The 70951-nt window shown below is 39.4% G+C and overlaps 5 protein-coding genes across 5 annotated transcripts in view; 2 read left to right on the top strand and 3 right to left on the bottom strand.

Annotated features, from left to right (window-relative positions):
* The window catches only part of LOC114573490 (uncharacterized), a 25904-nt gene extending 2518 nt beyond the window's left edge, over positions 1-23386 (top strand). Inside the window, exons 2-7 of the mRNA XM_028605720.1 lie at positions 16422-16736; positions 17139-17429; positions 17634-17744; positions 18772-18797; positions 20013-20084; positions 23090-23386. Coding sequence (XP_028461521.1) covers positions 16517-16736; positions 17139-17429; positions 17634-17744; positions 18772-18797; positions 20013-20084; positions 23090-23191 — 822 coding nt within the window. The 5' untranslated portion in view covers positions 16422-16516 and the 3' untranslated portion in view covers positions 23192-23386. The remainder of the gene's footprint in view (positions 1-16421; positions 16737-17138; positions 17430-17633; positions 17745-18771; positions 18798-20012; positions 20085-23089) is intronic.
* On the top strand, positions 10752-13459 carry LOC114572874 (uncharacterized). Its single transcript, XM_028604655.1, has 5 exons — positions 10752-10817; positions 11580-11888; positions 12316-12642; positions 13231-13262; positions 13391-13459. The coding sequence occupies exons 1-5, from the start codon at positions 10772-10774 to the stop codon at positions 13457-13459; spliced, it is 783 nt and encodes a 260-aa protein (XP_028460456.1). The 5' UTR covers positions 10752-10771.
* A 6479-nt stretch (positions 23387-29865) lies between the features above and the next one.
* LOC114572958 (cytochrome P450 2K1-like) lies at positions 29866-34997 on the bottom strand. The gene is made up of 9 exons (XM_028604772.1): positions 34735-34997; positions 33731-33893; positions 33237-33386; positions 32663-32823; positions 32327-32506; positions 31443-31584; positions 31144-31328; positions 30351-30492; positions 29866-30228 (listed from the first exon to the last, which is right to left on the bottom strand). Exons 1-9 carry the CDS (start codon positions 34939-34941, stop codon positions 30041-30043), a joined length of 1518 nt encoding a protein of 505 aa, XP_028460573.1. The 5' UTR covers positions 34942-34997; the 3' UTR covers positions 29866-30040.
* A 3635-nt stretch (positions 34998-38632) lies between these two features.
* LOC114572873 (uncharacterized) lies at positions 38633-56485 on the bottom strand. The gene is made up of 18 exons (XM_028604654.1): positions 56156-56485; positions 55841-56003; positions 55363-55512; positions 53674-53834; positions 52260-52439; positions 50050-50191; positions 48897-49081; positions 47814-47955; positions 47526-47715; positions 44301-44565; positions 43704-43866; positions 43217-43366; positions 42921-43081; positions 42586-42765; positions 41703-41844; positions 40816-41000; positions 39890-40031; positions 38633-39805 (listed from the first exon to the last, which is right to left on the bottom strand). The coding sequence occupies exons 1-18, from the start codon at positions 56360-56362 to the stop codon at positions 39618-39620; spliced, it is 3096 nt and encodes a 1031-aa protein (XP_028460455.1). The 5' UTR covers positions 56363-56485; the 3' UTR covers positions 38633-39617.
* Positions 56486-61875: 5390 nt separating this feature from the next.
* Positions 61876-67842, bottom strand: LOC114572725 (cytochrome P450 2K1-like). Its single transcript, XM_028604448.1, has 9 exons — positions 67536-67842; positions 67217-67379; positions 66771-66920; positions 66305-66465; positions 65971-66150; positions 64366-64507; positions 64019-64203; positions 63217-63358; positions 61876-63122 (listed from the first exon to the last, which is right to left on the bottom strand). Exons 1-9 carry the CDS (start codon positions 67740-67742, stop codon positions 62935-62937), a joined length of 1518 nt encoding a protein of 505 aa, XP_028460249.1. The 5' UTR covers positions 67743-67842; the 3' UTR covers positions 61876-62934.
* Positions 67843-70951: the final 3109 nt, after the last annotated feature.

The following is a 70951-nucleotide window of genomic DNA, read 5'->3' as shown; positions in this document are numbered from 1 at the left end:
ACGCACTAATAAGACAACACGTGCAAATAAGACAACACGCACTAATAAGACAACACGTGCAAATAAGACAACACGCACTAATAAGACAAAACGTGCAAATAAGACAACACGCACTAATAAGACAACACGTGCAAATAAGACAACACGCACTAATAAGACAACACGTGCAAATAAGACAACACGCACTAATAAGACAACACGTGCAAATAAGACAACACTTGCAAATAAGACAACACGCACTAATAAGACAACACGCACTAATAAGACAAAACGTGCAAATAAGAAAACACGCACTAATAAGACAACACGCACTAATAAGACAACACGCACTAATAAGACAAAACGTGCAAATAAGAAAACACGCACTAATAAGACAACACGCACTAATAAGACAACACGCACTAATAAGACAACACGTGCAAATAAACCACAGCACAACGGAAGTGTTTCCAGGGGACACTTTGAAGTGATGCACATGTGCCTCAACCATTTTCCGGTACATAGACAGACCAACAACAGGACAATTTTAACAATTTGCGCCATTTTATTCATCACTAAATTCACTTCTGAATACATTTTAGGCGAGAAATGAACTCTTTAGATTTCGAATATAGGCAGTCTTGCAAAAATCGTTGCCGATTGACAATTTGTTTCAAAGTTTTCGGAATTGAGTAGCTCCATAAAGTGACGTGACAGCCAGCTAGCGCCTGCCGGGGCAGCTTGTCTTATTTGCACGTGTTGTCTTATTTGCGCGTGTTGTCTTATTTGCGCGTGTTGTCTTATTTGCACGTGTTGTCTTATTTGCACATGTTGTCTTATTTGCACGTGTTGTCTTATTTGCACGTGTTGTCTTATTAGTGCGTGTTGTCTTATTTGCACGTGTTGTCTTATTTGCGCATGTTGTCTTATTTGCACGTGTTGTCTTATTTGCACGTGTTGTCTTATTTGCACGTGTTGTCTTATTTGCGCATGTTGTCTTATTTGCACGTGTTGTCTTATTTGCACGTGTTGTCTTATTAGTGCGTGCTGTGGTTTATTTGCACGTGTTGTCTTATTAGTGCGTGTTGTCTTATTAGTGCGTGTTGTCTTATTTGCGCGTGTTGTCTTATTTGCACGTGTTGTCTTATTTGCACGTGTTGTCTTATTTGCACGTGTTGTCTTATTAGTGCGTGTTGTCTTATTAGTGCGTGTTGTCTTATTTGGCGCTGTTGTCTTATTTGCACGTGTTGTCTTATTTGCACGTGTTGTCTTATTAGTGCGTGTTGTCTTATTAGTGCGTGTTGTCTTATTAGTGCGTGTTGTCTTATTAGTGCGTGTTGTCTTATTTGCGCATGTTGTCTTATTTGCGCGTGTTGTCTTATTTGAACATGTTGTCTTATTTGCACGTGTTGTCTTATTTGCACGTGTTGTCTTATTAGTGCGTGTTGTCTTATTTGCACGTGTTGTCTTATTTGCACGTGTTGTCTTATTTGCACGTGTTGTCTTATTAGTGCGTGTTGTCTTATTAGTGCGTGTTGTCTTATTAGTGCGTGTTGTCTTATTAGTGCGTGTTGTCTTATTTGCACGTGTTGTCTTATTTGCACGTGTTGTCTTATTAGTGTGTGTTGTCTTATTAGTGCGTGTTGTCTTATTTGCACGTGTTGTCTTATTAGCGCGTGTTGTCTTATTAGTGCGTGTTGTCTTATTTGCACGTGTTGTCTTATTAGCGCGTGTTGTCTTATTAGTGCGTGTTGTCTTATTTGCACGTGTTGTCTTATTAGTGCGTGTTGTCTTATTTGCACGTGTTGTCTTATTTGCACGTGTTGTCTTATTAGTGCGTGTTGTCTTATTTGCACATGTTGTCTTATTTGCACGTGTTGTCTTATTTGCACGTGTTGTCTTATTAGTGCGTGTTGTCTTATTTGCACGTGTTGTCTTATTAGTGCGTGTTGTCTTATTTGCACGTGTTGTCTTATTTGCACGTGTTGTCTTATTTGCACGTGTTGTCTTATTAGTGCGTGTTGTCTTATTTGCACGTGTTGTCTTATTTGCACGTGTTGTCTTATTTGCACGTGTTGTCTTATTAGTGCGTGTTGTCTTATTTGCACGTGTTGTCTTATTTGCACGTGTTGTCTTATTAGTGCGTGTTGTCTTATTTGCACGTGTTGTCTTATTAGTGCGTGTTGTCTTATTAGTGCGTGTTGTCTTATTTGCACGTGTTGTCTTATTTGCACGTGTTGTCTTATTAGTGCGTGTTGTCTTTTTAGTGCGTGTTGTCTTATTAGTGCGTGTTGTCTTATTTGCACGTGTTGTCTTCTTAGTGCGTGTTGTCTTATTTGCACGTGTTGTCTTATTAGTGCGTGTTGTCTTATTAGTGCGTGTTGTCTTATTTGCACGTGTTGTCTTATTTGCACGTGTTGTCTTATTAGTGCGTGTTGTCTTATTTGCACGTGTTGTCTTATTAGTGCGTGTTGTCTTATTAGTGCGTGTTGTCTTATTAGTGCGTGTTGTCTTATTTGCACGTGTTGTCTTCTTAGTGCGTGTTGTCTTATTTGCACGTGTTGTCTTATTAGTGCGTGTTGTCTTATTAGTGCGTGTTGTCTTATTTGCACGTGTTGTCTTATTTGCACGTGTTGCCTTATTTGCACGTGTTGTCTTATTAGTGCGTGTTGTCTTATTAGTGCGTGTTGTCTTATTTGCACGTGTTGTCTTATTAGTGCGTGTTGTCTTATTAGTGCGTGTTGTCTTATTTGCACGTGTTGTCTTATTAGTGCGTGTTGTCTTATTTGCATGTGTTGTCTTATTTGCACGTGTGGTCTTATTAGTGCATGTTGTCTTATTAGTGCATGTTGTCTTATTAGCGCGTGTTGTCTTATTAGTGCGTGTTGTCTTATTTGCACGTGTTGTCTTATTTGCACGTGTTGTCTTATTAGTGCGTGTTGTCTTATTAGTGCGTGTTGTCTTATTAGTGCGTGTTGTCTTATTTGCACGTGTTGTCTTATTAGCGTGTTGTCTTATTAGTGCGTGTTGTCTTATTTGCACGTGTTGTCTTATTAGTGCGTGTTGTCTTATTAGTGCGTGTTGTCTTATTTGCACGTGTTGTCTTATTAGCGCGTGTTGTCTTATTAGTGCGTGTTGTCTTATTTGCACGTGTTGTCTTATTAGTGCGTGTTGTCTTATTTGCACGTGTTGTCTTATTTGCACGTGTTGTCTTATTAGTCCGTGTTGTCTTATTTGCACATGTTGTCTTATTTGCACGTTGTCTTATTTGCACGTGTTGTCTTATTAGTGCGTGTTGTCTTATTTGCACGTGTTGTCTTATTTGCACGTGTTGTCTTATTAGTGCGTGTTGTCTTATTTGCACGTGTTGTCTTATTTGCACGTGTTGTCTTATTAGTCCGTGTTGTCTTATTTGCACATGTTGTCTTATTTGCACGTGTTGTCTTATTTGCACGTGTTGTCTTATTAGTGCGTGTTGTCTTATTTGCACGTGTTGTCTTATTTGCACGTGTTGTCTTATTAGTGCGTGTTGTCTTATTAGTGCGTGTTGTCTTATTAGTGCGTGTTGTCTTATTTGCACGTGTTGTCTTATTAGTGCGTGTTGTCTTATTAGTGCGTGTTGTCTTATTAGTGCGTGTTGTCTTATTTGCACGTGTTGTCTTATTTGCACGTGTTGCCTTATTAGTGCGTGTTGTCTTATTTGCACGTGTTGTCTTATTAGTGCGTGTTGTCTTATTTGCACGTGTTGTCTTATTTGCACGTGTTGTCTTATTTGCACGGTTGTCTTATTAGTCGTCTTGTCTTATTTGCACGTGTTGTCTTATTTGCACGTGTTGTCTTATTTGCACGTGTTGTCTTATTAATGCGTGTTGTCTTATTAGTGCGTGTTGTCTTATTAGTGCGTGTTGTCTTATTAGTGCGTGTTGTCTTATTTGCACGTGTTGTCTTATTAGTGCGTGTTGTCTTATTAGTGCGTGTTGTCTTATTAGTGCGTGTTGTCTTATTTGCACGTGTTGTCTTATTAGTGCGTGTTGTCTTATTAGTGCGTGTTGTCTTATTTGCACGTGTTGTCTTATTTGCACGTGTTGTCTTATTTGCACGTGTTGTCTTATTAGTGCGTGTTGTCTTATTAGTGCGTGTTGTCTTATTAGTGCGTGTTGTCTTATTTGCACGTGTTGTCTTATTTGCACGTGTTGTCTTATTAGTGCGTGTTGTCTTATTAGTGCGTGTTGTCTTATTAGTGCGTGTTGTCTTATTAGTGCGTGTTGTCTTATTTGCACGTGTTGTCTTATTTGCACGTGTTGTCTTATTAGTGCGTGTTGTCTTATTAGTGCGTGTTGTCTTATTAGTGCGTGTTGTCTTATTTGCACGTGTTGTCTTATTTGCACGTGTTGTCTTATTAGTGCGTGTTGTCTTTTTAGTGCGTGTTGTCTTATTAGTGCGTGTTGTCTTATTTGCACGTGTTGTCTTCTTAGTGCGTGTTGTCTTATTTGCACGTGTTGTCTTATTAGTGCGTGTTGTCTTATTAGTGCGTGTTGTCTTATTTGCACGTGTTGTCTTATTTGCACGTGTTGCCTTATTTGCACGTGTTGTCTTATTAGTGCGTGTTGTCTTATTTGCACGTGTTGTCTTATTAGTGCGTGTTGTCTTATTAGTGCGTGTTGTCTTATTAGTGCGTGTTGTCTTATTTGCACGTGTTGTCTTCTTAGTGCGTGTTGTCTTATTTGCACGTGTTGTCTTATTAGTGCGTGTTGTCTTATTAGTGCGTGTTGTCTTATTTGCACGTGTTGTCTTATTTGCACGTGTTGCCTTATTTGCACGTGTTGTCTTATTAGTGCGTGTTGTCTTATTAGTGCGTGTTGTCTTATTTGCACGTGTTGTCTTATTAGTGCGTGTTGTCTTATTAGTGCGTGTTGTCTTATTTGCACGTGTTGTCTTATTAGTGCGTGTTGTCTTATTTGCATGTGTTGTCTTATTTGCACGTGTTGTCTTATTAGTGCATGTTGTCTTATTAGTGCATGTTGTCTTATTAGCGCGTGTTGTCTTATTAGTGCGTGTTGTCTTATTTGCACGTGTTGTCTTATTTGCACGTGTTGTCTTATTAGTGCGTGTTGTCTTATTAGTGCGTGTTGTCTTATTAGTGCGTGTTGTCTTATTTGAATGTGTTGTCTTATTAGCGCGTGTTGTCTTATTAGTGCGTGTTGTCTTATTTGCACGTGTTGTCTTATTAGTGCGTGTTGTCTTATTAGTGCGTGTTGTCTTATTTGCACGTGTTGTCTTATTAGCGCGTGTTGTCTTATTAGTGCGTGTTGTCTTATTTGCACGTGTTGTCTTATTAGTGCGTGTTGTCTTATTTGCACGTGTTGTCTTATTTGCACGTGTTGTCTTATTAGTCCGTGTTGTCTTATTTGCACATGTTGTCTTATTTGCACGTGTTGTCTTATTTGCACGTGTTGTCTTATTAGTGCGTGTTGTCTTATTTGCACGTGTTGTCTTATTTGCACGTGTTGTCTTATTAGTGCGTGTTGTCTTATTTGCACGTGTTGTCTTATTTGCACGTGTTGTCTTATTAGTCCGTGTTGTCTTATTTGCACATGTTGTCTTATTTGCACGTGTTGTCTTATTTGCACGTGTTGTCTTATTAGTGCGTGTTGTCTTATTTGCACGTGTTGTCTTATTTGCACGTGTTGTCTTATTAGTGCGTGTTGTCTTATTAGTGCGTGTTGTCTTATTAGTGCGTGTTGTCTTATTTGCACGTGTTGTCTTATTAGTGCGTGTTGTCTTATTAGTGCGTGTTGTCTTATTAGTGCGTGTTGTCTTATTTGCACGTGTTGTCTTATTTGCACGTGTTGCCTTATTAGTGCGTGTTGTCTTATTTGCACGTGTTGTCTTATTAGTGCGTGTTGTCTTATTTGCACATGTTGTCTTATTTGCACGTGTTGTCTTATTTGCACGTGTTGTCTTATTAGTGCGTCTTGTCTTATTTGCACGTGTTGTCTTATTTGCACGTGTTGTCTTATTTGCACGTGTTGTCTTATTAATGCGTGTTGTCTTATTAGTGCGTGTTGTCTTATTAGTGCGTGTTGTCTTATTAGTGCGTGTTGTCTTATTTGCACGTGTTGTCTTATTAGTGCGTGTTGTCTTATTAGTGCGTGTTGTCTTATTAGTGCGTGTTGTCTTATTTGCACGTGTTGTCTTATTAGTGCGTGTTGTCTTATTAGTGCGTGTTGTCTTATTTGCACGTGTTGTCTTATTTGCACGTGTTGTCTTATTTGCACGCGTGTTGTCTTATTAGTGCGTGTTGTCTTATTAGTGCGTGTTGTCTTATTAGTGCGTGTTGTCTTATTTGCACGTGTTGTCTTATTTGCACGTGTTGTCTTATTAGTGCGTGTTGTCTTATTAGTGCGTGTTGTCTTATTAGTGCGTGTTGTCTTATTAGTGCGTGTTGTCTTATTTGCACGTGTTGTCTTATTTGCACGTGTTGTCTTATTAGTGCGTGTTGTCTTATTAGTGCGTGTTGTCTTATTTGCACGTGTTGTCTTATTTGCACGTGTTGTCTTATTTGCACGCGTGTTGTCTTATTAGTGCGTGTTGTCTTATTTGCACGTGTTGTCTTATTAGTGCGTGTTGTCTTATTTGCACGTGTTGTCTTATTAGTGCGTGTTGTCTTATTTGCACGTGTTGTCTTATTTGCACGTGTTGTCTTAGTGCGTGTTGTCTTATTAGTGCGTGTTGTCTTATTTGCACGTGTTGTCTTATTTGCACGTGTTGTCTTATTAGTGCGTGTTGTCTTATTAGTGCGTGTTGTCTTATTTGCACGTGTTGTCTTATTTGCACGTGTTGTCTTATTAGTGCGTGTTGTCTTATTAGTGCGTGTTGTCTTATTAGTGCGTGTTGTCTTATTTGAACGTGTTGTCTTATTAGTGCGTGTTGTCTTATTTGCACGTGTTGTCTTATTTGCACGTGTTGTCTTATTAGTGCGTGTTGTCTTATTAGTGCGTGTTGTCTTATTAGTGCGTGTTGTCTTATTTGCACGTGTTGTCTTATTTGCACGTGTTGTCTTATTTGCACGTGTTGTCTTATTAGTGCGTGTTGTCTTATTAGTGCGTGTTGTCTTATTAGTGCGTGTTGTCTTATTTGCACGTGTTGTCTTATTTGCACGTGTTGTCTTATTAGTGCGTGTTGTCTTATTAGTGTGTGTTGTCTTATTAGTGTGTGTTGTCTTATTTGCACGTGTTGTCTTATTTGCACGTGTTGTCTTATTAGTGCGTGTTGTCTTATTAGTGCGTGTTGTCTTATTTGCACGTGTTGTCTTATTTGCACGTGTTGTCTTATTTGCACGTGTTGTCTTATTTGCACGTGTTGTCTTATTAGTGCGTGTTGTCTTATTTGCACGTGTTGTCTTATTAGTGTGTTGTTGTCTTTGTTTTATTACGTGTTGTCTTATTTGCACGTGTTGTCTTATTAGTGTTGTCTTATTAGTGTTGTCTTATTTGCACGTGTTGTCTTATTTGCACGTGTTGTCTTATTTGCACGTGTTGTCTTATTAGTGCGTGTTGTCTTATTAGTGCGTGTTGTCTTATTTGCACGTGTTGTCTTATTAGTGTGTGTTGTCTTATTTGCACGTGTTGTCTTATTTGCACGTGTTGTCTTATTTGCACGTGTTGTCTTATTAGTGCGTGTTGTCTTATTTGCACGTGTTGTCTTATTAGTGTGTGTTGTCTTATTTGCACGTGTTGTCTTATTTGCACGTGTTGTCTTATTAGTGCGTGTTGTCTTATTTGCACGTGTTGTCTTATTTGCACGTGTTGTCTTATTTGCGCGTGTTGTCTTATTAGTGCGTGTTGTCTTATTTGCACGTGTTGACTTATTTGCACGTGTTGTCTTATTTGCACGTGTTGTCTTATTTGCACGTGTTGTCTTATTAGTGCGTGTTGTCTTATTTGCACGTGTTGTCTTATTAGTGTGTGTTGTCTTATTTGCACGTGTTGTCTTATTTGCACGTGTTGTCTTATTAGTGCGTGTTGTCTTATTTGCACGTGTTGTCTTATTAGTGCGTGTTGTCTTATTTGCACGTGTTGTCTTATTAGTGCGTGTTGTCTTATTTGCACGTGTTGTCTTATTAGTGCGTGTTGTCTTATTTGCACGTGTTGTCTTATTAGTGCGTGTTGTCTTATTTGCACGTGTTGTCTTATTAGTGCGTGTTGTCTTATTTGCACGTGTTGTCTTATTAGTGCGTGTTGTCTTATTTGCACGTGTTGTCTTATTAGTGCGTGTTGTCTTATTTGCGCGTGTTGTCTTATTTGCACGTGTTGTCTTATTAGTGCGTGTTGTCTTATTTGCACGTGTTGTCTTATTAGTGCGTGTTGTCTTATTTGCACGTGTTGTCTTATTAGTGCGTGTTGTCTTATTTGCACGTGTTGTCTTATTAGTGCGTGTTGTCTTATTAGTGCGTGTTGTCTTATTTGAACGTGTTGTCTTATTAGTGCGTGTTGTCTTATTTGCACGTGTTGTCTTATTAGTGCGTGTTGTCTTATTAGTGCGTGTTGTCTTATTTGCACGTGTTGTCTTATTTGCAGGTGTTGTCTTATTAGTGAGTGTTGTCTTATTTGCACGTGTTGTCTCATTAGTGCGTGTTGTCTTATTTGCACGTGTTGTCTTATTTGCACGTGTTGTCTTATTTGCACGTGTTGTCTTATTAGTGTGTGTTGTCTTATTTGCACGTGTTGTCTTATTAGTGCGTGTTGTCTTATTAGTGCGTGTTGTCTTATTTGCACGTGTTGTCTTATTTGCACGTGTTGTCTTATTAGTGCGTGTTGTCTTATTTGCACGTGTTGTCTTATTAGTGCGTGTTGTCTTATTAGTGCGTGTTGTCTTATTTGCACGTGTTGTCTTATTAGTGCGTGTTGTCTTATTTGCACGTGTTGTCTTATTAGTGCGTGTTGTCTTATTAGTGCGTGTTGTCTTATTTGCACGTGTTGTCTTATTTGCAGGTGTTGTCTTATTAGTGCGTGTTGTCTTATTTGCACGTGTTGTCTTATTTGCACGTGTTGTCTTATTTGCACGTGTTGTCTTATTAGTGTGTGTTGTCTTATTTGCACGTGTTGTCTTATTTGCACGTGTTGTCTTATTAGTGCGTGTTGTCTTATTAGTGCGTGTTGTCTTATTAGTGCGTGTTGTCTTATTTGCACGTGTTGTCTTATTTGCACGTGTTGTCTTATTAGTGCGTGTTGTCTTATTTGCACGTGTTGTCTTATTAGTGCGTGTTGTCTTATTTGCACGTGTTGTCTTATTAGTGCGTGTTGTCTTATTTGCACGTGTTGTCTTGTTAGTGTGTGCTGTGGTTTATTTGCACGTGTTGTCTTATTGTTGCGTGCTGTGGCCTCTCACGGCCACCGTAGTGTGGAGTGTTGCTTAAAGGATGTACACATTGTGCCACCTATGATCTCCTATCTATTGTTTAGTTAATGTTGAGAGGATGTGGTGACTGATGACATTTCAAAGGATGTTTTTACTCAGAAACTCAAAGAGGAAGTTTCATCATCAGCTGCACTGGCCGGACACAGCAGAGCGTGCGCCCCATGTACTGAGGCTCAGTCTTTGATGCAGCGGCTGCAGGTTCCGTTCCTGTGACCCTTTGCTGCATGTCATTTACCCTCTCTCCAGGGGCGGTTACAGGATTTTATGTGGGGTGGCACAGGGGGGACCAATAATTAAGGGGGGGTATTTTATTATAATACAGCATAGAAAATCTCCTTGGAAATATAGAAACAACATATTCTGTTTAAAAAAAAAAAAGAAGTGACTGGTCTATGATCCAATTGAATTGTCAGATTGACAGCACTCTATAGCCCAATGGATTTCAGGCCGGTGCCACCCTGTGACCCCTTCCAGCCCCGCCCTTGCCTCTCTCTCCACTTTCATGTCTTCAGCTGTCCTGAGTAATAAAGGCCTAAAATGGCCAAAAAAATCATCTTAAATATACAGTACAGGCCAAAGGTTTGGACACACCTTCTCATTCAATACGTTTTTTTATTTATTTTCATGACTATTTACATTGTAGATTCTCACTGAAGGCATCAAAACTATGAATGAACACATATGGAATTATGTACTTAACAAAAAAGTGTGAAATAACTGAAAACATGTCTTATATTTTTGATTCTTCAAAGTAGCCACCCTTTGCTTTTTTTGATAACTCTGCAAACCCTTGGTGTTCTCTCAATGAGCTTCATGAGGTAGTCACCTGAAATGGTTTTACCTTCACAGGTGTGCTTTGTCAGGGTTAATTAGTGGAATTTTTTCCTTATTAATAAAAAAAAAGCAAAGGGTGGCTACTTTGAAGAATCTAAAATATAAGACATGTTTTCAGTTATTTCACACTTTTTGTTAAGTACATAATTCCATATGTGTTCATTCATAGTTTTGATGCCTTCAGTGAGAATCTACAATGTAAATATGAAAGGAAACGCATTGAATGAGAAGGTGTGTCCAAACTTTTGGCCTGTACTGTATATATATATATATATATATATATATATATATATATATATATATATATATATATACATATTCCTATGCTGTATGGAGTGTTGCTTAAAGGATGTATACATTCTGCCACCTATGACCTCCCACATATTGTTTAGTTAATGTTGAGAGACTGTGGTGACTGATGTCATTTCAAAAGATGTTTTTACTCAGAAACTCAAAGAGGAAGTTTCATCATCAGCTGCATCGGCCGGACACAAAAAGTCTCAGAGATCATCGGCTGTCTCCAGAGAACACACAGAGAATGGCTCGACTGGAATTAATCCTCATTTTTGTGCTTCAGTTTGAAGGTAATTGTCCGATTTTATTTCATTATTATTTTTAATATTATTATCTTTTACAAAATGTAAACGTTCCCTATTATCATAGCCTGAAACAATTAAACCAGCATAGGAAACAAAACTATCTTTGAGGCTCTTCTATCTCCAAATTAAATCAGTTAAATTGGTCATTTCTGTCAATAACATAACAACAGCAGGTGTTTTGAAATTAGATCATGTATTGTATAGTGGTTGGCAGGCATTATTTGTAGATATAAACAACATCCATAGCACGAGGGTATACTTCCTCTTCTGCACTGTAACCATAACAACCCTCTCCTGTCTGTCTTACAACAGCCAAATCACTTATTTACCGTATGCACTTATTTGCTTACTTGCAAAGAGTTATTGCTCTTATGCTCATATGTGTAGGCTACATAAAATATGCTCGTACAGCCAGGAGAATGTTAGCTTAGCTTAGCATAAAGACTGGCAACAGGTGAAAACAGCTAGACTGTTCAAATGGAACTAAATCCCCCTACCGGCATCTCTTTCTTTTATTTATTTAATCAAACAGAAACCAAAATGTAAAACTTTTACTTAGCATGGGGTGGTGGCTTCCTGAAGTCACATTGAGGTTGCCAGGCAACCACCAATTTATTGTGGTTAACTGTATGTTTCAGCAAATAAAAATCTTTGAAAATAAAAAATTGTCAAAACATTTACTGTATTCAGATAATTGAATGTATAAATTGTCACTAACAACAAAAGTTTTCCTTTTCTGTCCATCAGGTATCAGTGGGAGAGAACCCTTTCTCTATAAGAGACCTGGACAAGAAGCTGTTCTGTCCTGTACCACTGAATCATTCTCCCCCCCAACATGCTCCAACGTTACATGGTATTACAACAGAGATCAAACTGAGACTCTCGCTGAGGTCAGGAACGGAAATGTTAGACAGAACTCAGCCCGAGCTGCCAGGCTGAGTGTGAACACTGACTGCTCTTTGGTCATGAACAACATCACTGCTGAGGATGCTGGTCGATACACCTGTCGGCAGGGGGAAGAAACTGATGAAGTTACAGTTCTAAGTGTTCTGACAAGTGAGTATCATTTCCATAAAAAAACCCAAAAGGAAATTCTACTTTTGGGAGATGCTTTTTTGGGGACAAAATGTGTGCCGAGCTCAGCCTCATTCCAGCTGAACACCCTTTTCCTGTCACTTGTTGAAATGCCACTGAAAGGCTTTGTTTCCATTTGGTTCAGTCCACCTTCACACTTTTTATTAACTCAGTAAAACAAGGAATAGAAACATAGAAAAGAAACTGGTCCAGATCTTGTAGTAAAGTCGCTGACTGTAAGATGAAACATGTTTATGCTGAGTCAGCAGTTATCAGGGGAGGCTGTGACTCAGGAGCTATGTGTGAATGGGGACTGTAGTGTGTAAAGTGTTTTAAGTGTTTAAAAGAGACTAGAAAAAGCGGTATATAAATAAATGCAATCCATTTACCGTCACTTGTTTTCTCTCAGTCTCTCCATCTCCACCAGACGCTGATCCAAAGAGGGACGGTGACGTCACATTACAGTGCTCTCTGTTTAGATTCAACCATCCTCGGCTAGAGAACAGAATCCGCTGGGTGGATGAGACAGGAGCTGAGCTGCTTGGTGAAGGCAGGTGCAGTTTCCTCCAAAAGACGGTCTGTGTCTCTCGTCTGACTGTGAAGCGTCAGAGTGGCCACAACAGGAAGTACACCTGCCAGGTTGTTGATGAGCAGAAGAATGTAAAGATAGAGGCTGACTACACACCTGACTTCATAGGAGAGATGACACATAATCAGACAGAAACATCTAACCCAGGTAAGAAAATATTCAGCCGACCAGACACAAAGCTTCAGAGACAAAGTGTCATGTTTAACAAATTCTAACATTGTGGTTTTCATGTTCTTGGATTAAAAGTTAAGTTTATTTTATTTCAAAAAGGGACGGTGTATATTAATGAACATTTTGAAAAATGTAAATATACAGGATTATAGCCAAAGCCTAATTTCCATCCTTGTTCCCAGTTGATGGTCCCTATAAGTTAAGTTAAATAAATACAACAAATCAGAGTAAAACATCACAATAAAAAATGACATTAGTAGCCTATTTGTTTGGCAGTTGAGTTCAAGTATCATCAATCTTTGTGCAGCATCACTTACTGCACCTTAAATTATTGTTCTTATTTATGAACTGATGTGTGTTGAACTGATCCCACAGGTGTGTCTCCTCTGAGCTGCGCCATGTGGTCTGTGCGTGTTGCGGACTGATCCTCATGGTTGTCATCACCGTTTCTTGTCATCAGAAACAAATGTGAGAACAAATTCTGATCATAATTTGGTAGAAGTGTAAATATAAAGTCATACATTCAGAATCTTAATGCTATTTTTTTTATTATTAATTTCCCAGGGAACACAAAACCACTTGAAAATGACAACAATGTGAGTTAAAAACTGAACTTTTTGACGTGAGTCTGTTGTTTCTACTGTGACTCAGAGGCTGCAGTCTCTCTGCTTCGTTCCCTTGAAACAGTTTTTCAGGATCTCATGTGTGCTGTTGTATTTCACAGGTGAATGATGGCGCCGACGTCCAGTATGAAAACGTGGAAGCACGTCCTGCTGCTGCTCGACCGCAGTGATCGACAACTTCAGATCATCAGAAAGTCAAATCCCATCAGTCATTGGACACATGTGATCAAAGCTTTCAGTTTAAATGATTGCTTTATATTTAGGATGCAAATAGCTCACTCTTTGTACGCCTCAAGTACTGCAAAGTATAACCAGTGGTGGAAGAAGTATTCAGATCATTAACTTACGTAAAAGTACTAATACCACACTGTAAAAATACTCTGTTACAAGTAACTGTCCTGCATTGAAAATGTTACTGAAGTAAAAGGTTATAAGTAGAATCAGGAAAATGTACTTAATGTATGAAAAGTACTCAAATACTCCCATTTTAGAAACTGGAAACAATCCAAAGTTCTGTCAATCAACTAAGTGTTTAACCTGCTAATCATTTCAGCTGGACTTGTAGGTCTATAAATTGTTGGGTAGTTTAATTTATGACAAAACATTTTATTTTATAAACTACATGTGTTTTGTGTGCAAAAATCTTATTTTGTAAAGTACCTAAAGCTGTCAGATGAATGTAGTGGAGTAAAAAGTACAATATTTCTCTCTGAAATGTAGCGGAGTAGCAGTAGACAGTGGCATTATAATGAAAGACTCAAGTAGAGTACAAGTACCTTTGTACTTAAGTACAGAACTTGAGTAAATGTACTTGGTTACATTCCACCACTGCGTCTATCTGTGCAAACAGCGAGCGGATGTTGTGTAGCTTCAGATTGTTTTGTAAAAGTCACTCACATCGACAGGCGTGCAGAGACATTTGACAAACTTTACACTTCTGCAAATCTTTTAAAGCCTCATGTAGCTAATAGTTTTGATTTGATTGCACATTTACTGTATAGGTAATTCTCAAGGCTCTGATCAACCCTGTTTCCAGCAGCAGCAGACAGGCAGTCAGAGATGGCAAAAGTACTCACTTCTTGTACTCAAGTAGAAGTACAGATACTTGTGTTAAAAAATACTCTGGTAAAAGTAGAAGTACTGATTTAACTTCTTTACTCAAGTAAAAGTAACAAAGTACAGGCTTGGAAATTTACTTAAAGTATAAAAGTAAAAGTAGCCTTGCGAATGACAACCATTTTTTATGCAAAGCTACCTGGACCACACAAATGTTACTAGAGTGCAAGCTGAGAAACTTCAGTGGACATGGAAAAAAGGCTCTTTATGCCATTGCCTACATTCTAAATGGATGTCTGCCAAGGCCTAAAACATCACATATATGATTATTGTGACAGAGACTGGGACTCCAGGTTAATAAGATTCTGACTGAGTAACAAGATATGAATTCAGTTGTGATTCTGTGAGAATTCACAGATCCAGTTTCTCCTTTTTTAATCTTCCCCTTAACATTTAAAGGAATCTACATGTATGTGTGTGTGCTCAAATATGGCTTAGGAAAGAAAATAAAGGATTAAATATGAATTACTAAACAGACATTAATTAAGAAGTTCCCCATACTTTATTCGCCAGGAGTCATTCTTGATGCCTAAACATCTCTCTCAGATAAGGCCGAGGATGATTGGGAATGTCTTGCTGCTTGTCTGCTGAATCTCTGGGATCTCTCATGTCACCATCCATACTACTAGTGCTAACGTTACCACCATCATGCTGCAATGATTTGCCGAAAATTAATGCCGCCGAATCTGTCGAGTCGTCTTGTAGTGGTGCGTCAAGTATATTATCAATTAGATTGAATTCGGTATTGATGACGCAAAAAATAATAACAGTAACTCCAGTGAAATTATTTGAAACTTGTTAATGAGGACTAGATTAGGACTGGATTTAAAGCTGACCATTCTGAACCATTTGCCCCAGGTGTGTCTGTTAAAACATGGATGGACACAACTTCTCTCTTTTGATGCTTTAATAAGATCAAGCAATGTGCAACCTAGCTAACAGGTGAAGAACACAAACAACTAAATCACTAGCTAACTTAATTTAAGTTTGCAAGAACTATAGACCAATACAACAACAGGCTTAAATTAACTGACAACATAAGTTATACGACTTACAGTTCTCAAGGACGCACACACACGATCTAACTGATTATCCTCCGGACAGATTGTGTCTTTTTCTTTTCTCTCATTTTTTTCTCCGTGTGGCCCGCTCGCGGTGCGAGGCGCGTGTCCGCGCTATTTTCCGACATGCACTCACAATCACTCCTGATAGACGACCTGTTGTACAAAACTAAAGTAACGAGCACATTTTCTAAAATGTAAGGAGTAGAAAGTACCGATATTCGTGTTAAAATGTAAGGAGTAAAAGTAAAAAGTCGCCACAAAAATAAATAGTAAAGTAAAAATATCTGAAAAATCTACTTAAGTACAGTAACGAAGTATTTGTACTTTGTTACTTCCCATCTCTGGATACAGTCAGAGACTAGCAGGTGGACATAGCATTTAGCAGCTAGTGGGAGTATTTAGCAGCTAGCTAGAGCATTTAGCAGCTAATGGGAGCATTTAGAAGCTAGCTGGAGCATTTAGCAGCTACAAGGTTCAATACTTTTCTCAGGAGTTGGTAGAGACCAAAAACAGAGCTAAGAGAACAGTGAATGTTGAAATTACATTCATCATGTGGACACAACTTGAATGAAATGGTCTATTGGATGTGTAATACAGAAGGCAACATTTGCTTTTTAAGATATACAGGTATATATGCTTTGATAATATGTCAGATGTATTTTTCAGCTTGTTGGAGAGTTTTATTTCTGCCTCAAAGAAACCAAATAAATGAATTCATCAATCTTTACATGATTTTGAATGATTGTACTGCCGTCGATTTCTGTTGGACTAAACACGTTCTTTCATCAATCATTCATTTTAAATTTTTTCTCATATAAATTCATGTCTTGTTGGACTTCCTGCCTTGTGTGTTTTCCCGCCTTTGTGAGGGTCTGCCCCGCCCTGATGTGTTTTGCATTGTATAGTGTATTAATTGTCACTAACAACAAAAGTGTTCTTTTCTGTCCATCAGGTATCAGTGGAAGAGAATTCTTTCTCTATAAGAGACCTGGACAAGAAGCTGTTCTGTCCTGTACCACTGAATCATCCTCCCCCCCAACATGCTCCATGGTTACATGGCTTTACAACCATATTCAAGATGAGACTCTCACTGAGGTCTGGAATGGAAATGTTAGACAGATCTCAGCCCAAGCTGCCAGGCTGAGTGTGAACACTGACTGCTCTTTGGTCATTAATAACATCACTGCTGAGGATGCTGGTCAATACACCTGTCGGCAGGGTAGAGACCCTAATACAGATGTACATACATATCTAAGTGTTCTGACAAGTGAGTATTATTTCCATAAAACACTCAAAAGGAAATGCCACTTTTGGGACATGCTTTTTTGGGGACAAAATGTGTGCCGAGCTCAGCCTTTTCCTGTCATTTGTTGAAATGCCACTGAAAGGCTTTGATTCCATTTGGTTCAGTCCACCTTCACACTTTTTATTAACTCAGTAAAAAAAGGAATAGAAACATAGAACAGAAACTGGTCCAGATCTTGTAGTAAAGTCGCTGACTGTAAGAGGAAACATGTTTATGCTGAGTCAGCAGTTATCAGGGGAGGCTGTGACTCAGGAGCTATGTGTGAATGGGGACTGTAGTGTGTAAAGTGCTTTGAGTGTTTAAGACTAGAAAAGCGGTATATAAATAAATGCAATCCATTTACCGTCACTTGTTTTCTCTCAGTCTCTCCATCTCCACCAGACGCTGATCCAAAGAGGGACGGTGACGTCACATTAAAGTGCTCTCTGTTTAGACATGACCATTGTTGTCTAGAGAACAGCATCCGCTGGGTGGATGAGACAGGAGCTGAGCTGCTTGGTGAAGGTGATGGGTACCGTGTCCTCCAACAGACAGAGTGTGTCTCCTTTCTGACTGTGAAGCGTCAGAGTGGCCACAAAAGGAAGTACACCTGCCAGGTTGTTGATGAGCAGAAGAATGTAAAGATAGAGGCTGACTACACACCTGACTTCAACGGTAGGAATCTGAAAAAAAAAATCTAAATTTGACCCAAAACTCTATCTGATTATTTACATGTAAATCCTGTAAATTGCTTGTCATCAGGAAATGAGTCTGTGTGTTTTAAGAAGAGAGGTCACATTGTCAAAGGTGCGAATTGCATATTTTGTTATGACTTACGTTTCTTTGTCTTTTCTTTGGTAAACCATCCTCTGACCACAGATCCTAATCAGATCTACATCATCATCGGGGGTGTGGTCGGGGTGGTGGTAGTGCTGGTCGTCATCGCCGCTGTTCTCATCATACACAGGAAGAGAGCCAACATGACAGAGGGTCAGTGAAACATAATGCGATATACATAAGATACACTTTATGATATTTGAACAACAATGCACCCTGAGCTAAAGTTGGACTATGTGATCAAAGATCTGTATTATGATAAGTGGTCACATTGAGCCCAGTAATGTCAGATGTAAGAATAACTTTTCATTCACTTCTCTGCGGCTTGACCGTGTTTAATTGTGCTTAAACCATGGCCACTGTCATTTGGAATTAATTCAACCTGGCCTGTGACCCTGTATGCATACATACATACATATATACATACATCTATGGATGCTAATAATGTGCAATAGTGCAACATTCATACAGCTATGGATGCTTATTATTTTCCCATAATACATGCACACACTGTGTGAACAAAACATGTGCAATAGGGAGATGTGCAATAACATTAGCACCCTTTAAACCTTAACACTTAAGCCTCCTGTTGTCCTCGGGTCAAATTTGATCCGTTTTCAAAACGTTTCTATATCAGAAATTTGGGTTTCTTGCAACCAAATTGTCAAAAGAAATTATGTGGATGGTTCCCTACAACCCTCTTCGCCAGTAAAATAAATGATCGTTTCACTACTTTTATTCAATTTAATAGCATTTGAAGAAAAATGTGATAATAGAACGTCAAAAGAACAGTGACAAAAATGATGGAAAAAAACAACAAAAACTTCATTTGAAAAAAATTGACAACTTGGAAAAATGTTGCAAAAGAAAACCAAAATATTTTACAAAACTTTACTGTTTTCCTATTGATTTATTGTGTAGAAACTTAAAAAAAAGTTATTTTAACATCAACCTGCCAAAGGGACTAAAGATGTAAATTAGCTACCAGCTATATTCTTGTATATTTACATAAATATTCATTAATATGCACTTTTCCTGTTTTAAAATCTCAAACCCAATGTCAATAGACTTCTGCCTGCTAATCAAAAAGTGTGTTCCATTGCCTCAGTATGAATACAATTATGTGTTTAATGTACGTAATGATCATATTTGAAGACATGAAATGTTACCTTTGTTCCAGATGTTCTGAAACCAACTCAACACCCTGTGAGTAAAATGTATTTTTAAATGACACAATCACGCAAGAAAATATGATTGGGCTACTTTCCAGACATTTTCATTTAGATTTCAGGAATATATGTACTCATACGATATTAACCGTTTCAACATTTGCCACTGACAAATGGACAGTAAACTATGAGGTGTGTTCAATTTCCTCACTCTCTTCGATTTGGTTTATTAAGACATTAGAAGAAGCCTCAGGTCAGCAAATGTCCGTCAGTGGTTCACTAATCTTTGGCTTGTCTCATGATGCAGAAATACACATTCATCCAGTGAAATCCTGCTTAATTCATTTGAAGGGAAATATTTGCAATCGGCATATTCAATTCCTTTGTTATGGAATTCAGAAAATGTCGGAACCAAATGCGGATTTAATACAATAAAATCCATACAAACAAAAGGAGTCTTGAATACAGAGGGCAAACTTAGTCCAAAACGTAGTGGAAGTCAAAAACAGAAATCACAAGAAACAGGAACACAGAGACAAAGGGGTAGACCACACACACACACACACACACACACACACACACACACACACACACACACACACACAATCATAAATCACAATCACAATCACACAATCCAATACAGAACAATGATCTGATACTAGACAAAGACAACACAGAGACTAAATACAAGAGGTAACGAGGGTGAAACAAGGAAGAGGTGACACGAGGGCTCAGGAACAGGTGAAACACATCAGGGCGGGGCAGACAACAACGTAGGCGGGAAAACACAAGACAGGAAGTAAAAACAAGACATGACAAGGGAGGCAAAATAAATCAAGAAACTGAAACACATGCACAACCATAACACCCTTTTTGTGAAATAAATCCACATATTTGGAGTTTAGTTTGCATATATCATAGCTCTCTTGCCCGTCATTTTTATATCCTGGTCCTGGATAGATGTGAGAATGAGACACCATCTCTGGCATGTCATTTTCATCAAGTTTCATTGCAAACGGATACTGAATACTTACTTAAACTGAGAAGATCAGATTTATTCCACTAAACCCAATTAAGTTAATGTAAAATCCAAAAATGGCCCATGGAAACAATGAATATATGTGCTCACTGCTGCCACTGGAGGCCAGAAGCTGTATTACAACAACAAGGATGTAGAAGGTCTTTTTGTCTTCACTGTAAAGGCAAAGTTAAGTTGTATTTTGTTGTGAACCACTGTGTTGTTTGTACTCAGGGCGAGCCAGAGAGCAATCTGACCTATGTCACTGTAAACCATGCTAATCAGCAGGCCTCTTCTTGCAAAAAGGTGAGTGACACATTCTATTCATTCAGCTATGATTGATTTTCTACTTTGGTAATGGCTTAAAGGAGCAGACTGTAGGATTTAGGGAGATCTGTTGGCAGAAATGGAATACAATCTTCCAGTGTTTTTCTTAGGTTTGTGGAAGACTTAGGTGCCTGTATTTGGAGGGGATTTAGGAGTCCTCCCTCAAGAAAAAAAAATGCAATTTCACATAATCACATAATAATAATACTCAAAAAGCTTAAAGACAAAACTTGCTAAAGAAGTCCACTGGAGAAACACCTACATTCATTACATCTTAGAAAGTTATTTAGTTTGTTTTGATCCTTACATTGATTTTACATTCATTTGGTTTAGGTCAGGGGTGTCAAACATAAGGACCGTGGACCAAAATTGGCCCACCAAAGGGTCCAGTCGGGCCCACTGGATGACTTTGAAAAGTGTGAAAATTGCGGAGAAGTAATTCATTCCAATTCCAAATTTACCACTTTAATATCACACACTTAATCCGAGTTCTCTTTCCGTAAATTAAAGACTTTAATCTAAGAAATTCTGAGTTTTTTTCTCAGAATATTACCCCTCTCTCCCGAGTCCGTATCATTATTTTTTTCCCTACAATGGCCTCAGAACGCAGAAGCAAATTGCGTTCACCAACATCAAGCTGACAAGAAACTCAGTGGCAGATAAAGTTTCTGATCTTTCTGGAGTGGTTAACTGGTCAAATTAGGGGTATGTGGCCCAGGAACTGAAATGAGTTTGACACCCCTGGTTCAGGTGGTACCTAAAACTGCTTGGGTGCTGCGCCTAAGCCTTAGGGAAACCCCTGTATTCATTTTGTTTTTATTAGTGTATACTCTTTTTTTGTAAGCTGAGAATGAGCCCTTCATATCTGCAAAGGGAACAGGTCCTCTCTCCTGGAGCCCGCCATTGTTCATCGCCATAGCAGCTTACAGCAAACCCTAGGCATAATTTACAGGGGGATGGAGGGGTACCAACCCCCAATAATCAAAACTGGCAAGTGCACCTCCCCCAAAAAAAAAAAAAAAAAAAAAAAAAATTATAATTTCCTTTACATAAATAAAGTCATTTGCACCATAAATTTATGCAGAAAATTTCCCCAGAATGCAGGAAATGAAGTGTTTGATATGTTCAAAATTTCAACTTTGTTAAAATGATTGGATGATTATTCAATTTCAATTTCAATTCAATTCAATTTTATTTATAGTATCAAATCATAACAAGAGTTATCTCAAGACACTTTACAGATAGAGTAGGTCTAGACCACACTCTATAATTTACAAAGACCCAACAATCCCAGTAATTCCCCCCAAGAGCAAGCATTTAGTGAGACAGTGGCGAGGAAAACCTTCCATTTAGGCAGAAGCCTCGAGCGGTGAGGAAAACTATGACTAGAAATAGTAGTTGTAGTAGTTTATGGCGTAGCAGGGCACTGCATGGCATTACGTGGTGTAGCAGGACGTAGCAGGGCATAGATTCAAGATTATTTTATTGTCATTCCAAAAAACACTTCAGGAAGTGCAGTGTAGAATGAAATTACGTTGCATAGGACCACCATAAAAACAGACATAAAAAAAAACATCAGCAGCTAGAAGATTGCAATTATAAAGAGATAAATAAATATGGTGTAGTAAAAATATGATATATAAATAAGATAGCTAGCAATTAAAAATATGAGAGATGTAGAAATACATGTGTATAAACATATCCCACGCATACCCATACATATACATATGTCATATGCACACATACATATCCACACACACATATATACACACAAATGCATGCATACACCCATACATATGTTCCACATTGTCTCAATTTACAGTGTGGTGCTGTTTAACAGTCTGATTGCAGTTGGAAAAAAAACTGACGCGAAACTGCACAGACTTACTCCTTAGGATGTGATACCGCCTGCCTGAGGGCAGGAGAGAGAAACAGACTGTGGCGGGGTGTGTGTAGAGTCCTTGATGATTTTTGCCCTTGAAAGGCTGCGTTGTTTGGCCAGGTTCTCCATAGGTGGCAGCGTTGCCCCAATGGTCCTCCCAGCTGACCTCACCGCCCTCCTCAGGCCTCAGCCCTCCTTTTCTAATATATTGTAATATATAACTTTGTTTTCAAGATATTTCTTTATTCTGTTTGTTATTGTTTTCATTTTATTTTAATTGTAAGTTTTCTTCTTGTTATTTAGTTTTGTAAGCAGATATTGTTGTATATATTTTCTTTTTTTTTTTTTTTTTTTGCACTCTCAATGGTTCCCCTGTAGACGGTGGTGAGGACTGTTGGGTTGAAATGGGCCTTTTTCTGTCTCCTTAAGAAGAGCGGGCGTTATGTGCGACTGACAACGAAGATCTTACAGAAGTTGAGAGGTCTCACTCTGTAGCTAAAACAGAGACCTGACACAGGGTGAAAAGAGGAGCTGCAGCAATGTGCAGTACAACAAAAATATGGTGTTTTTTTTGAAAATTAAACCATGTAAACCTATTCTGATACAATCTCAAATTACAATTATGAACCTGAAAATGAGCAGAATATGGCCGCTTTAACTATTTGTCGAAATAATTCACACTTTCAGCTTTTTTACCTCACAAATTAGGTATAATTTCATAGAAATTAGGTTCATTGACTATGAATAAAAAAAAAAGAAAAAAAAAAGAAATGTTAAACTAGTGCCAATAAGTTGATGTTAATGGTGAATCTGGTGGTAGGGAAAGAAAAAAAAAAAAGCGACAGAAATCTTGAAGAAAAGCGTCTAAAACAGGGTTAACCCGGGAGGACAACAAGTGGTCAACGGGAAGACAACACAAGGGATACACTTTTGGCAGTGGAGAGTATCTTTTCATTTCCAAGCCTGAAACCTTTTTCCATATACTGAAAGAAAGCAAATGACATACCAGAAAATAGAGAGCTCACCATAAGGTTTGGTAAATATAGATCATATTGTAGTTCCTAGCGTGAATCATGTAACACCTCCTGTTTGTGTCATACAGGTCAAAAAGGAGGAGGTGATGTATTCTACAGTCAAAAGTCAGACGACAGAAGCAGACGAGGATCCCAGCAGTCTCTACAGCAATGTCCGAAACCCCAAATAAATCAGAGGAAATGGGACTTCTCACAATGACCTGTTCAGAGATCCTGCCGTCAGAGTGTTTTCTGTCTGTTAGGGAGTGGAAAGTTGGATTTGTGATTTTTCTAGTTTGTGTTGTACTGGCTTTGCTGAGCATCTGGTAAGGATGCCCCCCGGGCGCCTCCCTAGGGGGGTTTTTCCAGGCACGTCCAGCTGGTAGTAGGCCTGAGGAAGACCCAGGACTAGGTGGAGAGATTATATGTCCACCCTGGCCTGGGAACACCTCGGGATCCCCCAGTCAGAGTTGGCTGATGTGGCTCGTGAAGGGAAGTTTGGGGTCCCCTGTTGGAGCTGCTTGTTGTATTATACTGCACACTGTTGGTACGACTTGGTGTTCTATTACTTAGCTGGTTTATGATTTTTAAAAACAAAACCCATTAAACAGAATTGGCAGCTTGGTTGTTCCTTATCACAAAAATATGTTTTTATTGCTATGGATTGCAACTTTGTCGCTACAAAACAGATGGTTTTGACAAAGAAGAAAGGCTGTCGATCATTACAGTCCTTATTGTGTTTCAGTTTTTCAAATATTTAAAGTCCAGATGTTCAGTTTTGCAACAACAAATAATTCTATATTATTTGTACTCTAACGTACTTGCTGCAACATACATTTTAATTTGCACTTTTTTTGTGAACATAATTTAGCATCCAAAAATGGGATTTAGCATCGTATGGGGCATACTGATGTTTTATGTAATTTTGGCAGTTGAGGTATTGTATTATGTTGTAATTTCGTGTCATATTGCATTAACACTGCTGCGATAGCCAGTAAAAAGATTCAAATTGATGTTGTCTGCAGTGTTTAGCTAGCTAGTCAGTAATTCATGAATGAAATAAAAGTCAGACTCACTTGACAGCATTTCTTCCTGCCTCATCTTTGAGATTCAAGCCTGAACTCGTCTGGATCTTGCTCCCACACAACTGATTAAAGAGATCAACGCTGCATCATTTTAACGGGTTATACCTGCGCTGTTGCATGTTTCAGCTCGTTAAATGCCAATCCCATTTTCTAAAACATTCACAAGCGTTTGGAGTTCATCACAGCTTCTAATCTCATGTATGAAAATCAACTCACTGAGACTTTAATCTTTATCACGGTCCTCCTACAGTTGTATGTGATAAGTGAATTGGTTGCCTTCATCTTTTTAACACTGATTTATTTTTAGCCAAAGTTATGCTACCATATTTGGCAATGCATCTGAGAACAGGGACTGTGTTGAATCTTCTTACTGGTGAGTGAAATAACACTGACATCGAAGACAATCTATAAGAAAATGCAGATTCCAAAGATAATCCATGCTAAATATTGTATTTCAATGTGACCATAAAGTAGCTTTGACGAAATACTAAAGGTGACTAAACGTTGACAGTGATAGACCACTATATCTAAAGAGCATTTTTAAGCATTTGTGGGTTGATTTTCATGGTGAAATTAACTTTTTGAATAGTCTGTGCTTTCTTCTGCAAATAATTGTGACTTCAGCTGCTTACAGAGAGCTTTGTGCGTGTGTGTGCGTCTACACAGGAACCTGGTTGACCAGTAGTGACTGTTGATGATTCACTTCCTGGTAATTGGTCACTCAGCAGAATGACTTCCCTGTTTTGTGGAGCGTAAATATCTTAAAAGGATGACAAAAGCCTGTTCAAAGTTTTCTTCAAATGCAAATCATTTATGCTTTCCTGACCTGACCTCAGTAGTCCCAGACAAAGTTTTACCCCTGTCTTGTCTTCCCATCAACCATGAAGTGGTTGTCCTTCCTTTAATAAAGTAAAAAAAAAAATATTCCATTTGTATCTGTGGGCGTCAGTAACTTACAGTAGGCCAATATCATAACGTAAAGGAGACCCACGCATCAAGCCACTGCAGAAGTTGTGCAGTTTGTTCTCCATAAATGTTGTTAATCACTGCATAATAAAAGCTATAGCCAGAGTCTATCCATAGTTTTTACACTTTGGAACCTTGACTTTTTTTTTTTTTTTACTTATGTATTATTTGAGGATGAGTACCTGTTGAATATTTCCATGGTGCATACATTGATTTAGTTATAAGTCTAAAATAAATGGTCTGTCTCAGATGTTCTAAGCTGACCTAAGACAAGGTTTAAGTCAACAACTGGAAACGGCACAGCAGTCAAACTGATCCAAATGCAGCATCTATGTTATTCTTGTTATCTGCTGTGTTGTTTGCTAGGCTACTTCTATTTTGTAAGAATAGCCCTTTTCTGCCCTTGACTTGGAGTCCCACTTTCTCTCTTTTTATTTGCATTTCACAATGATATGATAACATACAGTAGAGTGGTGACTGGCAGTGACAAATAAGTCATAATACTGGGCAACAGCATGTCAGTGACCAGCCTGTCCCTTGCTCACCCACAGACCAACCCGAGTCAGGTCGGGACAAACGGCACGCAGGCAGGCAGGCACGCACACACACACACACACACACACACACACACACACACACACACACACCAACAAGCAGAAGAGGGAATGAAATAAAGCAAGATAAACTGAAATAAACAAAGACTCAAATAAGGACAGAAGAGAAGGAATACATAAATACATTGTAAGATTGCATTTCGGATAGTTTGTTACCTGAGTCACGCTGTCTTGTCTGTATGCCTACACTCTCAGGACAGATGTGTTAAAAATAACACATACGCACTTATGACAATATTTAGACTTTTTCTGTCTGTGTTGGTCAGGCGTGTGGAATATATGATTTTTCAAAACGCATTTATTGAACAATTCAACACATCATGTTTCAAAATAGTGTGTGAGATATTGACACATCCATTCTGAGAGTGTGTGTTTATTCGGGCCTCACCTATGCCATGTTGCACCCCTTTATCTAAAAAAGAATTCTGATAAAAAGAAAATGTATAGATTTGTTTTGCATTTGTGTTTACATTTGAGATTATAAAAATACAAAAAAACATCTTTTGGGGCGTACTTCATTTGTGGAAGTAGCATCCTAATTTAAGAGAAATACGGTCAACCATTAAATCTCGCACATAACTGTGAGATTAAGGATGACCCGCGAGGTCAGGGGTTAAACGTAGGGCCCAGAGAATATTGGGAGCTAGCATTAGACAAATAGTAATGCATGTTTGGTAATTATGGATATAAGAAGGTGGCTTAATGGAAAAGTAAATTCAACAGACAAGAAAAAAGATACAGTACATCCATGCACGTAACGTTAACACGCAGCTGGAGCTGCAGGCGACAGGAGATCCCGACCGAGACGCGTCGTTTGTGGCTTCAACGGTGAGTCCAGCGGTGCTGACTGTTGTAGTTTTTTAATGCAAATTAGCGTACTGGCTGTATGCAAAACGATTAAAAGTTGGCAGTTGTGGGTAAACTCAGTTTTTGCCACGCGCTGATGTGACGCAGTCATCCAGTGAGTGCGTTTTTTTTTGTTTGTTTTTTCTGTTAGTGTGATTAGCAATTTCGTAACGTGTTTTTGTATCAAAACAAGGGCTTGTTAGGCACTGCCTTAATACATGCTCATTATCAGCAGTGTGGACTTCTTATTATGAAGTGGTGTTTGCATTTGATCACGTTTCCAATCACGTTTAAAGTCTAGACGCTCCCCTTCAATCTGTTCTGTTGTGTTCTGGCTACGAGCTTGTGTTTATGCATGGAAACTGCACATATTTGCTCCACCTTGAATTTTGGCCCTCAAATAAACTGCTGGGACAGTGCCATGCTTCTCCTCGCTGGGGAAAAGTTAATTCACTGAAACTAGAAATATGTGCAGCACCCAAGCATTTTTGGGCACCACTCACATCAAAACTAACTTCTAAGATCTAATGATTGTAGTTGGACTTCTTTAGCAGGTTTTGTCTTTAAGCTTTTGGGGTTATTTGTGTATTATCTACTCTAGCTTCTCCAAGATTTTGGACTCAGATATGGTCTAAACATCTACTTCTTTTACTCATTGTTTGTTTTATTTGGATCAGAAAAAAAAGAGTACAGTACAAAGGTTAAATGGTTAAAGATTCATCTTGACAGTAAAGTAGTAAATATAGTAAATCTTTAAAATATCCAAAGGGAATGGAATAATCTAGTTTGAGGGCAGTTTGCGGTTCATTGGTGCAATATGCATTGGACCTGGAACTAGTTTTTCCGAGGTTAGCACGTAACACGTAAGCAGTAATTTTGTACTGTGCTATTGAAATTTAAACGAAAGAAAAGATGCAAGATAGTTTGGAAGCTTTTACTTCATTATTATTCCTTCTTGGTGGTAGTCCATTTGTGATACAGAGAGCAGTGTGCTTTTATCACTCATGCCACATTTTCATAAACAGGGTTTAACTGCTGACGTAATAGTCTGGATCAACGTACTGTAAATGTATTTCCCGGATAATTGCCAGACGTCTGTAATCTGTGTAGCCATTTTCAAACTCTGTTCTCTTTGGGAAACAACAAAAAACTTTGAGCTAGCAAGCTATACGCTGAAAATGGCAAGTTTAGTAGAAAAATATGGATCGTGCAACAAGGCAGGCCTACTTGGTTCTTTCGGGGAATGATTGTAAAGATTTACAAAGAATACGTTTACTGCATTTACTCTCTAACTGGGACGTTTTAATTTGTGGGGTGCAAACAAGTTCCACTCTTCAGAGCAGCCGACTCTGCGCCCGGAGCTTATCCCCATCCAAGATGATCGTAATTAGTTTAAAGAAGTGCAAACAACTCAGAGTGTTTTTTTTTTCTCCTCTTGATATTAATCAATTATGTTGCACTACATGGAATATAACGCTGTACAAAATAGTTTCTACTCTTTTGAACTGAGTTGAAGTTAGGGCTGCCCGATATTTTGTTTCATCGTCTACATCGCGATGTGCGTCAGCGCGATAGTCACATGGCAGGACGTGCGATGTTTACGCTAAAACTTTTTTGCTGCTCGATTGAAAAGTAATCTTTCGCCGTTCTCTTTTTGAATGATTGTAAGCGGCTGACCCTTCCCCTTTAAGACAGGTGGCTATGTGGGCAACGTGTGTATGTGACGTAACGTTAGTCCGACGGCATTTGTTATAGGAAGTGAGGATCTGCCGTGTGTGCCGTAAGCGCCAGCTGCCGCAGACACAGTGATGCACATCCTTTCCCATGAGTAGTGAACATGCAGTAGTCAATGTTTTATGTTATCTGCAAAGACAAAATAAATCGCCCTATTAATGCTACGTTATCACAACGTCTCCCGGCCATTTTGAAGTGTGGAGTTACCAGAAACCTGCTATACCAGCCAGGCTAAAGCTAATATAGTTATCCTAAAGAATCAAGGGGTCTGACCCAACTAACGGAACAGTTTTGGAGCCGCGCATCTGGAAACGTAACACTTATCTACAACAGCAGCGTGTGTCTGATATAACGTAATTTACAATGATTTAAGTGTTCTTATACAGAGTGTGTTGCTAGTCTGTGACACGCAGGCTCTGCATGTGCAGCGAACCACCAATCACAATCAATGTTGATCAATTTATCCAACAACCACAACCTGAAATTTAGAGGAAGCAACATGCATGCATTATTAATATAATTGACGTGTGCCTGGATTGATAGTATTATAAAAATACAATGGTGTCATGTGAGTCAACCATTGTATTTAACTACCTTATTTCTAGGGCTGGACGTTTAACCGAAAATGTATTGATATCGAAATTCTGGTGCTGTTATCAACGTATTTTTCCCAAGCAGATCATTTTGAGAATTTATTACTGTTGATAGGCCTACTTTGTCTTTTAAACCACTCTACCGCATGTGTAGTCACGTGACTTCGCCCCGAGCAGTCAGCCGCATGGAAAGCATAATGGAGGGTAACTCAAACACAGTTTCCGAGTCTGAGTCAACTGAGCAACTTTTGCCCAAAAAAACCCTGCAGTGTACGTCGCCTGGAAACATTTTGGCTTCAGAAAAGAGGATTTAGAACAAGGTGATTAATTATTGTTCATATATCGTTATTGAGGTAGAGTGCAACTAATCGTGATTTTGATTTCAGGTCATATCATGCAGCCCTACTTATGTCCTTCTCCAAAATCACTTCAAAAGAGTAGCCCCAGCGCTTACTTGCTTTGGTGTTTGTAAAGTATTAAAGGAATACGCCAACTTGTTGGGAATTTAGCTTATTCACCGTAACCCCCAGAGTTAGATAAGTCGATACATACCCTTCTCATCTCCGTGTGTGCTGTAATGCTGTCTGACGGCTCCAGCGGCATCAGGCCAGCACAGAACCTGCAGGTGAATGGTTCCAGTAATCCTACTGCTCCGAATAAGTGACAAAATAACGCCAACATGTTCCTATTTCCATGTTGTGATTTGTAGAGTCACAGCGTGTACAAAAAACAACGTAACATGAGACACATATAAATAGGAACATGTTGGTATTATTTTGTCACTTTTGTCACAATTTGGAGCAGTAGGATTACTGGAACCATTCACCTAAAGGATCTGTGCTATGCTAAGCTAATGCTGGAGCCGTCAGACAGCGTTACAGCACGCACGGAGATGAGAAGGGTATGTATGGACTTGTCTAACTCTGGGGGTTACGGTGAATAAGCTAAAGTCCCAATAAGTCGGCGTATTCCTTTAAAATAAAAAAAAAATGATTCACATAAAAGTTAATTATTTTTTGCACATTTTTTGATGCATTCCCCTACAAAATCACCACAGTAGTGGAGAATGATTTATTTTCAAAAAGGGCTATTTTTTGTCATCTTGTAAAAATTTGTCTGTAGTCTTTTTTTCATAGATATATATCGCAGGAAAAAGTTTTTTTCCAATATCGTGCAGCCCTAGCATTTTCAAGTCCTACCGCTCACATACAGGAAACGGCACACAGTTTATGGGGTGAAGGGCTGAGGGTGAAGCCCACACGTGGAGTCAGATCCAGTTCATCCTCTGAAACTCCAGGAGGAGGAGTGAAACGAAAGTGCTGCAGGAGGGTGGTGAAGAAGATGAAGAGCTCCGTCCTGGCCAGACTCTCTCCGGGACAAATCCTGCGACCTGTGAGAGAGAGAGAACAAAGGAAAATGTTCATCTCATCTGCAAGTAAATGAACAAGTGATGGTTAAATAACCACCACTTGTTCATTTACTTGCATATGTGAATTTAATAAATTCACCAACCTGCAGAAAAAGGCATGAAGGCGTCCCGCTTGACAAACTTCCCGTCTTTGTCCAGGAAGTGAGCAGGATAAAAGCTGTGTGGCCTCTCCCACTCACTCTCATCACACAGGACAGATGTCAACAGAGGAAATACTGTGGTCCCCTGTGGACAATACAGAAAAACATTCTCTATGAGCAATAATATTTTTAAACTACATAAAAAAAATCACAAAGCACCGAAAGGAATCTTAAATTATTGTCACATTTTGTATCCTGAACGTGCAGCTACTGTATACGAAGGACCAAACGGGACATGTTCGAACGGCGTATTGCATCGTTTCCGGTTGACAGTGCTTATGTTTTGCTGATGGCATCTTGCTTGGGTAGCTCGACGCAGTTAATTCTGTCATATTCTTCATTACAGCAGCTCATTATCCACTTTACATTTAAATCTACACTAGTTCACTCAAGCACTCGTATCTCTTTCAGTCTTTTAACGACTTTTCGCAAATCCCACAGTTTTTTACATGCTATTAGCTCTGTTAGCTGCTTTAGCATAGTTAACGATGGCTACTTTTTTTTTAAATAACAAAGATATTGACAAAGTTTTGCTTTGGGGACATTATATGAAATTGGAAAAAGGGTAATGAATTGCAATATATCGCAGAATATCGCAGTATTTTTAAAATCGCAATAATATCGTATCATCGTGATATCGTTTATTGGGCCTGGCAGTGGTTCATATTGGCCTGGCTGCCTACCAGGCTCGTACCCTTATAGGTGAAACACTGCTAGGTGTTTTATTCAGTCTTGCCTTCTTAATGAAGTGACCCTGGAAGGTGATGTCTTGGCTCGTTTTGTGAGGCACTGCCATTGGGGCGATGTTGGCCAGTCTCTGTGTCTCATGGATGACAGCGTCGGTGAAGGGCAGGTTCTTCCTGTCCTCAACCTGAACTTTACGACTTCCTATCTCCCTGCTCACCTCCTCCTGGACCTGGTCTGAGAAAGGTAAAGGTTTTTTTTTTTTCATGAAGACGATTTGGTAACCTTATTTGCTACTTTCAAATCTTGCTAGCTTTTCAACATTACCAATCCTGCCTTTAAGTTTCTTACCTTGTATTTTTGGATTCTTGGCCATAAACAGAAGTCCCCATCTCAGAGTAGTTGCTGTTGTGTCAGTGCCAGCCCCGAAAAGATTAAAAACTGTCTGCATAAGGTTGCGTTCGTTGAAATAACTGTTAGCAATCCCAGATTCCTGCAGGTAAAAATAAATTGGTCCAGTTATATAGTCAAATCTGATCCAAAACTTTGTTACAAATGAGGGATTGTGATGTAGTGATGCTGGTGTGGGTTGCACTTTCTTTTCATTCCCTTCCCTCCATTCCTTCTTACTGATAACTACTGTTGGCCAGGGAAGGTAGATAGACAGAGACATCATACCTTGATCATCTACGCATCAGGGAGATCCCATTGTTCTGATGGACCATTATTGTGAAACACCAATAGTCTGAAAAATTTGCCTTTGGACCGACAGACCATTATCCCAAAAACAAATGCTCATTGCTTCGAAAATACCCAATCTCCCTGCATTTGAAAACGATTTGTGGCCTACAGTAAGTCCATAAAGTGCAGGTCTACAGACTCTATAGCTAACATAGTTGGTACCAATGGATACTTTAGGTCTTTTAGGAATTTATAATACAGACATAGATCAATACTGGATTTGGAATCGATATTGGATTAAATGAAAATCAATTTTTTTTTTTAAACCTATCCCTATTCATACAGCGAATTTAAATCCAACCCAAGTTGACCAAAGTGCTAAAATAACTAAAATACCATAACATGGTAACAGTAAGAAAGCAGTAGAGATAACATAGCAATACTATCCCTTGCTCAAATGGATAAGTAACAGAACAGGTAGAAAATATAAAACATAGAAGAGTTAAAAGTGAGGAATAAATATCTTAATTATTAATAGTGATAAGTTTCCCAACCTCCAGATTTTGCTTCCGGACCAGAAAGGCATCCACAAAGCCTCTGCACATCTGTGGATTGAGGGTCTCTTTCAAATGACTGAACAGCTGTAAGTTCTGTTTCTTGTTGGCAGCAAATATCGCCTCTATTTCCTTTTTCCCACCACACCATTTACCGATCCATGGAAACATGTTATACAACTGTTAACAAAAATATAGATGCATCAGTATGTACAAAAACTATTTAACAGGCAAGTAAAGAATCCCATAATTTCTTCAATTTAGTTCAGTTGTATTTATGTATTTGAAAATCACAATGCTTAAAAAAGTGTAAACTGACTAAACATGAAATGTCACCTGTACTGATGGGGAGCCCACAAGTTGAACATATCTGTTTATTTGATCTACCAGGGATGTAAACTCTGGATCATCATATTCAAATCTGCTGCCATAAACAATGGAGCAGATAATATTAGAGACTGCATAGTTTATTGGTTGGGTCGAATCAAAAGCTTCACCTGTAACAAGGGAAACAGGAAAAATTCCAAATCACGAGTGTTGGAAATATGTCGTGTGCCATTTTGTGATAATTGAACAAAGCCTCTCTCATCAAATCAGAACCAACCTTGAACCAATCCTCCTTTTCCCTGTTGCCCCTTTCTTATCAATCAGCTCTCACATCATCAAAGTGAATTGAACGATTGTTAGAAAATGTATATATTCTTGTCTCATAAAACCTTGATAACATTGTGGAACTGAACCCTGGCTGTCACTATCTCTGAGCACTTGTAACTGCTTTCAGAGTCAACTCACAAAGGTCAAGCCAGTGGATGATAATATACAAATCATGAAACAATTGTGATTGGATTGTTTCATTAAAAGAGGATTGACTAAACATTGTTCATCATGCAGTAGGTTAAAAGTCACTTACCTTTAAATTTCTTAAACACTTCAATGAGGTGGTCACATTCCTCAATGATTTTGTCCTCACTCGCCTTCTTGCCCATCCCAAAGTCTCTCAGGTTAGTCAAAGCAAAGCGCCTCATCTCTTTCCACGAATCACCATTGGCCCATATAAGCCCTGAGATAAAATTTGTTTTTTTAACTTAAAAAACTTGGAATGGGTAAAAGACAATAAGAGCTGTCCTCGACTAAATACATTCTTATTTTTCCATTAGTCGATTTTAATTGACAGATCAGTAAAACCAGAGTTTCTCAAGAAAGAGTAAATGTTTTGACCAGAGATGTGATAATAAGCTTCTTGGAAATAAGTAATTCAGCATGAAAAATGCAAATGACTGATAGATTTAAGAAATCTTAGTTTCCTAAAACCAAAACGGCCGATGAGTTAACAATCTTAAAGACAAACATTTACTGGAAAATAAACAGAACAGAAAAATGATTTCTAAAAAGCTCTTTCCTTACCATGTCCTTGATTATATTCTTGCATTATTAACATTGGATCTCTTTCACCAAACTCTTCAGCATAGTTGACAAGTGCCTCTTTCACTGTCTTGTACCCAGCCAGGACCACCACTTTTTGGGGTCCCAAATATACAGTGAACACTGATCCATATGTCTTGGAAAGCTAAGAACAGGGGAATAACATCATGAATTATTTATTATAAAACAAACATTTTAAAAAGAAGGCAATGTGATAGAAGAATTGTTGTAACAGTGGGCTGCCTGGAGAGAACACACACAAGAAATCCCCCTTAAAGCGCCCATATTATGCTCATTTTCAGGTTCATAACTGTATTTTAAGGTTGTACCAGAATAGGTTTACATGGTTTAATTTTCAAAAAACACCATATTTTTGTTGTACAGCACAGCTCTCTCTCACTACTGCAGATCCTCTTTTCACCTGGTTTCTGTTTTAGCTACAGAGTGAGACCTCTTTTCTTCTTCTTCTTCTGTACTATCTTTGATTGCACTCGCACATGCTCAGTAGCTCAGATGTAGATAATTTCAGCTAGCTAACTCTAGAGACAGATAAAAAAATAAAAAAGATAAAAGAAAAGCCTGTTTCACCAACTGTGGTCAGTTACAAGGCAGGATTAGCTGGGAGACTTCTAAATGAGAGCACACATGTAAGTAGTTCTTTTGTAGATTATGGTGAACTTGTGTGTGTTGTAGCAGTGCTTTGCTATTGAGAACGACGTAGCATGCTAGCATTAGCTACGAGCTAACGGTTGTGGTTAGCCAGCTCATTGTGACGTCACAGTCCGAGCCGATTTTGAACAGCTCACTAGGAGACTGAAGGCAGGACACATTCAGAAACCGTATCTCACTCAAAACAGCATGGATGGATTTTTGTGTGGATTGGATGTGTGTGGAAGCACCAGAGACACAAAAGAACACCCCAAATCCCAGAAAAAGTGTTTTTTTCATAATATGGGCACTTTAAAGATCAGCAATGTATTCCTCACCTTCAGTAATGTGCTGTAGAGTCTCTTAAGGTCAAGCTGCAGCAGATTCCCGATTAGGGGAAATGGTTTTGGTCCTGGAGGTTCCTTACTGTCTTCCTTGGAGCTGAAGCTGGAGGAGCAGATGAGGTAGACGAGTAGCAGGACCAACAGACCCCCCAACAGAGAAATAGAGCTGGAGGACTGGAGAAAAAGTTCTAATACCCCCATGATTTGTCTGAAGTTGCTACCTAACTGAGAAAATATGTTTCCTCCTTGAGCCTCTAGTTTTGTGAGTGTTCTGGTTAACAAGGATTTCACAACTAACTGTCCCAACTTCCTGCTGTGCATTGATTGGTGCTTCCTTGTGGGCGTGACTTCACGAAACTCACATGAAAGCTTTGCTGACCTTTGCTACTACTTCTCTCTTGACTACTGCTGCTGATGCTGCTGCTCATTCCAAAAACCTCACGTCCAGTCCAGCATTAACCTAAAGTCTCTTAAACTTCAACTTTCAGCTGTATTTTGTCCCCGGAGGGCAATTGGTTACGTAGCAAGTTATACAATACATGAAAAACAACATAGTCATACAATACTGAAGGAGATGGGGGGGTTACTTGAATACCAGTGGGCTGAAAGACCAACAATATTCACTGGTGACAGACTTTGACATTTCCAAGTGTACAAAGCTCATCATCAATAACATCTAAAAAAGCAGCAAAGGTACAAAAATACAAATACCCACAATAAAGTTCAAAGTGACCAGGCATATTGAATACATGATCAACATCTCTTCCATCATAACACAAATTGTCTACATCAGTGGCATAGACATCATCATTATCCTAATCATCATCACCATCATCACCATCACCAACACAAACCCCATCATATTGCTAAGTAAACTACACACTTTGCCCAAGTGAATTGGGAGTTATTACCTCCTTCCCAGGCCTGATTTAACAAGTGAAATGGCTGTGGGGAAGTGCTTGTACCTGTTACTCTAATTGTGGGGAATCTGAACCTAGAGCCAGAAGGCAAAATCTAAAATTCAGAGTAAAGGGTGTGGGCGCTGGCGGACAGTATGGCTTCAGCTAGTGCTGGCGGTGTAATGGTTCACACCGAATACCGGTGTATATTTTCGTTATGATATGAATTTTTAATATACCGCCACTAGCAGTGTTGAAATTAATCAAATAATCAATGCATCGAATCGTGGACATGGACGATGCTGCATCGATAATCAACCGGGCCATAATCGATTATTTCTGTTTACAATTTAATGTAGGCCTAACAACATTTCTGTTTACATATTCTGTTATGTTTTGCACATTCAGGAAGTGCCATGTGCTCAGTGCTGTATAGTTTTGTGTATCCAATTTATTTAGTATTAGAGCACTGCAGAATGTTTTGTTTTTGAAGCTTGAAAAGCTATGAATTAAATATCCTATATGGCTTTACTAGAAAAATGTATTTGACGCATCGTGATGCATGGACATATCGAATTGCTGACATGATAATCGTAATCGAATCGGGAGATCAGTGAAGATTCACACCTCTAACCGCCACACCGGTGTATTTGATTACACAATGTTTGGAACACTATGCTGTGCCGCGCGACACTGTTTCAGATGGACCCTTTTCAATGTTGCGCTTTTAAACACGCATGGGTGCGACTGGAGGCATGGTGAGGGTAAACAGTAGTGCTCTGGTGTTACATTACGGTGAAGATGGATAGGATAGACTGAATCTAGTTCTGAAATCAAAGCAGCAGAACTAGTAGAATATGATGACACAGAAGAACTTGTGCCAAAATGAGGAGCTGTGTGTGTTCTTTGGAGGTTTTTGGGTTTTAAATAATTGTGCTAAATGTACTCGTCGCGCTAACGTTGGTCGGCCGTGCTAGACCTGTCACCTCAAGCATGCAACGGAGCAACATAATGAACACAATAACAATCCACCAATGGTCCCACTACAGACTGTCGAGAAAGACGGGTTCAGAGCAAGGATTTTTTAAGTTATTCAAACAACACCGAAGCAGCTGACAGCGGAGCTATGCCCACTTTTCTACAACAACCTAACGTTACCTGTGGTCAAGGTAGTGTTTAAACAGCAATCTTACAATTTTTTGGTTTTGAAAAGGAAGCATGTTAAAGTTTTGGTATGTGTATTTATTTAATTTAAGTTTATTTTACTACTTTGTATTTTGCACAATAAAAAAATTGTTTAGATTCTGTAACTGTTTCATGCATTTTCCTTCATATAACGTTATATAATGTTGTGGAGCCAAGCAAACCCTTTTTTTTTTTAGTAAACATGATGACATTGAAACGTTTCTTTTTATATTCTGACAGTACTGAATACTGACAGTATAATAAGCCATTATAAACCTATATAAAGACCCAGTCAAGCAAAAGAAAGAAAATACCATTACATAACGTGAAACCGCCAGAATCTTAAAAAATACCATGACACAAATTTTTGGTCATACTGCCCAGCACTAGCTTCAGCCTTCCTCCCTACTTGTCTGTTGAACAGATCAGATAGCATACTCTGCTGTATCCCCAAGATCTTGCTGCTCACTTTCACTATCCTGGATAGTGCGTTTTTGGCCTTGATGCTGAGGTTCCTGTATCAACAAATTAAAGAAAAGGTTAAAACGCAAGTGGAACTTGTACTTTGCCAGATGTCTGCATCCAGATTTTGTTACCATGTTGGCATTGCGACCCTGCAAGATGTAGTCACGAAACTTAACAGGTGTGTAGTTGAGATCAAAATAAAGGCCAAGTTTGAAAATGAGTGTGGTTTGGAGCAAGGGTATTCAAAGTAGAGGTGTTGTGAAATGTTTGTTTATAGCACTTGAATAAGTAAATTCATGTTGTTTAGTTAAAAACCGTTTAAAGGAAATGTTAAATGATAGTGTTGTGAAAATTCAATATTTACATTATTTACAGTACTTGATTTACAGCTAATATGTGAAAAAGTACACAACCTTATTCATTTAACAGTAATTCAGTTCTACTACGAACCGTTACAGGAAGTGCTTTTATTTTGAAGCAGCCTACACAGAAGTTGTGATGAGATGAACATGAGACGCTAGATGCAAATGGTCCGCCATGCTTAAGTTTGTAAAACTGCAGCATATTGAACAGTAAAATGTTCCCAGTAAAAGACAAGCGTTTTTAGTCGTCATTTGAAGCCACGTCACTACAAGGGGGGTAGAAAGTAACCAAGGGGCCACCCCACTTAATGCCCCTGTCCTGATTTGGCATTGCAGCTGATATGATCCCATAGCAAGATGGTCTGTAGTTTTCCTCATTAAAAAATATAACTATAATTGTGAATGACTCCCTTCTTATGACATCTGTGTAGTGCAAGAAATTATCACTTCATGAACTGGAAAAAACCAAACACTGGCAGTGGACATAAACCACACAGCAATTATCTTTCGGGGGTGGGGGCAGAAACTGTCACCTCATTCAAGAATGAACTTAAAACTCTCCTATTTGATAAAGCTTATAGTTAGGGAGTGAGGAGTACTCCCTGGAGTCCTTATGTTTTTTCCCCCAGCGTATTTCCTTGGAGAACGTTGGCTCCAAGATCCTGGTTCCAGCTGTCGCCGTGGTCCTGCTGCACTCCCTGCTGAGCTCAGCGGTGCCCTGCAATGTCATGCTGCTTTCTGCTGAACCCTGCTGCTTCCTGCTACGTCCATCCATGCTCTGCTGGGCCACGCTACATCCTGTAACGCCCTGCAGCGCCCTGATATGACATGAACTACTAAGACTACCATTTGAAGTCACTTTTCCATTATTAATTTGACTATTATCGCCACTGTTCATCATATCCCCAACCGGACCGTCAGACACCGCCTACCAAGAGCCTGGGTCTGTCCCAGGTTTCTTCCCAAGAGGGAGTTCAAAGGTCAGACATATTGAGGTCTTTATTGTTTACATGACAATATTAAATTTGTATTTAGCTAGTTACAAGAAAGCCATTTTTGTTATAAGTTTCAAAATGATTGTGCTCTTCAGATATACCGTATGTAGCTAATAAGGAAAGTCCATTGCTGGAACATCAGGACTTCTAAAGCAGACATTCAACAACATTTTTTTAATTACATCAGTGGTGTTTAACATTTTCATTACTGTAACTACTTTTTTAAAATTTACACTCATGAACGGCGGACAATACACACTTTATGAGGAAGCTGACAGTATTTTTAGGGTTGCCAGGCCTGGTTTGATAACCATATTTTGGCTCAAATGTTGAATATGAATCTTAAATTCCAGTCTGCTGTCAAGCCAAATTCTAAAGTATTTAGGTGGCTCAGCAAGAGTGATATGGATGCCATCTAAACTTGTAATGGCAGGATAGTCAGAGAAGCCAATGGATGTAGAGAAAACCATCTACCTGGTCTGAATGGCTGACCTTGAATGCAGCTAGTCACGGTATCACAAGATCACATGAAATTCCATCATTTCAGGCTTTAAGTAATGCATTTGTATCTCAACTACCAGCTTACTGAACCAATCAGCTTCCGGTATGGAGCTACTGGCATCTATGGCCTGTGGTTTAGGTGTATGTGACGCCTGAGACTGTTCGTTAAAAACACAATGGCTGATGTTATAGACAGATGGTATATGAATCATCTGCCATGTATTTTTTAAGCTCCTGCCCTTTTTTCAAACAGTTCCCAATGATGGCTTCTCAGATGGTTCTGTGTAACAAATCATCTGGTGCATCATCAGGTTACTGATCTGCAGTTAGTTACTTATCTGCAAATCTTTGATTTTTTTTTTATTGCTGTTGCACTACATGGAATATAATGCTGTACAAATGAAAATATACTCTCTTGAAGGGAGTTGAAGTCATAAAAGTGGGCCAAGCTGCATTTCAAGCCCTACTGCTCACATACAGGAAACAGCACACAGTTTATGGGGTGAAGGGTTGAGGGTGAAGCCCACACGTGGAGTCAGATCCAGCTCATCCTCTGAAACTCCAGGAGGAGGAGTGAAACGAAAGTGCTGCAGGAGGGTGGTGAAGAAGATGAAGAGCTCCATCCTGGCCAGACCCTCTCCGAGACAAACCCTTCGACCTGTCAGAGAGAGAGAACAAAGGAAAATGTTCATCTCATCTGCAAGTAAATGAACATCTAGAAGTGATGGCTTAATTCACCAACCTGCAGAAAAAGGCATGAAGGCGTCCCGCTTGACAAACTTCCCGTCTTTGTCCAGGAAGTGAGCAGGATAAAAGCTGTGTGGCCTCTCCCACTCACTCTCATCATGAAGTACAGATGTCAAGAGAGGAAATACCGTGGTCCCCTGTGGACAATACAGAAAAACATTCTCTACGAGCAATAGTATTTTCAAACTACATCAAAAAATAAGTCACAAAGCACAGCGCACAGCACAGCATCTTAAATTATTTTAACATTTTGAATCCTGATCTTGCAGCTATATGAAGGACCAAACAGGACTTAGAACAGCGTATTGTGTCATTTCCTGTTGACAGTGCTTCTGTTTAGCTCAGCATATTGCTTGGGTAGCTTGACGCAGTTAATTCTGTCATATTCTTCATTACAGCAGCTGATTATCCACTTTACATTTAAACCCACACTAGTTCACTCAAGCACTCATATCTCTTTCTGTCTGTCTGCAGCATAGTATCGCAACATTTTACGTGGCACTACTGTATCGATACACAGCCAAGTATCGATCGTTTACAATAACAATTGCTTTTTTAGTCCACTAGATGGGACATTGAAGTGAGATGAACAAACCAGAGACATTTGCTTTAGACAAAAAAAGATGTCGACAAAGTTTTGCCTTGGGGACATAATATGAACTTGGAGAAAAGGTAATGAATTGCAATATATCGCAGAATATTGCAGTATTTTTTAAATCGCAATAATATCGTATCATGATATAAATATCGTGATAATATCGTATCGTGGGACCTCTGGTGATTCAAACTCCATGATATTTGGCATTTTTTGGCATAACATTTTTTTTTTATTGGCCTGGCAGTGGTTCCTGTTCGCCTGGCTGCCTACCAGGCTCGTACCCTTATAGGTGAAACACTGCTAGGTGTTTTATTCAGTCTGACCTTCTTAATGAAGTGACCCTGGAAGGTGATGTCTTGGCTCGTTTTGTGAGGCACTGCTATCGGGAGGATGCTGGCCAGTCTCTGTGTCTCATGGATGACAGCGTCGGTGAAGGGCAGGTTCTTCCTGTCCTCAACCTGAACGTTACGACTTCCTATCTCCCTGCTCAGCTCCTCCTGGACCTGGTCTGAGAGAGGACAAGTTTTTGTTTTCGTGAAGACGATTTGGGAACCTTGTATGCTACTTTCAAATCTTGCTAGCTTTTAAAAATGACCCAGTGTTTCCCACACATAGACTAATGTGTGGCGGTGCGCCGCACTATCAACACCAGCCGTCTGTCTGCATAAAGGAGAGAAGACGGCTGTCGAAATTCACAATCACACATTAAGTGTTATAAAAATATTTGATATTCTGAATACAATGTTGTCAGTGTGTTAATGCTGGATTCCCGACCCTGTGAATCAAATAAACGTATTATAATTAATGTTATGCCATTTTTTACTCTTACACTGAATTTTTTCTGCTTCAATCCAGATGAGTATTGAAAAGTATTTTCCGCGAGTGAAAAAGGCACGTGTTGAGAATGAGGACCAGCCTGAACCGGAGGTATCAGTCTGAAACAGAGCTGAACAGTCCGACCAGTGTAATTAGTTATGTTATTAATTTGTTTACAATATTTTCAGGCTTCAACCAGTGAAAGACAGGGTCAGAGAGAGAGAGAGAGAGAGAGAGAGAGAGAGATAGATTTGTTAGGCATTGAAGTAGGAGAGGAGGACAGCATTCAACAGCGTGTCCTCCTTATCTTTTGATACTTGATTGTTAGGAAAATAAGTATGCTTTCTAATCTGTGGGAATCACAGATTACCAATCCTGCCTTTAAGTTTCTTACCTTGTATTTTTGGATTCTTGGCCAGAAACAGAAGTCCCCATCTCAGAGTAGTTGCTGTTGTGTCAGTGCCAGCCCCGAAAAGATTAATAACTGTCTGCATAAGGTTGCGTTCGTTGAAATAACTGTTAGCAATCCCAGATTCCTGCAGGTAAAAATAAATTGGTCCAGTTACATAGCCAAATCTGATCCAAAACGTTATTACAAATGAGGGATTTCTTTTTTGAAGTAGTTAGTAGTGTGCTGGTGTGGGTACACTTTCCTTCCATTCCCTTCCCTCCATTCCTTCTTACTGATAATTACTGTTTTCCAGGGAAGGTAGACAGACATCTGTTTGATACATCAAGGCTTGATCATCTACGCATCTGGGACATCCCATTGTTCTTATGGCCCATTATTGTGAAACTCCAATAGCCTGAAAAGTTGGCCAAATGCCCATTGCGCCGAAAACACCCAATCTTCCTGCATTTGAAAACGATTTGTGGCCTGCAATAATTTAATAAAGTGCAGGTCTACAGACTCTACAGCTAACATAGTTGGTACCAATGGATTCTTTAGGTCTTCTAGGAATTTATAATACAGACATAGATCGATTCTGGATTCGGAATCGATATTGGTTCTTTTACATGAAAATCGATTTTATTAAACCCAGCCCTATTCATAAAGCAAATTTAAATCCAACCCGAGTTGACCAAATGCTGTAAAATAACTAAAGTACCATAACATGGTAACAGCAAGAAAGCAGTAAAGATAACATAGCAATACTATCCCATGCTCAAATGCTAAGTAACAGATAGAAAATACAAAACATAGAAGAGTTAAAAATTAGGTATGTATCTTAATTGTTAATAGCAATGAGCATAATAGTGATGATAAGCTTCCCAACCTCCAGATTTTGCTTCCGGACCAGAAAGGCATCCACAAAGCCTCTGCACATCTGTTGATTGAGGGTCTCTTTCAAATGACTGAACAGCTGTAAGTTATGTTTCTTGTTGACAGCAAATATCACCTCTATTTCCTTCTTCCCACCAAACCATTTACCGATCCATGGAAACATGTTATACAACTGTTAACAAAAATATAGATGCATCAGTAAGTACAAAAAGTATTTAACAAGCAAGTAAAGAATCATATCATTTCCTCAATTCAGTTCAGTTGTATTATGTATTTGAAAATCACAATGCTTAAAAAAGTGTAAACTGAATAAACATGAAATGTCACCTGTACTGATGGGGAGCCCACAAGTTGAACGTATCTGTTTGTTCGATCTACCAGGGATGTAAACTCTGGATCATCATATTCAAATCTGCTGCCATAAACAATGGAGCAGATAATATTAGAGACTGCATAGTTTATTTTTTGGGTCGTATCAAAAGCTTCACCTGTAACAAGGGAAACAGGAAAAAATCCAAGTCACCAGTGTCCAAATCACGAAACAGTTGTGAATGGATTGTTTTATAACAACAAGGATTGATGAATGATGCTCAACATGCAGTAGGTTATAATAAGACACTTACCTTTAAATTTCTTAAACACTTCAATGAGGTATTCACATTCCTCAATGATTTTGTCCTCACTCGCCTTCTTGCCCATCCCAAAGTCTCTCAGGTTAGTCAAAGCAAAGCGCCTCATCTCTTTCCACGAATCACCATTGGCCCATAAAACCCCTGAGATGAAACATGTTTTTAACTTTAAAAAAACTTGGAATAGATAAAGACAATTAGAGCTGTCTCGACTTAAGACATTCTTAGTGTTTCTCCACAAAGAATGATGCAAAAGCACCACTTTAATCTTGTTTACCAAAGTTGTGCTCATACATTTTTTTGAAAATAAAATCATTCAGCATGAAAAAAGCATAAAAAATGACTAAGCCGACAAAAGAAATCTTAGTCGACTGAGACCAACATGAATGATTGGTTGACTATAGGATGCAGCCCTAAAGACAATAACCATTTGCTTGAAAATAAACAAGGAATTTCGAAAAAGGTCTTTTTCTTTCCTTACCATGGCCTTGATTAGATTCGTGCATTATTAACATTGGATCTCTTTCACCAAATTCATCAGCGTAGTTGACAAGTGCCTCCTTCACTGTCTTGTACCCAGCCAGGACCACCACTTTTTGGGGTCCCAAATACACAGTGAACACTGATCCATATGTCTTGGAAAGCTAAGAACAGGGGCATAATGTCATGATGTATTTACTATAAAACAAACACATTTTAAAAAGAAGACAATGTGGTAGAAAAGTCATTGTAACAATGACTAAGTTTAACTTGAACATAATATTCCGCTTTTTGCCCTAATTCCGAAAAGACGATATTGCGACTAAGCTGTTTATATGGCTAATGAAAGTGAATATTCAAGTAATATTCCCGTTTACATGTAATGTAATCCTTCTAAAAACCAAATAATACCGGAATGTCTTCGGAAATTGCTATATTCAGAAAAAGGCCTTATTCAGAATATCCAACCGGAATATGCTGTTTACATGACCTGTATCAAATAATCGTGAAATACTGATGCAAACATACTCATTGTGGCTGCCTTGAGAGCACACACTCAACAAATCACCCAAAAAGAAGTTATCAGTCATCTTCTCACCTTCAGTAATGTGTTGTAGGGTCTCTTAAGGTCAAGCTGCAGCAGGTTCCCGATTAGGGGAAATGGTTTTGGTCCTGGAGGTTCTTTTCTGTTTTCCTTGGAGCTGAAGCTGGAGGAGCAGACGAGGCAGACGAGTAGCAGGACCAACAGACCCCCCAACAGGGAGATAGAGTTGGAGGACTGGAGACACAGTTCTAATACCCCCATGACTTGTCCTGAAGTTGCAACTTCTATTTTTCCTTCTGGAGCCTCAGTTTTGTGAGTTTTCAGTTAAAGAGGGATTTGACAACTAATCATCAACTGCAGTAATTTCCTCATTCCCTGCTGTACTGTGATTGGTGCTTCCTTGTGGGAGTAACTTCTCCACATAACTCACATGAAAGCTTTGTTGACCTTGGCTACTACTTCTCTCTCCGCTGCTGCTGTTCACATAACATTTCATTGGCCCATGTCCACTCCAGCAACCACCTATAATCTCGGAGTCTACATTTCTCTGGGGGAGATTATGTTTTTATCAACGTAATTAGGAAGCATTCTTACTTCATAATTCATACTTGAATGCCCAGTATATACACAACACATTCTCATTCCGCGTCATTTTGTTTTGTCATTGGCGTCACTCAAACTAAACTTGGTACCCCTCGCATGTCAGAATGAGGCTCAACTAGAGTTGCCGTTTTAAACAGGGGGAATACATGGTACTAAAACTACTTAGGTTTAGAAAAAGATCATGGGTGGAGTTAAAAGAAGTATGTTTGAGACCCGACCACTTCCCAACGTAGATGTTGTCATTCTTCCTACTATGTGTACTTCTGGAGCTCTTGCTCTGAGTGTCTAATATCACTTCAGATGGGTTTGCAGTTGAAAGCCTGGGTTGTTTGTAAAGACGCTTAAGGGTGCCTTGTGCGTCGGTATCAAACAAAGAGGGCCATGACCAGCTGCAACAGCAGTGTGTTTGTCTCACCATGGCAAAATGTAGTCTAGAGACCTACTGTAACGGGAACAACCATTGAGGTGGTATCAGGTACTTTGCCAGGTCTTTAAATGTCTGTCTGTGATGCAGTCATGAAACTTTACAGTTGTGTAGTTAAGTTCAATATAAAGGCTGACTTTGAGTGCTTCAGGCTCAGTTTGACGAGTGTGGTCCGAGCAAGGCTGTTGGAAGTAAGTGGAGTAGAAAGGAGGAAAGGAGCCCCGCCATTTTTTGCCCCTGGTATGGTATGATGCTATCGCAAGATGGTCTCTAGTTTTCCTCATAATAAAAAGTATACCAATATTATCATTAGGTGTGTGATGAAACACTTGGCTCACGAGACGAGACACGAGATTGGGTTCACAAGAACAGTACGAGATTTTAACACTATTTTAAAGAAAACTTACATTTTTTAGCGTGTTTTATTTTCATGACCATTTTGAATTGCTCTTTAATGTTTTATGTAAAGCACTTTAAATTGCCTTGTTCCTGAAAGGTGCTATAGAAATACAGTTGTCTTGCCTGTACGACCTCAGCCTGTCAGTCTGCCACCAGGGCAAATTAATCTTTTTGTCTTGTGCCTGTCAGTCTGTCACCAGGGCAAATTAATCTTTTTGTCTTGTGCCTGTCAGTCTGTCACCAGGGCAAATTAATCTTTTTGTCTTGTGCCTGTCAGTCTGTCACCAGGGCAATTGAGAACACATGTCTGTCTCGGAAGTGTAATTAACTGCACAGCAATCTCTTTTTACTGGTATTGCCGTGTCTCACTGTGACTTTAAGAAACTGCAGAGGCAACGTAACTGGAGAGGAAGCTCACGCTTACGAGTTCTGAGGTACTGACATTGGATCGATTGATTTTGTGTGAATTGGTCCTCAGTAGTACCGACGTAATTCTGCACTTGTGTACTGATATTGCGAGAGAACTGTTTTTACCTCAGCAAGAAATATCGTAATGTTTTAATCTTGCGAGATCGTGGGACGAGATCTTGTCACACCTCTAATTATGGATATTGTGATATGGCACACCACCAATAACCATTAACAACACCCCCGTCTTATGACGTGTGTGTGGTACAAGACGTTAGCACCTGTAGTCGATATTAACCACATAACAATTATTTTATCTTCTCAACCACATTTCTCAAAAACACGTGTAGGAGCAGATAAACCTAAATTCAGGTAGACTTACAACAAGAAGATTTGCAGCTCTGAGTTTGAAGTACGAGGTGAGCACCTCCAACTTTAATGCTGTAGTCAGATATCTTGGATATTGTTAATTGTTTACATCAACATATTTTTAATTTTGCATCGCAAATTACAAGAAAGACATTTTTGTAATAGCCTAGTTTCAAGATGCTTATCTGCAGGTATACATAGTGAGTAGCTAATGAAGAAAGCATTCCATATACATTTTCTTAATTACATCAGTGGCGTTGAACATTTTCATTACTGTTAAACTACTTTTTAAATTCCAAGCCCTCATGTACAGCACAAACTTTATGAGGAAACTGGCAATATTTTTACTGTTTCAAAGACAGGCTGCCTTTAATCCAGTATAAAAGGCCTGGTAATCAATCAATAATGTTGATTATGAATCTTAAATGTCAGTCTGCTGTCAAGCCAAATTCACAAGTATTTATATGGCTCAGCGAAAACTGACGTTGATACCATCTACATTTTTAATGGCAGGATAGTCAGAGATGCCAATGGATGTAGAGAATACCATGTACAGTATTTGGTCTGATCTGCTTAGCGTGAGCGCAGCTGGATTCTCATGATATTACAAGATCGTGCTAGAATTGAGGGATTATATATCCAGTCCATATTCCATATTTTCAGGCTTCAAATAATGCGTTTGTGTTTGAACTACCAGCTTACCAAACCAATCAGCGTACAGTGTAGCTACTGGCAGCTACGGCTTTGACTTGGGAGTGTTTGACGGCTGTGATGTAATAGACGGATGGCTCAAATTGCCTGCCAGGGCTTTTTCTTTGAAACTGCCCACCCAGTTTCCAATGACTTCTCAGATGGTTTTAGTGTAACATATCATCTGGCTTGTCATCAGGTTAATGATCTGCATTAAGTTGCTTATCTGCAAGCCTATAATTAAGTAAAAATTGTCTTGATTGCATAATTGATATTGATATTGAACATATTTAGTGCTGTTGTTGTACTTCATTGATTAAAACACTGTACAAATAAGCATCTACTCTACACTTGTGAAGTGAGTTTAAGTCATAATCAAGCCCTACTGCTTAATACAGGAAACAGCACACAGTTTATGGGGTGAAGGGTTGAGGGTAAAGCCCACACGTGGAGTCAGATCCAGTTCATCCTCTGAAACTCCAGGAGGAGGAGTGAAATGAAAGTGCTGCAGCAGGGTGGTGAAGAAGATGAAGAGCTCCATCCTGGCCAGACCCTCTCCGAGACAAACCCTTTGACCTGTGTGAGTGTGAGTGTGTGAGAGTGAGAGCAAAGAAACATGTTTATCTCATCTACAAGTGAATGATCATCAAGAAGTGATGGCTAAATTCACCAACCTGCAGAAAACGGCATGAAGGCTTCTCGCTTGACAAACTTCCCATCTTTATCCAAAAAGTGAGCAGGATAAAAGCTGTGTGGCTTCTCCCACTCGCTCTCATCATACAGGACAGATGTTAAGAGAGGAAATACCGTTGTACCCTGTGGACCATACACCATTTGAAAGGTTTTATACTTGCTAAGCAAGAGATAATTCACCTAACACAGAAAGTAATGATGAATGTTTTATTCGTCAGCAGTAGGAGTGGGTGCTGGGGACGCGCATACAATTTTTTTTTTTAACCCTGTAAGCTAGTTTAGCTGGTTGAAGGCTTGCCACCATGATGATGACGTCTACCCAACTTGTGGCGGTGGGTGGGTGTCGCCCCGTGTCACTAATCTATCTCTTTCTCTCCCCTGTCTTTCACTGGTTGAAGCCTGAAAATACTGTAAAAAAAATTAATAACATAACTAATTCCACTGGTGGAACTGTTGAGCTCTGTTTCAGACTGATACCTCCGGTTCAGGCTGGTCATCCTCAACACGTGCCTTTTTCAGTCGCGGAAAATACTTTTCAATACTCTTCTGGATTGAAGCAGCAAACATTCAGTGGAAGAGTAAAAAATGACATAACATTAATTATAATACGTTTATTTGATTCACAGTTGCTACATATAGTGTTTTGACCTTGACAACCCAACTGCATGACTAGTTAACGTTCTAATGCGGGTCGAAATCGCTTGTTGGCTAAGAGTCGGGTCGGTGATTGTGAACGTGTGATTGTGTAAAGGTGTTCACGAGATAGATACCAACCTTTCGTGAACTTGTGAATTTCGCCAGCCGGGATCGATGGTATTTTAAGCCTCCAATGTTGCCTTACAGGCACTAACCCTCACCGTAAGCTTAAACATAACCATAGCCGCGGTGCCTGGAAGGTGATGTTTGGGGGCTTAAAAAAACCCAACACCGCACGGTGGGAGAAGTCGTGTGTGTGTGTGTGTGTGTGTGTGTGTGTGTGTGTGTGTGTATGTGAGCGAGACATCAAATGTCATGAAGGTGCTTTATAAAAGTTCATGTTAAATAGGTGTTTTATTCAGTCTGACCTTCTTAATGAAGTGACCCTGGAAGGTGATGTCTTGGCTCGTTTTGTGAGGCACTGCTATCGGGAGGATGCTGGCCAGTCTCTGTGTCTCATGGATGACAGCGTCGGTGAAGGGCAGGTTCTTCCTGTCCTCAACCTGCACTTGACGACTTCCTATCTCCCTGCTCAGCTCTTCTTGGACCTGGTCTGGGAGAGGAGACGTTTTTGTTTTCATGAAGACGATTTGGTAACACTTTATAATAACCATTACTAAATGGTAAATTGATATTTATTTCAACTTTTGTTAAAGTGGCCATATCATGCCCATTTTCAGGTTCATAATTGTAATTTCAGATTGTATCAGAAATAGGTTTACGTGGTTTAATTTAAAAAAAAAAAACATCTTTTTGTTCTACTGCACATTGCTGCAGCTCCTCTTTTCACCCTGTGTCAGGTCTCTGTTTTAGCTACTTTAGCAACTTCTGTAAGATCTTTGTTGTCAGATCTTTGTTGTCAGATAAGACAAGGCAATGACTCATCTTATCTGTGTCGTTAAGAAGATGGCTGGACGTTTGATATTCAGTTGATATTCAATTTTAACTTCCCCTTCGTTCGAGATTGACAACGCAAGTCAGGTCAATGACATGATCAGGGTCAAAGAAAGTTGACATTATTACAGAGTATCAAGAGAAAACAACTACAATTATTATTGGTAGAGATTTGTATCCAACATAAAACTTATAGCACTTCATCATCTGTTCTGTCGCTAGGTTGTGTGTAAGGTACTGTCGACAAATCACCGTTTTGGTAGATCGACAGTAGGGATGCAAAACGTTGGCTATTTCTTGAAGTAATATCCACTAATAATTTGTTTTCATGATGATTTATATGGAAGTGGGACTCAATTTTCTCAAATTATTATATTCTCAAAAATATGACCTGGGCTTGCACATATTCACTTTAAAAAGCGTGTGCGTACAAGCACTATGGTCATGTGCAAACTGTCCCGGTTTTAGTTCTGGGAAATCTGGTCACACTAACCAGAGACACAAAATAACACCCGAAATCCCAGAAAAAGTGATTTTTTTCGTAATATGGGCACATTAAACTTTTGTTTGCTACTTTCAATCTTGCTAGCTTTTCAACATCACCAACCCTGCCTTTAAGTTTATTACCTTGTATTTTTGGATTCTTGGCCATATACAGAAGTGCCCATCTCAGTGTAGCTGCTGTTGTGTCAGTGCCAGCCCCGAAAATATGAATAACTGTCTGCATAAGGTTGCGGTCGTGGAAGTAACTGTTGGAAATCCCAGATTCCTGCAGGTAAAGATAAATTGGAGCAGTTATACAGACAAAAACGTTTGAGGTAGTAGTAGTAGTGATGGAGGTGTGGGTTGCACTTCATTCCTTCTCACCGATAACTCTACTGTTGGCTAAGGGTGTGAATCTTCATTGGTATAACGATTCGATTACAATTATCCTGTCAACGATTCAAATTGATTCAATATCACAAGGTTTCACCTCCTCAATATCAATATATATTGCTACACGTGGTTTTCATCAACAAATTCAAGCAGTCAGATATGTAGGAACAGACAAAAGACAAAAACAAAGTACAGACCGGAAAATGAACAGATGCCTTCCTAACGCAATAATCGATTACGGTCTGACACTGCATCGATGCAGAATCGTACAGGTCCGCATCGCAATGCATCGATGTGATGATTAAATTCAACACCCCCACTGTTGACCAGGGAAGGTAGAAAGACAAAGACGTTATAGCTTGCATCTTGGCAATTTGCCTTTGGACCGAAAGCCCCTTTTTCCGACAGGCTTATCCAAAAACAAATGCCCATTGCTCCAAAAATACCCAATCTTCCTGCAGTAAAAAACGATTTGTGGCCTGCAATCAGTGAATAAAGTGCAGCTCTACAGACTTTATGGTCAGTGAGTATTAAGTGACATTTCATTCAGATATATTGAGGTGAGAGGTAACCCTTTCAAAATGGACATTCCTTTTTTTTTACCTTGTCAAAATGTAGCCTATTTTGGGAGCATTTTTTTAACCCACTTCCCAGCTTTAAGCGAGCTTAATATAGTTGGTACCAATGGATTCCTTAGGTGTTCTAGCAATTTATAATTCAGACATGGATCGATTCTGGATTCTGAATCGATATTGGATCGTTCAAATGAAAATTGATTTGAATCCGAAAATCGATTTTCTTAGATCCAGCCCCATTCATTAAAGCAATTTAAAATCAACCCGAGTTGATCAAAGTCTTTAAAATAAATTAAGTAACATGTCATGGTAATGGCAAGAAAGCGGTAGAGATTATAATACTATTCCATGCTCAAATAGATAAGTAACAGAACAGGAAGAAAATATAAACAGAGTGTCTATTTGCACCCCCGGTACGAATAGCCTCGGCCACACAGCTGAGCTATTCACACCCTGTGACGTAACAACAAAAACACGTTGCTCGCGTGCACCGAAATAATGGCGGCCGTTCATCTTCCTCGACAGCAGAAACTGGCATATTAGGAAAGTTTTGTCTCTAAAGTTTATAACAATTGAATTTCTAGCGGAAAATTGATACTACAGTTGCGCTTTCTGTCTTCAGTGAAAGCATACAGACGTTGGTTTGTTAGTTAGTATCTATTTTTTGTATACAGTACGGTTATCTAGCAACCGAGGCTTGAAGAAAGCAAGTGGTAAACAGTTGTTCACCATCCTGTAAGAACTGCTAGGTGAGTGGTTAGAGCACTTTCCTTTGGTATGGGAGTTTGGAGTTTGATTCCCCTGTGAGGTGATCTTGATTTTGGATTAGATCATTTGCATGCAATTGCGCAAGTCAGGGCTCGCGAATGCGACATTTTTTTTTTTTGCAGGGTGGTAGGGGAAGAATCATGAATACGCCTGCTCTGGTTGGGTTGGTTAGGTTTAGGCAAGAGGAGTGGGATTGGTTATGGTTAGGGTAAAAATGTCAGAGCGATAATATTCCAAAAAGGTGTAATACATGAGTAGTATGGATAATTGTGTGTAAATATATGCCAATGTACTGTAAATGCCCAGGGGTGCAAATAGCATACATTGATATTTGTACCAGACGGGGTATTAATAGAACACATTGCTGTGTGCACCGGCAGGGTACAAATAGCATTCATTTCTAATTGCACCAGGGTACAAATAGCATTAATTTATAATTGCACCAGGGTACGAATAGCACTTCTAATTGCACCAGGGTACAAATAGCATACACTGATAATTGTACCAGGGGTGCAAATAGCCTCACCCAAATATAAAACACAGACGTGTTAAAAGTGATGTATAAATATCTTAATTGTTAATAGCAATGAGCATAATAGTGATGATAAGCTTCCCAACCTCCAGATTTTGATTTCGGACCAGAAAGGCATCCACAAAGCCTCTGCACATCTGTGGATTGAGGGTCTCTTTCAAACGACTGAACAGCTGTAAGTTATGTTTCTTGTTGGCAGCAAATATTGTCTCCATTTCCTTCTTCCCACCAAACCATTTACCGATCCATGGAAACATGTTATACAACTGTTAACAGAAATATAGATGCATCAGTATAGTGTTAAATTCACCTATTTTTAATTTAGTCTTAGTCTTGTGCCAAATGTCCTTGTTAGTTTTAGTCATATTTAGTCATTCACATGACATTACAAATTAATATCTTTTTTTGTTAGTCAAGTTTAAGTTGACTAAAAGTCTCGTCATTTTAGTCTAGTTTTAGTCAAAAGAGAACTCAAGGTATCTTAGTCAAGTTTCAGTGAAAACATTTTAGTATTTTTTAAAATAGATTATTTCTGATAACCATTTCAGTCAAATAGTGTTTCACACATCTCAAATATTGGATAAATGTCATAATTACCTGACAAAATACACTTGTTGAATGATTTTTGTTGAATGCAACTTTGTTAAAGGTGTCTGGTTTTATATCGAGCCTCTTCCTTCATGCAAATACAATCGTACACAGAAACACGTTAGATAAGCACCAGGGATCCTGGGCTCTACAGCACGTTGTTTTGTTGGAAGAAGTTGCATACATTTCTCCGTCTGTTTAAGAGCAGCTGGAGGGGCTTCTGCAGCAGGTTGAACCGGGCTTCCTCCCTCTTTCCCTCCCCTTGCCCAGGGCCAGATCACATCGCTACGCGCTGTAGTGGCTTTCCAGAAGGCTGAACCAGGTTTCCTCCCTCCCGCCAGGGCCACATCGCTACCTGGATGTGTGACGGCTAGACGAAAGAAAGGGGACACGCCGAATCTCTAGATGAGCCGCAGCCGAGCCGTGCCTGATTGAACCGCGCTTAGTTAGATAAAGTTGTGGGAAAAAAATACTGAGAACCAAGAAATTGGACTGTTTGGAACAGACACGTGCTCGAAACGGGCACTGCACTACTTCTATCATGATGGAAAAAGTAGAGACGATTGTAAACGGAAAGGAAGAGAGATTTTATCTTAGTTTTTCTTTTATGCAAAACATTTTAGTCTCGCCTATTTTTGTCAACAATAATGCATGTTAATTTTGTCTTACTCAGCGTTTTTGGACATTGGTGCAGTCTCGTCATCGTCTTGTCTTAGTCATGGAAAAAAAGGTCAGTGACGAACATACTTAGTCTTGTCTCCTCTGACGAAATTTACACTACATCAGTATGTATGAAAAGTATTTAACATGCAAAGTGAAGAATCACATAATTTCTTCAATTCAGTTCAGTTGTATTATGTATCTGAAAATCACAATGCTAAAAGTCTAAGCTGAATAAACATGAAATGTCACCTGTACTGACGGGGAGCCCACAAGTTGAATGTTTCTGTTTGTTCGATCTACCAGGGATGTAAACTCTGGATCATCATATTCAAATCTGCTGCCATAAACAACGGAGCAGATAACATTAGAGACTGCATAGTTCATTAGTTGGGTCGAATCAAAAGCTTCACCTGTAACAAGGGAAACAGGAAAAAATCCAAGTCATGAGTGTTGGAAATATTTTGTTGCCATTTTGTGATAATTGAACAAAGCCTCTCTCATCAAGTTGGTATTATAAATTGTAACACTGTTCTCCCTGAAGATTTATGTGTGTGAACCAACCTTGAACCAATCATCCTTTTTTTTCTTTTTCCCCTTTCTTATCTATCCACTGTCATGTTATCAAAATGAATGACACTATTGTTAAAAATGTATATGTATATTAATATTGTCTCATAAAACCTTTAGAACATTGTGTAACTGAAACCTGCCGTTCACTATCTCTGAGTGCTTGTAACCAGGGCTGGACTGGCCATCTGGCATACCGGGCATTTTCCCGGTGGGCCAACGCACTTTTGGGCCGAATATGAATAGGCCTTTTTTTTTGGCCGCGCCGGCCCATAAAGAACTCACAGTGGCCCATTGGTTAATTTACTTTATTGGCACTGGCCTGACCCAATCAAATCCAGGAACCCTCTTTCCCCACTCCGGGCCACAAATTTACGAATCCCACTATGGCCACGCCTCCCGGCCCTGAGACACGAACTGTAATAGTTATGCTGGAAGTTTAGCATTCACGTTAAAATGGACAAACGACTACCAAAGCACAAGGGAGTTGCAGAGAAATTACAAAAAAAAGAAATGTGTCGAAATTTCTGACATGTTTGGGGCTGTAGTAGCTGCTTCAACATCAGCATTACCTGAAGCCGAGGAGTAGATGTGTCTGGCTAAACAGAGAAGCAGAAACAACATGGCAGGGAAGAAGCCGAGGAGGAGATTGACCATGAAAAAGATGGAAGAGAGAGTAGATGATGATGTGGTAAGGAGGGAGGGAGGCTGTGTGTGTGTGTGTGTGTGTGTGTGTGTGTGTGTGTGTGTGTGTGTGTGTGTGTGTGTGTGTGTGTGTGCCTCACGTCATAACGACAACAAGCAGTTTGGCTGTAACATTTGAAGTCAATGGCTGTCAGGTAACCTACTGTTTAAGCTTACATTGAAAATGCTAGCAGTTGGCCTGTTGGGTAGTTGAAAAGTCTGTGTGATCTATAAAATCAGATTTAAAGTTGCTAAGCCAATATTAAGCAAAATAGTAATAATCAAATATCAATAATAATAAAATAATAAAAATACCATAAATATACAAATCATAACTCTAAGAATGAATGAATTATTTAAGTGTAAGATCAACAGATTAGTCTAAGGATCCAAAACAATCACATGAATGCAGGACACTGGGCAACTCATACCATAGAATGCATGCATATTTTAAGAGGACTGTCTGCAGGGAATGTGTGGGGGTGGGCCGCCTGGGCCAAAAACTGCCAGGGCCAATTTTTTGTCCCAGTCCAGCCCTGCTTGTAACTGCTTTTAGAGTCAACACATAAAGGTCAAGCCAGTGGATGATAAGATACAAATCATGAAACAATTGTGAATGGTTATTGTTTCATTAAAAGAGGATTGACTCAACATTGTTCATCATGCAGTAGATTAAAAGTCACTTACCTTTAAATTTCTTAAACACTTCAATGAGGTGGTCACATTCCTCAATGATTTTGTCCTCACTCGCCTTCTTGCCCATCCCAAAGTCTCTCAGGTTAGTCAAAGCAAAGCGCCTCATCTCTTTCCACAAATCACCATTGGACCATAAAACCCCTGAGATTAAACATGTTTTTTTTAACTTAAAAAAGTTGGAATGGGTAAAAGACAATAAGAGCTGTCCTCGGCTTAAGACATTCTTATTTGTCCATTAGCCGATTTTAATAGACAGATGTGCAAAACCTGAGTTTCTCCAGAAAGAGTCGTGCAACAGCAACACTTTAAAAATTTTGACCAGAGATGTGCTAATAAGCTTCTTGGAAATAAGTAATTCAGCAAGAAAGATTTCCTAAGACCCAAAACGGCCGATGAGTTAACATTCTTAAAGACAAATATTTACTGGAAAATTAACAGAAAAATGATTTTGAAAAAGCTCTTTCCTTACCATGGCCTTGACTATATTCCTGCATTATTAACATTGGATCTCTTTCACCAAACTCTTCAGCATAGTTGACAAGTGCCTCTTTCACTGTCTTGTACCCAGCCAGGACCACCACTTTTTGGGGTCCCAAATACACAGTGAACACTGATCCATATGTCTTGGAAAACTAAGATCAGGGGAAAAATGTCATGATGTATTTATTATAAAACACATTTTAAATAGAAAACAATGTGATAGAAGAATTATTGTAACAGTGTTGCTGCCTGGAGAGCACACACACAACAAATCCCCCTAAAAGAAAACCAATTTATTCCTCACCTTCAGTAATGTGTTGTATGGTCTCTTGAGATCAAGCTGCAGCAGGTTCCCAATTAGGGGAAATGGTTTGGGTCCTGGAGGTCCTTTTCTGTCTTCCTTGGAGCTGAAGGTGGAGGAGGAAACAAGGTAGATGAGGAGCAGGACCCCAAGACCCTCCAACAGGGAGATGGAGGTGGAGGACTGGAGAAAGAGATCTAAAATCCCCATTACTTTAAAAAAATTGTCCTGAAGTTACTATTTCACTGACAAAATATGTTTCCTCCTGGAGCCTTTAGTTTTGTGAGTGTTCTGGTTAACAGGGATTTCACAACTAACCCTAAACTGCAGTAATCTTCCCACTACCTACCGTACTGTGATTGGTGTTTTACTTGTGGGAACAACATGTTCCCACTAAGCACATGAAAGCTTTGCTGACCTTTGCTACTTTTGCTCTCTCCGCTACCCCCATGTCCACTGTTGATAAAAGAGCTCAAACATTGCATGCTTGTACCTGATTGCCTGCTCATCTGAAGTCCTCCCGCGGCCGCCTCCCACCCACCTTATGGGCCAGGACCGGCTAGGCCTGTCTCGATAGTCAATAAATCAATTAATCGCACAATAAAAAAAATGAGCTTGATAATTTTTCCAGCTGCGATAATTTCCATTTGTAATGCTTGTTTGTTTTCCTTGTCTCTCTCTATCTTTCTGTCTTTCTCTACCAAAGAGACTGGATGACCACTTTTGGTTCGTTAGCGTAACGAGGAGGGAACCCTCTTGTCAGTCGCATGTCTTTGTGTGAAGAGGTGGGACTCCTGGTGGAGAGAGAGAGAGAGAGAGAACACTAGTTTGGTTGAAAGTTGAAGAAGGGTTTCCCACAGCACTTTGCAGTTAAGGCGCCGTCAAGTTTATGAGCAATAGCCGCCATGCTACTCGGGTTCCTGTTTACTCCCTTTCATTCTAAACCACGCAGTTGACAACCTGCAGGTGGAGGCGGTGGAGACATACACGCCACGGGCTGCTGTGGACTTGTCAGTCTCGCAAGCGGTTTCAGGAAAGTGGCTGCATGTGTCCGACAATGTACAGAGCATTAACCGGTACAAGCCTACAGCTGTCCACTGTCAGTGTGTCAGAGGCTCCCGGACGGTGAACTGAGACTTTGTTACCTGCTTGTCAAAAATCGCCACTTACTAGCTAATGAATTAGCCTGAGGTGAACACTAGCTATCAGTAAACAGAAGTGACATGGTGTCTGAAAAACAGAACTATTTTGGTACAAACATTTACTTGCCATGTGGCAGATAGCCACATAGAAATAGATAGATATAATTTATTAATTATATTATTGCAATTTAATATTATTGTTTAATAAATAATTGTTAAATGTAGTACAGAGTCCGTAGTCTATTGCACAAACCCTCGAGGAATGGTGCAAACATTTGACAGCCAGTAGGCTACGAATTGCCTGGAAGAACATAAGTGTCACAAACGGCAATTCCACAACAGCGTGAAAGATGACATACTCAAGGAGATCAAAGACCTATTGTGGATATTTAAAATGTCTTCCAGTTCCAGTGTTAAATATTCTTTAGAAATAAAAGTTTATTGATATTTGAAAAGGTGTACCTGCATTATGAAAATGGTCTCAGAACGACGATATTATCGTTTATCGCAATAATTTCTGGGACAATTTATCATCCAGCAAAATTTGTTATCGTGACCTGCACATGGTTGCTCAGGTGCGCACATACTACAAACAAATAGAGGTCGACCGATACAGGTTTTTCTCTGGCCGATGCCGATATTTAGAAATCAGGGCCAGCCGATGGCCGATAAATGCTGCCGATTTATTTTGGCCGATATTTTACCAATATGTGCTTGTTTTTAAACCTCTATTTGAAAGATAAAATGTAACTAATAATAACTTAAGATACACAAAATGTCTAAAAGAAAACATTTATTGAACACTTCACCAATAAATGCACTTATACTTGAATTAAAAATGTATAATGTAAAAACATATTGTATAAATAATGTATAAAACATTTATTAAATAAACGAAACAGCAAAGAAGAAAGTAAACTTTGTCAAATAAACATTTCAATGAAAAAATAAAGTAGTGCACTAAGCAGCATTTATCAAACTTCAGAGAACACAAATCTGCAAAATTTCATAAATTAAATAAATTAACAATTTTAACAATAGTAGTGCTGCACACAGTAGCAACGAGCAGCATTTCTTTGTTTTAGGTCTGAAGAAAATGAAAGAACTACGCTTGTAACGTAATTAAAGTGACCCATGGGACACGAACTGGACACAAACCAAGGTCTCCTGGGTGAAAGTCCTGTGTTCTTTGACCCATCCTCCACCCTGAGCCCTTCCCGATGTAGACTTTGTCATTCACCACTACTACTTGCTAAGAGTGTCTAATATTGCTTTGGATGGGTTTACAGTTGAAAGCCTGCTGTGTCCCGTACAAATGCTCAAGGGTGCCTTGTACGTCGTATCAAACACTGATGGCCGTGACAGAGCGTCTGTGTTTGATGCCCTGAGAATGCAGGCCTCCAGACTAACTTTTTTTACTGTAACTGAAATTTTTCACGGGCACAGGGATAAAGTGTAGCGGCGCACACCTTAAACTATGTGTTGTCTTCCCGGGGAAAACTGAAAATCAACACATTTTTTTGACACTTTTTTTTTTTTTTTCCCACATTTGACGTTTTTCTTTTTTTTTTTTTTTTTTAAAGGGGTGATAGAATGCAAAACCGATTTTACTCTGTCATAGTTGAATAACAACGGTTCGGTGGGTAAATAGGACATACATAGAAGCTCAAAATCCCATTGACACTCCTTTACTATGAAAATCTCATATTTTGAAACTGCCACTGAACATGGGTGAATCTCAACAAAGCTAGAAGCTTACGTTAGCATCCCAGGACCTGTACCTTTGTCACGCCCATGGGTGTATTAAGAGAATGGTCACGCCCCAACATTTACAAGGCTACACAACTGACCTGAGATCAGGTAGTCTTCTGAATCTAGGTTGCGCAGATCTCTGCTATTCCATTACAAAATTCACTTCTGAAACTTTTTTATGCGAGAAATCAACTATGTAAAGCTCAAATATGGGCGGTTTTGCGAAAATTGATGGCTAACTGCAAATTTTGTCCGACTGTGTGTCAGAGTTCAGCAGCTGGTGCTGCCCGTGTTGATACCTCGCCGCCTGGCCTGCCTTCCTTCACAGACCCCGGCCTGCTGTGAGCTCAATTGAGCTCTGTCACGGCTGGCAGCCCGCGGCACTCCATACCCATGCAAAGCCACAGTTTTTTGGGTGAATGGACTACCAAACGCCGCTGCCTGGACACCATAAGACCTAGGGGTAGAGGTTATATAAGTGGCATGACGAAATTCAAACTGTAAATATACTCTAATTACGCCGAAAATGAAACTAACTAGCCGCAATCTGTACACATAGGATTGAAGGGACAGTCGCAGCTAACAAACCCCTAGCTAGTGTTCACAAAAATTAATTGTCATTAATGACACCATTGTTAGCTTTGTAAGACCTTGGGATAAAAGTGCCTTGACAAAATTAAAACTGTAAATATAGCTACTATAGTTATGCCGAAAGTGTAGCTAGGTAGCTACCATTGTGAATGGGACATATAGCTAGCTAGCTGCTCCTCCTAACAAAACGCCTGACGTTGATAAAAATGCCTTACATTGAAAACGGACACAACGTTAGCTTTGTACGACCTTGGGGTAGCTGTGATATAAGTGCCGTGACAAAATTCAAACTGTAAATATATTATACTTATGCCGGCAGCTGGCCGCGGAGCCCCGGTAGTGCAGTATCTAATCCACAAAGGGTGGCTTTGACCTGAGAATGGAGTCCAGCAGGCTGCCGCTTTCCTGTCAGACTGTGTGAAGCTCCTAAAGTCCGACACGTCTTACCAAATTTACAATTAGCCATCAATTTTCGTAAAACGGCCCATATTTGAGCTTTATATAGTTGATTTCTCGCATAAAAAAGTCTCAGAAGTGAATTTGGTAACGAAACATTGAAGTGTCTGGAATATGAGATTCTGTCGCGTCTCTAATGTGTGTGCATGGGGATTCGCTCAACCGATCAGCGCGCTTCTCTAACGTGTGTGTATGGGGATTCGCTCAACCAATCAGCGCGTAGCTCATCTAAATATTCATGAGTATACCATATTTGGAAGAAAAGCTCTTGTTACAAATAGGGCCAAAACACAGGGATGCATAACGGCCAATAAAATATCAACCAGGCCATTTTTAGCCCAACCAATCGTTCCCCAGCAGAAGAAAAACACCTCTGCTGTATCAGTCAATGAAGATCCCGTTCAGAAGATAATTGCGCATTAGGAGACCATAAGAAATAATGTGAAATACCCTATATAATCATTCTATCACCCCTTTAAAACATTGTTAGTGCCTTGTTTGACGCTTTTTTTTGAAGCTTTATTCTGCTTTTTTCTAGGATTTCAATGCCTTTAAATGCTTTTTTCAATGTTTTTGTCACTTTTATGTCATTTTAGTCAACATTCTTTGATGTTTTTTTAAACATTTTAATTGCGAAGAACGCTGAGTTGAACCATCAAGGTTATTTGGGGGGAATTTTGTTGAAAGAAACGCACATTACTGCTATAGAAAACTTTGAAAAGGGGTCAGACTTGACCCGAGGACAACAGGAGGGTTAAATCGACTGCAACGCAATTTTTCACATTTCCCCAATTTTTACTGTATTACTGATACATTCTTTGGTAATAAATACATTAACTACAATCTGATGTGTAGTTCACTTTAGATTAGTCACAATTGAATTGAATGGTGCTTAACAAATGCACATTCAGAAATGCAAACAAAGTATTAATATTGTCAATGTACTTTATATTTGCCTCTGCCTCATACAGGCTGTCCCTCCCTCCCTCTTCTGTCTTTTTCTATGTTAACACTGAAATAGCAAATATATCGATGGTGATCAATCTTCCATGGAAAGGGGGGTAATAGGGCAGCAGCTATCGTTTATTTTAGTAATCGAGTATTCTACCGACTATTCCATCGATTAATCGAGAAATTGGATAAGAAATGCTTTTGCTTATATGCTTATAGTTAACAGCAATAGTAAATATACAAATGAGAGGTTTAAATCGTTTTTGCCCCCTTCCCCTTCATGCCTCTGGCTCATTTCACTGTATATAAAAAAGAGCTGTTCACTAAGCCCAGGTAAATGTGACTGTACAAAGCTTACAGCAGGGTTATTCAACTACACTGTTGTTGAACTGTTCAGGGGGACACATTTCAAGAAAGCTAATTCTGAGTGAGGAGAAAGAATGCAGACATAACCGGCATGGTCCGATCATGTCATTCACGTGCATATTAAGTAGCGATGAGGTTAACCACTCCAGCGGGGAGGCCTGGTTTGTCTCCGGCAGCAGCTAAGTTTACAAAAATTTGTCCAGATTTCAAAAAGATTCTGAGCATTCATAGACGTAGCATTGACGCCCTGCTATTGTGGTAAGATAGTTCGATTGTACAATAGACACACTGTACAGAGTGTTCGTTTTTTTTGCAGCTTAAAATTATCCCAAATTTCCCGTTGTTTTTCATGACAATTTTCAGCTTTGAGTTTGAAGTAGTTAGAAAGGGGTGAGTACCCCGAAGATTAATGCTGTGGTACTCTGGTGGAAAACATCAGGCTGAAAGACAATTACTGCCACAAAGTTCAAATATCTTGAGGTTTATTGTGCACATGAAAATATTACATTTCTATTTTGCTATTTACAAGAAAGCCTTTTTGTAATAGTTTCAAGATGATTGTGCTCTGCAGACATGCATAGTAAGTAGCTAATGAAGGAGGTCCATTGCTGGAACAGCACTTCTAAAGCAAACATTCAACAAACATTTTCAGTGGTGTTGAACATTTTCACTACTTTTAAAAAATGTAAAGCACTAATGTACGGGGGACAGCACACACTTTATGAGGAAGCTTTTTAGGTTTCAGACCCCAGACAGACGGACCCCCTTTAATTCTGTATGGAAGGCCTGATTTGATAACAACTTTGGCTCCAGTTTGAATATGAATCTTCAATGTCAGTCTGCTGTCAAGCCAAATTCCCAAGTATGTATGTGGCTCAGCAAGAGTAATATGGATACCATGTAAACTTTTAATATCAGGATAGTTAGAGATGCCAATGCATGTAGAGAATACCATCTACCTGGTCTGATTGGCTGACCTTGAATGCAGCTAGATAGTCGCGGTATCACAAGATCACATGAAACTCCATCTTTTCAGGCTTCAAGTAATGCATTTGTGTCTCAACTACCAGCTTATCGAACCAATCAGCTTCCGGTATGGAGCTACTGGTAGCTACGGGCTGTGGTTTAGGTGTACAGTATGTGATGCCTGAGACTGTTTAGTGAAAAACACAATGGCAGATGTTATAGACCGATGGTATATCCAATCACGTGCCAGATATTTTCTTAAGTGCCTGCCCTTTTCCAAACCGTTTCCAATGATGGCTTCTCAGATGGTTCTGTGTAACACATCATCTGGTGCATCATCAGGTTACTGATCTGCAGTTAGTTACTTATCTACTTATCTCAGTTAGTTACTACAAATCTTTGATGAAATGAAAGTTCTGTTAATTGCATCATTAAAATTGAACATGTTCAGTGCTGTTGCACTACATGGAATATAATGCTGTACAAATGAAAATCTACTATCTTAAAGTGAGATGAAGTCAAAAAAGTGGGCCAAGCAGCATTTCCAAGCCCTACTGCTCACATACAGGAAACAGCACACAGTTTATGGGGTGAAGGGTTGAGGGTAAAGCCCACACGTGGAGTCAGATCCAGTTCATCCTCTGAAACTCCAGGAGGAGGAGTGAAACGAAAGTGCTGCAGCAGGGTGGTGAAGAAGATGAAGAGCTCCATCCTGGCCAGACCCTCTCCGAGACAAACCCTGCGACCTGTGTGAGTGTGAGTGTGTGAGAGAGCAAAGGAAAATGTTTATCTCATCTACAAGTGAATGATCATCAAGAAGTGATAGCTAAATTCACCAACCTGCAGAAAACGGCATGAAGGCTTCTCTCTTGAAAAACTTCCCATCTTTATCCAAAAAGTGAGCAGGATAAAAGCTGTGTGGCCTCTCCCACTCGCTCTCATCATACAGGACAGATGTTAAGAGAGGAAATACCGTTGTACCCTGTGGACCATACACCATTTGAAAAGTTTTATACTTGCTAAGAAAGAAATAATTCACCTAACACAGAAAGTAATGGTTCAACAACTGTCCCAAATGACAACTCCGATGAATGTTTTATTCGTCAGCAGTAGGAATGGGGGCTGGGGACGCCTAAACAATTGTTTGTTTTTTTCGCCCTGTAAGCTAGTTTAGCTGGCTGAAGGCTTGCCACCATGATGCTGACGTCTACCTGCAAGATTGACAAAACACTTTGTTCTACAGCAGCCACACTGGCTGGCCACAAGGCTGCCTGGACATGTGTCTGCAGACATTTATTCCTGAGTGCAGGCATCGGCTGATGCTGATTCAGAATGGCATAGATCCACCTGAAAATCCATGCGTATGTCTTTATCCGCACACAATGTGGTCTTTATAAAGGAAGAAAGTGCGGTGAGAATGTGGGCACCTCAGGAAGACTTCAGACCAGGCATACACGTGGTTTTAGCTGAGATAGCTGCTGGTGAAGTGATAAAGAGGCGGTTAAATATCTATTGTGGTTGTTTAAACATTTCACTGATTGTGATTGTATTTTTTGCTACAGAGCATTCTGTAAAATTTCATGAAGGTTTTTTATAAAATTTCATGTGAAACTAGTGTAAAATAGGTGTTTTATGACCTGACCTTCTTAATGAAGTGACCCTGGAAGGTGATGTCTTGGCTCGTTTTGTGAGGCACTGCTATCGGGAGGATGCTGGCCAGTCTCTGTGTCTCATGGATGACAGCGTCGGTGAAGGGCAGGTTCTTCCTGTCCTCAACCTGCACTTGACGACTTCCTATCTCCCTGCTCAGCTCCTCTTGGACCTGGTCTGGGAGAGGAGACGTTTTAGTTTTCATGAAGACGATTTGGTGACACACTATAATAACCATTATTACTAAATGGTAAATTCATAGTAATTTAAACTTTTGTTTGCTACTTTCAAATCTTGCTAGCTTTTCAACATTACCAATCCTGCCTTTAAATTCCTTACCTTGTATTTTTGGATTCTTGGCCATGAACAGAAGTCCCCATCTCAGAGTAGTTGCTGTTGTGTCAGTACCAGCCCCGAAAAGATTAATAACTGTCTGCATAAGGTTGCGTTCGTGGAAGTAACTGTTGGCAATCCCAGATTCCTGCAGGTCAATATAAATTGGAGCAGTTATACAGACAAAAAACTTTTGAGGTAGTAGTAGTGATGGTGGTGTGGGTTGCACTTAATTCCTTCTCACTGATAACTCTACTGTTGGCTAAGGGGGACTGCCCATTGTTCCGACCTCTCAATAACCTGAAAAATTCCCTTTCGTCCTACAGCTCATTAGTCCGACGTCCCTTTGTTTTGAAAAAAATAAACCCTCTTCTCCGACATCCCATTGTTCTGACCATATAGGCTTTTGTGGATCACCTCCCATAATCTAAAATCTGAATCAACAATAACAAGCGGAACTGGTTTTCTCCAGCTTATTAACACATTTAAAACAGCCAAGATGAGGTGTCTTCTCACTTGTCAAGTTAGTTTCACATTGGCTATTGCTGGGATATGCCCCATTCCTATTCATTATCATTGCAGGCTTATGGAAATATACCTACATATCCAACCCAAAACTAACTTTACCCTGTTGGACTTTGGACTTAGCCTACATTTTCATTTCAGTTTTTCAAAGATAGGCTAAACATTAATATCTATATTAATATATATTGCTACACATGGTTTTCATCAACAAATTCAAGCAGTCAGATATGTATGAACAGACGAAAGGCAAAAATAAAAAAAGTAGTGACCGGAAAATTAACAGGTGCCTTCCTTAGGCAATAATCGATTATGGTCTGTCATTGCATCGATGCAGAATCCTACAGGTCCGCATCGCAATGCATCGATGCAATGATTAATTTCAACACCCCCACTGTTGGCCAGGGAAGGTAGACAGACAAAGACATTATAGCTTGCATCTACGCATCAGGGACTGCCCATTGTTCCGATGACCCGTTATTTCAAAACACCAATAGTCCGAAAAAAAAAAAAGATTTGTGGCCTGCAATCAGTGAATAATGTGCAGCTCTACAGACTTTACGGTAAGTGAGTATTAAGTGACATTTCATTCAGATATCTTGAGGTGTGAGTTAAGGGAACCCTTTCAAAATGGCAATGCAAGTTTTTTACCTCGTCAAAATGTAGCCTATTGTTGGAGCATTTTTTAACTCCCTTCCTGAAAAGTTAGCTTAATATAGTTGGTACCAATGCATTCCTTAGGTCTTCTAGGAATTTATAATTCAGACATGGATCGATTCTGGATTCTGAATCGATATTGGATCGTTAAAATGAAAATCAATTTGAATCAGAAAATGTATTTCTTAGATCCAGCCCTATTCATATAGCAAATTTAAAACCAACCCGAGTTGACCAAAGTCTTTAAAATAACTTAAGTAACATAACGTGGTAATGGCTAGAAAGCGGTAGAGATTATAATACTATCACATGCTCAAATAGATAAGTAACGGAACAGGAAGGAAATATAAAACACAGAAGAGTTAAAAGTGAGGTATAAATATCTTAATTGTTAATAGCAATGAGCATAATAGTGATGATAAGCTTCCCAACCTCCAGATTTAGCTTTCGGACCAGAAAGGCATCCACAAAGCCTCTGCACATCTGTGGATTGAGGGTCTCTTTCAAACGACTGAACAGCTGTAAGTTATGTTTCTTGTTGACAGCAAATATTGTCTCCATTTCCTTCTTCCCACCAAACCATTTACCGATCCATGGAAACATGTTATACAACTGTTTACAGAAATATAGATGCATCAGTATGTACAAAAAGTATTTAACATTCAAGTAAAGAATCCCATAATTTCTTCAATTTAGTTCAGTCGTATTATGTATTTGAAAATCACAATGCTTAAAGTCTAAGCTGAATGAACAAATGGAATGTCACCTGTACTGATGGGGAGCCCCCAAGTTGAATGTTTCTGTTGGTTCGATCAACCAGGGATGTAAACTCTGGATCATCATATTCAAATCTGCTGCCATAAACAATGGAGCAGATAATATTAGAGACTGCATAGTTTATTGGTTGGGTTGTATCAAAAGCTTCACCTGTAACAAGGGAAACAGGAAAAAATCCAAGTCATGAGTGTTGGAAATAGGTTGTGTGCCATTTTGTGATAATTGAACAAAGCCTCTCTCCTCAAATCAGAACCAACCTTGAACCAATCCTTCTTTCCACTGAACCCTCCTTGTCACTATCTCTGAGCACTTGTAACTGCTTTCAGAGTCAACTTACAAAGGTCGAGCCAGTGGATGATAATATACAAATAATGAAACAATTGTGATTGGATTGTTTCATTAAAAGAGGATTGACGAAACATTGTTCATCATGCAGTAGGTTAAAAGTCACTTACCTTTATATGTCTTGAACACTTCAATGAGGTGGTCACATTCCTCAATGATTTTGTCCTCACTCGCCTTCTTGCCCATCCCAAAGTCTCTCAGGTTAGTCAAAGCAAAGCGCCTCATCTCTTTCCACGAATCACCATTGGACCATAAAACCCCTGAGATTAAACATGTTTTTTTTAACTTAAAAAACTTGGAATGGGTAAAAGACAATAAGAGCTGTCCTTGATTAAAGACATTCTTATTTGTCCACTTTAAATGTTTTGACCAGAGATGTTCTAATAAGCTTCTTGGAAATAAGTAATTCAGCATGAAAAATGCAAATGACTGCTCGACTTAAGAAAGCTTAGTTTCCTACGACCAAAACGGTCTATGAGTTAACAATCTTAAAGACAAACATTTACTGGAAAATAAACAGAACAGGAAAATGATTTTGAAAAAGCTCTTTCCTTACCATGTCCTTGATTAGATTCCTGCATTATTAACATTGGATCTCTTTCACCAAACTCATCAGCATAGTTGACAAGTGCCTCTTTCACTGTCTTGTACCCAGCCAGGACCACCACTTTTTGGGGTCCCAAATACACAGTGAACACTGATCCATATGTCTTGGAAAGCTAAGATCAGGGGCATAATGTCATGATGTTTTTATTTATTTATTCTTTTCCATAAAACAAACAATGTGATAGAATAATTATTGTAACAGTGTTGCTGCCTGGAGAGCACACACACACACAACAAATCCCCCTAAAAGAAAAGAATGTATTCCTTGCCTTCAGTAATGTGTTGTAGGGTCTCTTGAGATCAAGCTGCAGCAGGTTCCCAATTAGGGGAAATGGTTTGGGTCCTGGAGGTTCTTTTCTGTCTTCCTTTGAGCTGAAGCTGGAGGAGCAGATGAGGTAGACGAGTAGCAGGACCACAAGACCCCCCAACAGGGAGATAGAGCTGGAGGACTGGAGAAAGATATCTAACATCCCCATTACTTTAAAAAAGTGTCCTGAGGTTGCTATTTCACTGACAAAATATGTTTCCTCCTGGAGCCTTTAGTTTTGTGAGTGTTCTGGTTATCAGGGATTTCACAACTAACCCTAAACTGTAGCAATCTTCCCACTACCTACCGTACTGTGATTGGTGTTTTACTTGTGGGAACAACATGTTCCCACTAAGCACATGAAAGCTTTGCTGACCTTTGCTACTTTTGCTCTCCCCGCTGCTCCTGCTCATACAGAGTTTCAAAACCTCCACGTCCACTGTTGATAAAAATGTTTTTATCAACATAATGAGGAAACATACATACATAATACTGCAATGCCTAATATATACACAACACATTCTCATGCTGACCTGTATCATACTTACATGTTTTCATTGGTGTCAAGTCTTTTAAAAATTATGGCTACACCTGGATATCAAACTGAGGCTGCACTACAGTCTAAACAGGGTTAATATTTAAACTAGGGATGCCATGATTTTATGGACTCCCGATCATTATAAGTTGATATTTACTAAAAACACGTGATCGGGTGCTCGGCATTAACCTCTTCTAGCCGGCAGCAAACTACTACACACATGTAAAACATGTGGCCGAGAGCAAACATTGCATGCTTGTACTTGATTGCCTGTTCATGTGAAGTGAAGTCCTCCCTCCCACCCACATTATTGACCAGGACCTGCACACGTTTGCTCAGGCGCGCACATGCTACTACAACCAAAGCAATAATTGGAGAGTCGAGCAGCAGAGCATGGCCAGTTTAAGCTCAAATTTGTAGAGAGTGAGGGGAAAAAAGGCTGAAAATGTGGCAGAGAAAAGCCAGATAGGAACACAAGCAATGATAACTAGTCGATTTGGTGTCTATTCTTAACATCGCTGCATGATGCTCACTTAAACGCCATAGAGACCACCTGCCTGTCTGGGGAGTGTGTCCACTGTCATTTCCACTCTTCCCATTCATTTTTTTTTAAAGATTATTTTTTTAGCTTTTCCGCCTTAATTTGACAGGACAGCTAGGTTAGAAAGGGGTGAGAGAGAGAGAGAGAGAGAGAGAGAGAGGGGGAAGACATGCAGGACACCTTGGACCTCTGTGTAGAGGCATAAACCTCCAAGTATATGTGTGCCTGCTCTACCCAATGATCCAACCCAGCCACCTTCCCATTCATTTCTATGGGAGCAGGGTTTTTGGAGAGTTTCAAAAGTTAGTTTAGTAGCAAAGATTTCATGTGAATATACAGCACATGGCATTTTTGTGCATTGTAAGCTTTATATTTTCCTGCGACCGCATCAGTAGAAAACAAACAAACGTATACTTGTCTGCTTGCAATATGAAAAGAGTCTTTGTATCATTAGCAGATTTTCCCATTCAAAAACGTTCATATATGCGCTATTTTTTGGGGGAAAGGAGCCCTTTTCGACAATCTTAAAAAAACTACAGAACTAAAACCACTTAGGTTTAGGAAAAGATCATGGGTGGGGTTCAGAAGAACTACGCATGTAACAATTAAAGTAACCCACGGGACACAAATTGGACACAAACCAAGGTCTCCTGGGTGAAAGTCCTGTGTTGTCTGTCTAATATTGCTTTGGACGGGTTTACAGTTGAAAGCCTGCTGAGTCCCGTACAAATGTTCAAGGGTGCCTTGTATGTCGTATCAAACACTGATGGCCATGACAGAGCGTCTGTATTTGATGCCCTGAGAATGGGGCTCCAGACTAACTTTTTTCACTGTAACTGAAATCTTTTAGGGGCACAGGCATAAAATGTAGGGGCGCACACCTTAAATCGACCTGCAGTGCAATTTTTCACATTTCCCCCATTTTAACTGTATTACTGATAAATTCTTTGGTAATAAATACAGAAACTACAATCTGCGGTGTAGTTCACTTTAGATTAGCCACATTTGAATTGAATGGTTCTTAACAAATGCACATTCAGAAATGTAAACAAAGTATTATTATTGTCAATGTACTGTATATTTGCCTCTGCCTCGTACAGGCTCTCCCTCCCTCCCTCTTTTGTCTTTTTCTATGTTAACAATGAAATAGCAAATATATCTATGGTGATTAATCATCCATGGAAAGGGGAGTAATAGGGCTGCAGCCATCGATTATTTAAGTAATCGAGTATTCTACCGACTATTCCATCGATTAATCGAGTAATCGGATAAGAAAGGATTTAGATTTATTGTAAACAGCAATAGTAAATATACAAAAGAGAGGCTTTCTTTTTTAGAAAAAGCTACATTTTTATTGCCTAAATAGCATTCAATAACAGGGATAGATGCTAATATTTTTAAGCACTGGTTGCATGCGGCACCAAGCCCCTTATTCTGTTGGCAAAAGTAACTCTTTGGTGGCCCAAATGTAAATTGTTTTTGCCCCCTTCCCCTTCATGCCTCTGGCTCATTTCACTGAATATAAAAAAAGCTGTTCACTAAGCCCAGGTAAATGTGGCTGTATAAAGCTTACAGCAGGGTTATTCAACTACACTGTTGTTGAACTGTTCAGGAGGACACATTTCAAGAAAGCTAATTCTGAGTGAGGAGAAAGAATGCAGTCATAACCGTCATGGTCCGATCATGTCATTCACGTGCATATTAAGTAGCCGTGAGGTTAACCACTCCAGCGGGGAGGCCTGGTTTGTCTCCGGTAGCAGCTAAGTTTACAAGAATTTGTCCACATTTCAAGATTCGTAGCATGCGTAGATGTAGCATTGACGCCCTGCTATTGTGGTAAGCTAGTTTGATTTTACAATAGACACACTGTACAGAGTTGTTGTTTTTTTTCAAAATAAAATGATCCCAAACTTTCTGTCGTTTTTCAAGACGATTTGCAGCTTTGAGTTTGAAGCAGTTAAAAAGGGGTGAGTACCCCGAAGATTAATGCTGTGGTACTCTGGTGGAAACATCAGGCTGAAAGGCAATTACTGCCACAAAGTTCAGATATCTTGAGGTTTATTGTGCACATGAAAATATTACATTTCTATTTAGCTATTTACAAAAAAGCCTTTTTGTAATAGTTTCAAGATGATTGTCCTCTGCAGACATGCATAGTAAGTAGCTAACAAAGAAAGTCCGTTGCTGCAACATGAGCACTTCTAAAGCAAACATTAAAAAAAAATGTCTTAATTACATCAGTGGTGTTGAACATTTTCACTACTTTTAAAAAATGTAAAGCACTAATGTACGGGGGACA

This window comes from Perca flavescens, chromosome 18 (genome assembly GCF_004354835.1).
Source record: "Perca flavescens isolate YP-PL-M2 chromosome 18, PFLA_1.0, whole genome shotgun sequence".
Taxonomy (NCBI): Eukaryota; Metazoa; Chordata; class Actinopteri; order Perciformes; family Percidae; genus Perca; species Perca flavescens.
The sequence above is the reverse complement of the archived record's forward strand: the minus strand, read 5'-3'. Positions and strand labels throughout refer to the sequence as shown.

What these genes read in the sequence shown, in the direction of transcription:
- LOC114572874 (XM_028604655.1), top strand. Translation starts at nt 10,772, where the DNA reads ATGGCTCGACTGGAATTAATCCTCATTTTTGTGCTTCAGTTTGAAG. An exon ending in TTTTGTGCTTCAGTTTGAAG is followed by an intron (nt 10,818 to 11,579) that starts GTAATTGTCCGA and finishes TCTGTCCATCAG; the next exon opens with GTATCAGTGGGAGAGAACCC. An exon ending in GACAGAAACATCTAACCCAG is followed by an intron (nt 12,643 to 13,230) that starts GTAAGAAAATAT and finishes TTAATTTCCCAG; the next exon opens with GGAACACAAAACCACTTGAA.
- LOC114572958 (XM_028604772.1), bottom strand. Translation starts at nt 34,941, where the DNA reads ATGGGGGTATTAGAACTTTTTCTCCAGTCCTCCAGCTCTATTTCTCTG. An exon ending in AGTGTTTAAGAAATTTAAAG is followed by an intron (nt 32,824 to 33,236) that starts GTAAGTGACTTT and finishes CCCTTGTTACAG; the next exon opens with GTGAAGCTTTTGATTCGACC. An exon ending in CTTCATGCCTTTTTCTGCAG is followed by an intron (nt 30,229 to 30,350) that starts GTTGGTGAATTT and finishes TCTCTCTCACAG; the next exon opens with GTCGCAGGATTTGTCCCGGA.
- LOC114572873 (XM_028604654.1), bottom strand. Translation starts at nt 56,362, where the DNA reads ATGGGGATTTTAGATCTCTTTCTCCAGTCCTCCACCTCCATCTCCCTG. An exon ending in CTTCATGCCGTTTTCTGCAG is followed by an intron (nt 47,716 to 47,813) that starts GTTGGTGAATTT and finishes ACACTCACACAG; the next exon opens with GTCAAAGGGTTTGTCTCGGA. An exon ending in TGGGCTCCCCATCAGTACAG is followed by an intron (nt 42,766 to 42,920) that starts GTGACATTTCAT and finishes TTTTGTTAACAG; the next exon opens with TTGTATAACATGTTTCCATG.
- LOC114572725 (XM_028604448.1), bottom strand. Translation starts at nt 67,742, where the DNA reads ATGGGGATGTTAGATATCTTTCTCCAGTCCTCCAGCTCTATCTCCCTG. An exon ending in GGAATCTAATCAAGGACATG is followed by an intron (nt 66,921 to 67,216) that starts GTAAGGAAAGAG and finishes GTTTAATCTCAG; the next exon opens with GGGTTTTATGGTCCAATGGT. An exon ending in TCCGAAAGCTAAATCTGGAG is followed by an intron (nt 64,508 to 65,970) that starts GTTGGGAAGCTT and finishes ATTGACCTGCAG; the next exon opens with GAATCTGGGATTGCCAACAG.